Genomic DNA, 72,089 nt, shown 5'->3' with positions numbered 1-72,089 from the left:
CTTACGGGTACCTGTATCCAAATGGAACTAAGCGCATGTAAAAGAACTTCCTGTCTTCAATCTCTAATGCTAGCTATGCAAAATCAGTTGCACTTTGAGAGACGAAGTGGTTGTGTGTCTCAAACTGTGTAAGTATAAATATATAGCTGTGTGCTGAAAACAGCATGTGAAGTTCTGTGTCTGTGCCTGTGTGTATTTCTCTGTGAGATGAGTCTGCTCTCCCACCTGGCACAAACAGCTGATAACACAATTATAGAAGCAGTTAACTTCTCATTACCCATGGGTGGAATATTTGTGTTGTTTATTATTTAGGCAAAGCTAAAAGAAATCAAAGCTTTTTTCCTTTCATAAGTACGGCCTTGATTCAACTGTAACATTCATATTCTCAAAGGTCCATTTCAATAAATACACTCTGGTTTTAAAACCCAGTTTACACACATTTTATATTGCCTATATTCTTTACTGAATTTATCTTCATCCAGAATTTTTGTGGTTAAATTGAAAGTTGAAGGTATTTTTCTTTTAGTGTAGTTTTGTCCTAGAGTAATGAGGAGTGTGAAAACCTCCAGTCACACTCATTCAGGCCAGAACAGCTAATACAAATAACGTTGGGTTTTTTTCGGACAGATACTGCCTTTTGTGCTCATGTGCATGCCTGGTAGGCTAGATGTAAATGAACAAGAAACTACAGAAAGCAGCAAAACAGTAAATCATGAAAGTAGTCAGTGGACACAGATTTCCCTTGCTTCTTGGTAGTGTTCACTACATGCTTACTACAGTATTCAACTCTTTTATGGAGCAGACTGTTCTGGTTTACCCATAAGCAGAGTTTTTCCTGTACACTCCACTCTGTCTTGTCTGCCAGTGGGCTTTGGAGTTTGTGTTGGAGGTGAAAGGTCCAGCTATGTTCACAGAAAAGAACACCAACTACTTCCCAATAAATATGATTGTGGTTTTATAAATTGCTTAATAGTATTAGTCTATCTTCTGGATTCATGGAGTAAAGAGTATATGACTGTTTTAAAGGAAACAGCTTGTAACTGGCATACAGAATCTTTTCCAATTCAATGGTGGTGGCTTTTTAATAGAGTTTCAGTTTGGCACAGACTTGGAGGAACAGATGAAATTACTCCTTCATAGTGTCTGCAAGACAGAAGAAAGTGAAGATGAAACCAATACTACCAGTGTATGTAAACCACTAAGCTACATGTACGTAAGTACATGCAACTATTCCTCAGTTATTAGGAACAACTTCTACTTTGTTTTTACAGAAATATTTAAAGTAAAGTAGTTAAGGAACCTGGGGAAGTAATTTTGTCCATAAATTAATCTCATCTTCTGCGCTACAAGAGCTGCTAAAGTACAGCCATATTCTGCCAATAATTTTTAGTTGAGCCATGACACTTTAGATAGAGATGACATCATGCAGAACCTACTTCTGTCTCTGGAAGCAATTTAGAAACTGCTAGACCTCAGGTATGTTAGCACAGTGCTTAAAAAATCCATTTATTTTGTCCACTTTTTACTGAGATAACTACATTTGCTTAGTTTTGGTGGTTTAGTGGTTTGTTTTTTTTTTTTTTTTATTTCTTCTCTCCAGTTGACTTCTTTAAATTCAGTATCTGGTTACTGTAGGTACCTTCTTTTTTTTTTTAGTCTTTGTGAGAATACCCACTCACTCACCTTCATTTCAATAATATGTTCATCAAGAAGCCACACAAAAGTTTTTGGCTTTGTGCCAGCTCTCTCCCAGCCACTCACCTACGTTCTGTTGAGATAATGGAAGTGTCCATAATGAGATCATTTAATGTCATCAAACTGTTTGATGCATTAGAAAAACAGAAATACCTATAAGCATGTAAGATCGAATTGAAATGTAAGGAGACATGAACTTTAACCACCTTTATTATCCCATAGCTTTCCATTTGAGTTTTCTTGCACTTAATTCTGGTGGTGTGGTTTTGGGCTACTATGGGAGACATAATATTGGACTTGAGTAATATCATCAGTATGGTACTTTTAATGTCTTTGTGAAATTAAAGAAGTTCTGCTAGATATATACAGCCACTCAGAAAATCAATAAGCAAAATTGCTAAAAAGTCAGATAATTTTAATGAAATCTTTAATTCAAAATACGTAACAATTTACAAATTTAGCCCAGAAGGTTTATTGTGAATTAGAACAAAGTATAGCCTAATATATATTTATCACAAATCCAAAAAAAGCTGTTATTAAGAGCAAAGTGAAGTAAACCATCTGATTCTCAATCCCTAGGGCTAATAAAATCTTAAGGAGCAAAGAAGAATGCTGTAGAAGTGAGAGTCACACATTTAAAATAGAAAGAAAATGTAGCTCAATAATTAGGAGGCCTCAGATAAAATTATTTTCTTTAAATTACATTTTTGTAGCTCCTTTCTTGTCCAACAACAGTTTTATATCATAGTAAATCCTCTGACTTTAATAGCATGATTCCAGGTTATGGCCTCTCTGTAGTCTTGCACTGAACCATTTGACTATTGATTTAAAGACATGCTGGAGTGCCTGTATGGAGCCAATCATTTTGTGGAGGAAGGGGAACAGAGATCTGTCCTCCAGTTATCATCAGTGCTCTGAAATGAAAGAGCGCTAAGCAAGTCTGCTCACAGGATAAGATCATGACACACACAGTTACTATGATTCAGCAGAAGTATTTTAATGCATTGAACTGAGGTATCATCTTTGTCAATTACTTAAGTCCTTATAGTTCATATTCATTCCTCTTAACCTCCTGTTCTTTGGGGTTTTTTTTTAATACATATGCCTCTCCTATATTTGAAGGGCCCTGAAGTAATGCAAAAACCCCCATACAGACCTACTGAGAACAGCACAGAAGCTTGTAGTGAGAATGGGAACATAACTGGTTCTGAAGTACCGCTCTCCACTTTATGAACACCTCTCTTCATCTGCCAGCAATGGCTATCAATTAGATAATGCTCTTAACTTTAGCACAATTAGGCAATTAACTGAAGTTAAGGATGTATAAGAAAGTGGAATGGAAGCTTAAAATAGGTCTAGTATTTGCACAGCCAATGCAATCCTAAAAGCCTTGGAAGGAACAAGCCTTCAAACAATTCCACAGCTACCTGTAACTCTGAGGAAATATGCGTGGAGTCTTTACACTGTGCTGTTTTTCCTTCTTTAAATCGGTTGATTCAAACAAAATAATTCAACTAATGCCTTGGTATTTCAAAAGGTCATTTCTGCACCTACTAAATCTATGATGCCATCTTGTTTGACTTTTATACAAGCACCCTCATGTTTTTCCTCTTGCTGCCTGTTGGGAGGATATCTCTGTAAACAACTGAAAAATGTTTCTTTCATCCTTTTCCAAATTCCTCCTTCGCTTTCTTACTCCATGGAGTCCTTTGAAAACAAAACAAAGTAAAAACTTAAGTCTCCTGGTATGCCAAGATCAGCCACGTCTCATTGCTTTCTCTTTGTTCCTTGTCTGTCTACATTCATCTTTTGTTTCAGGTCTTATATTTAGATTGTGAGCTCTCTGAGACAGGGGCTGTCTTTTTTTGATCCATGTTCAGTGCCGAGTGTTAAAGTAGTGCAAATAAATAACACTAATGATGTACTGCCAAAGTATATCAGGGTACTGTACTGCTCTACTCAGCTAATCTGGTTAGTGAGTCGGGAGATGTAGTCATCATTGTCTGTCACAGTGTGTTGCATCTTAACAGCCATGGTATCTATGAAGTTTCATATCAATTCACTAGTTTGCAAAGCCTGTTGTGAGTCAAAAATTCTTAATGCACTGTGGAGGTAAAAGCAGGTTGTAAAGAGCTGTATAAAATGCCCAGAGCTGGTAATTTTCTTTTTAGCAATGTCAAATTTTCAAAAACAAGTTCAGGGTTTTTTTAATTATCTTTTTTTTAGGAGAAAAAATCTACATTAAAAAAAACTTCTGGAAAAAAAAGTATTTGGAACGTATTTAACAATGTAATTTTTATCTTTTTCACAGTAAATTCTAACATAATTTTGAAATACTCTTTCATTTTAAAATTATGAAATTATAGCAATACCCTTTGAAAGAAAGGCAAAGAGATGCAGACAGTACATGTTAATTCATTTAATTTTACCACAGTGAATTTTAGGAAAATGATTCAGGTGGTGGTATTTGGTTCTGGTTTGGAAGCTTAAACATAATCATGTAATGAGGAGATAATTTCCCACTTGAGTTTAGGAATATTAATCTTGAAAGCATCATTCTCAACTCAAACCTTTGTTTTAATTCTGTCTACTACATCAGTGACTATTTCCATATTATGGTCTGTATGATTTTTTTAAAAAGCAAAACCTAAATATAGAAATATTTTATCCTTTGTGCTGTGATTTTAATTTAATGTATCATTTTTTTACTTCATTAGTTATATTCTTTATAAATTGATTCTCAAGATATATAGAGATATTTATACCCTTTTAGCTTGCTATGTTTCTGTTAATAATATATATAAGCTTTATTAACAGTTCTTAGCATGAATATTCTCCTTAACATTTTAGAAAAGAAATATTTTTTTCCAACTATATTCTCATATTTCCCCAGTTGTTCCTCAGTACATCACAAATTATTTTCAGTTGCTGTTAACTAGTATCTGTAGGGTCTTGCAGTCAATACCAAATATTGTGTTGCTTTTAAAGGCCTTTAGGATGGAGAAAAATGCAGATGACCTCGTCTACAAGGATTTTGGAAATAGCGATTGCTTTGCAATGTATTTTTCCCCATTTTTTCATCACTACCCTATTCTGCTATATCCATATCTTTTTTTCATAACTGCTCAGAGTTATTTTCTGGTTGTTTTTTTTGTTGTTGTTGTTACTTTTGTTTTCTGAAGAGGAATAGAACAGAGAATTCAATATTTTAAACATTCCGTATAATTGTCTCCCCTTACTTCATTCATTAATAGACCCATTTTCTTCTTAATACCTCTTTTTACACTCTTATCTCCATAAAAGTCTTTCCTGTATTAGAATGATATAAGACTGCCATAGAAAAGAATCAAGAGGTGTGGGAGTAACACAAATGCGACAACTGAAATGAACTGTTCAGTGATTACAAGACGGTTAGTTGTCAGTCCCTTACACTATTATTTTTAATCTCTATCTGGCTGAGAACTTAGTGAGAAATGGATATTTGCCAAATTTCAGACCTGCTTCTTTGTGGATAATCTCCCAAAATAGAACATCTTTATTCTTTGAAATTTAACTTCTGAACTCTGTTAAATACAAAATTTTAAAAAGACCACTCAGAATAGTATTGTCTATTAAGCCAATACAAGTTTTGGTTCCTGTCTAATTACAGCAATAAATCTTCACAGGATTTCTGAATAATTTAACAAGAAGCATTTACTAGCAAATTTTTACAATTCATATCATGTCGACTATTCTGCAGTCCCACATTGTCATTAAATTTCTGGCTCAGTTAGCAAGACACTTTAAACCATAACTGAACCTATAGTGTAGAATATCACATAACAGAGAGGGATTTTCAGACAGAGGCTTATTACTACAGAAAATAATTTTTTTGTACAGAATTTTAAATTGTTGGAGGAAAAAGGGGAGATTACTTTTTTTGTTGTTATTATTGTTTTCTGTCAGGGGGATGTTATACTTACTAAACCTTGATCAGACCTGACCTTTCAGATGAAGCAGAGCGCTCCCATGCATGTCAGGTACTAGGTGAATGGTCTGAAAGGGAAGAAACAATTGAGTGCGGATGCTTGTCTGGATGGTATTTCTAATGAATCCTGATCAGATGTGTGTTCCAAATCTTTGTGTGTCAGAGCTCAGTTTCCTCTGATTTGCTTTTGCTAACCTACTATACAAACATTACTTGGTCCCAAGCTTAGACGTTTCTCATTCCTCTTCTGTCTCAGTAGAGATACCACTTACCGCCTTGGGCTTACAATGTCTCCTTGACAAATTGCCTGCAAGTTGCACTGTGCGGCGCTCAGCCTAAAATCATCTTGTGAATCTAGCACAAGCAGATTTGCCACTTTTTACTAGGATGAATGCTGAGAGTACCAGTGGATCTGAGACTCTTGCTTCATTGCCTGTTGGAAGTCAAATGCATTCTGGCAATAAGAGGCTTTGAGAGCGCTCTTGCAGCTCAGTAGAGAAGCATTCTGCAAACCTTGGAAGGCTTTGTCTTATTTGTGAGGTGTCAGTGCTTGGCAATGGATGAGCCTTAAAAGGTCTTGTCTCACTCTTGGGACACTTACTGTTTGGCAGCTCTCCTCAAATCATTCTTAACAGTAGACAAACATTAAAGTGAAAGGGAAAGTGATTTTACTTACTGAAATGCAAACTTTATGAAGTCTATTCCTTTACTTGGAAACATAAATGAAATAATAACACACTTTAATGTAACTTATTCTGGTTTAACTTAAAGACTATTTTCACATTCCAATCAGACTGAAGGCTCTGAAGCCAGGGTAATTCTTCAGGTGATTTCCACAGATCACACATCTGTGACCCTGTCCTTTAGCAAGGCCAATCCTTAGACTTTGCTTTCCTCAAATAGGATCAAGCTGCCAATCTTTTTCAACTAAAAGTAAATTCACCTGTATCCACTTCCTATAAACCCTCCATCCTTATAACAGAGTCAATCAGGGCATCTCTTCTGTGCTAGCAGAATCCCACCTGACACCTGATTTATCTTCATTAGAAAAAAATTTCCTTGGCTGTCTCCATGGGGTCTGCCTGCTGGGCGGACTCAGCTACACTCAATGTCTGGTTGACTACAAGCAGATCTGACCTCCAACAAGAGCAGAAAATGCTACTTGGCCTGAGTATAAAAAAATCACTTACTACCATAAAAGAAATTCATCTTACTGAATGATTTGAACTTTGTTAATTGCTGACTTAAGTTCACAACATTTGGTAGAGTGTACAATGACAAACGTTATCTTGTACAAACATATAGTGAAGACAATGTATAATACATATGAGGAAAGCTTAATGAAGCCAAAATTGTAGAGTAATTCTAGATTTCAGTCTAGATACCCTTGGCCATTTAAAAGTCAGTTGTGTATCCCAAGTTCATTACCTATATTTAGTCAAGGACAAGAGTGAGCAATTTCCAAAGGGAATTTCAGTAAATCCTTTAGCAGATATTAAGCTGGACAGAATGGCTCTCCACCTGGCGGGGCCATTTACTACTTAAAGTTGGTCTTAGATATCTGCTTCTGTAAGACCCCTGATTATTCAACAGCTAAGCACAGGTGCAGTGAATCCAATTCACAGAATAAACACTTCCAGGCATGGGGCATTCACAGCCTCTCTGCACAACCTGTTCCCGTGCCTCACCATCCTCACAGTAAAGAACTTCTTCCTTACATCTAATTTAAATCTACCCTCTTTCAGTTTAAAGCCATTACCCCTTGTCCTATCACTACATGCCCTTGTAAAAAGTCCCTCTCCAGCTTTCCTGCAGGCCCCCTTTAGGTACTGGAAGGCTGCTACAAGGTCTCCTCGGAGCCTTCTCTTCTCCAGGCTGAACAACGCCAACTCTCACAGCCTGTCTTCATAGGAGAGCTGTTCCAGCCCTCTGATCATCTTCGTGGCCCTCCTCTGGACTTGCTCCTTCTTATGTTGGGGGCCCCAGAGCTGAACGCGGTAGTCCAGGTGGGGTCTCATGGGAGCAGAGTAGAGGGGGAGAATCACCTCCCTCGACCTGTTGGCCACACTTCTTTTGATGCAGCTCAGGATGCGATTGGCTTTCTGGGCTGTGAGCACACATTGCTGGCTCATATTCAGATTTTTATCCACTAATTCCCCCAAGTCCTTCTCCTCAGGGCTGTTCTCAATCCACTCATCACCCAGCCTGTGTTTGTGCTTGGGATTGCCCCAACCCATGTGCAGGACCTTGCACTTGGCCTTGTTGAACTTCAGGAGGTTTGGATGGGCTTACCTCTCAAGCCTTTCAAGGTCCCTCTGGATGGCATCCCTTCCCTCCAGTGTGTTGACTGCACCACACAGCTTGGTGTCATCAGCAGGCTTCCTGAGGGTGTACTCAATCCCACTGTCCATGTCACCCACAAAGATGTTACACAGCACCAGTCCCAATACCAAGCCCTGAGGAATGCCACTCAGACATTAAGCCGTTGACTGCAACACTTTGAGTGTGGCCATCCAGCCAATTCCTTATCCACCAAGTGGTCCATCTGTCAAATCAATGTCTCTCTAATTTAGAGACAGGGATATCATGTGGGAGAGTGTCAAATGCTTTGCACAATCCAGGTAGATGTTGTCAGTTGCTCTTCCCTTATCCACCATGCTGTAACCCCACATTCTTGGTGTCCAGACCCTAAGACTCATTAAGGAGCAATATTTGGCAAATATAGACACAACCATAATTACAAAATATGTTAACTACAAGTATAATAAATAACTCCTTTCCCAAAATTGTTATCCAGTTGGCTGCATTCTGCCTATTCACAAATCGTATCATGGATATAAATTTTAATATAATGCTCATTTTATAATTGCCCCAAAGTGCAAAGCTTTCAATGAAAATATTTTGTATTATAAGTATAAAGTATCTGGAAAGAGAAAACATTGTGATAATTTGTAAGAGTTAAGAGCATGAAACTATAGATCAGCTGGTATACAAGGTGGTATTTTGGAAAGAAGTTATGAACATGGTCCTTCTCAATAATCAGTTGATCTTGTGGGCTCCAACAAGGTCTTGTGACAGATGGTAAACATTTCTGTTGTTTTCCTTTCTTTTGGTGGATCATAGTTGTGTCACACCGTTCTGTCTTGGCTTTGCTGTGTGGTAAGCATTCCTCTATTTATATTTTCTATCTTGTTGACATGATGAATTAACTTAGTGTTAACTCTGTTATAGACCTAGTCTATAGCTGAACCCTACCAAACCAGAGCAATCTGGCTGCATGATCAGGTGCAGAGGGTTGTGTTCAGTGGCACTAAGTCCAGTTGGAAGCCAGTCAGTCATTAGTGGTGTGTTCCAGGGGGTGATCCTGGGGCTAATACTGGTCAACATCTTCAGTAATGGCCTGGACAATGGGATGGACTACACTCTCGGCATATTTGCAGATGATATAAAACTGGGAGGAGTGGATGGTACACCAGATGGGTGCACCACTCTACAGAAGCACCTTGAAAGGCTGGAGAAATGGGCTAACAGAACCCTCATGAAGTTCAATGAGAGGAAATGCAAAGTCCTGCACCTACAGAGGAACAATCCCAGGCAACAGTGCACACTGGGATTCACATGAGTCTCTGACTCTGTGAAACCCTATTTTAATAAAGTGAGAGAATTTAACAGATTAATTAACTTGTTCACTATAAAATAGAGATAAGGTCATCAGGTCATTACTAATCATGAAGGAAGTCCAGATGCAAGAGCTATTAAGTTTATTTGGGAGTGAAAACATATTTGAAACATGTTGCTGGAAGTGATGGAGGGTAATGTTTCAGAGGGTACCAAATGGGAAATAAATAGTAACAAGAATTTTGATTGTGGGTTTTTTTTAAAATTTTCTTTTATTATTATTATTTTTGTTGTAATCCTCTGTCAAGTAGTGCAGCCCACAGGCCTTCTTCCCTCTCCCCATGTTTTGTTTAAAACCAATGTCTCGGCACTAGTCACTGATGAATAAAACACTACAAAGCTTTTCTGCACCAAAAGAAGGTTACAAAGTGTAAGAAAACTGATCAGTTTATATTCCTCCTTTTTCTGCCTTTATAGCAGTTTTTAATCATTGTAATGTTTTTGCTACCCCTAAGGCAAGACAGGGCAAACAAACTGTCTGTGATATAGTCTGTGGGGTAGATGTGATTCAGCTGGGCAAAGTCTGTCCTGACAGAGGGCCATGTCTACCTAACATACCCTGAGATAATGTTAACCAAACCTTAGCCACTTTTCTAGCACTGATATATTGAATGAGCTTCACAGTACAAACAAAAAAGATATTAGCATGGTTCAAAGAATTTCCAATCTGGTGTTTCACATAGGAAGAAAAATGATAGGAATAAAACCCATAAGAAAGAGACAACACGTCTTTCACACCATGTAGCTGTGTAAGCCCCATCACAGCTGTGCTCTGAGGATAGAAGAGGGCAGGCACACTGGCATAAATAAACTAATGTTTCTGTAGCTTGTGGGCATGGCTGGCTGTAAGACATAGAATTTCTACAAAATCCTGAGTTGTCCTGAAGAGAAGTGCAACGTTCCTGGACTTTGTGCTCTTGGCTAGTTGTCGTGGTTTAAGCCCAGCCAGTAACAAAACACCATAAAGCTGCTTGCTCACTCCTCCCACCCCAGCCCCAATGGGATGAGGAGAAAATATAAAGAAACACTCGTGGGTCAAGACAAGGACAGGGAGGGATCACTCACCACTTATGGTCATGGACAAAAGACAGGCTCAACTTGGGGAAAAAATAAACAAAACCAATTTAATTTACTACCAATCAAATCAAAACAAGGATAATGAGAACTAAAACCAAACTGTAGAACACCTTCCCCCCACCCCTCCCTCCTTCCCGGCTCAACTCTACTCCTGAATTCTCTCCCTCCTCCCCTCCAGCGGCACAGGAGGAAGAGGAATGGGGGTTGGGGTCAGTTCCTCACATGTTGTCTCTGCTGCTCCTTCCTCCTCAGGAGGAGGACTCCTCACTCTTCCCCGGCTCCACCGTGGGGTCCCTCCCACAGGAGACAGTCCTTCATGAACTGCTCCAATGTGAGTCCTTCCCATGGGCTGCAGTCCTTCATGAACTTCCCTGGAGTGGGTCCTTCCCGTGGGCTGCAGTCCTTCAGGCACAGCCTGCTCCAGCGCGGGCTTCCCCATGGAGTCCCGGCCATCCTGGGGGGCATCCATCCCCCTGCTCCGGCGTGGGCTCCTCTCTCCCCGGGCTGCAGGCGGGCATCTGCTCCCCCGCTCCCCTCCGTGGGCTGGGGGGGGACAGCCTGCCGCCTGGTCTCTCCGCGGGCTGCGGGGGCAGCCCCTCCTGCCCCGCTCCTCCTCCCCTCCTTCCTCACTGCCCTCGGTACCCGCAGAGGGGTTCCTCTCCCATCCCGATCCCCGACTCGCTGCAGGTTCCCCTCTTCACTCCGCTCTCCCAGAGGCACTACCGCCAGCACTGACGGGCTCGGCCTGGGCCAGCGGCGGGTCCGGCTGGAGCCGGGGAAGCTTCCAGCAGCTTCTCACGGGAGACACACCTGCAGTCCCTCCCCTGCTACCAAAACCCAAAACACTAGTGTACAAAACAATAATTCTTCCTGAGGAGGTGTCATTTCTGCGAACCTAATGCAGCATTTTGTCCTCAGCTTGAGACAGTAGCTATCTACGCTCTACTGCCCCTCACTTGAGGCATTAGATAAAGCCTTTTCTTCAACCTCAATAGATAAACAAAGGGCTTTAGATGACCTGGCTCAGAATTCAACACCTTTCATACACCATTGTGTCATCTAACGTATTTCTAAATAAAGGAAATACCATGTGGGGTTTGCTTTAAAAAATAGAACAAGGTTAATAGGACAAATCCAGTGATGAGAAGTCAATATACAAGCCAAGATAAAAGGGGGAGATAATAGTAGCAAACATCTGTGTGGAAAATGGAGGGTTTGGTGATTAAAGGTCAGAGCACGCGCATAGCAGGCACATACTATAGGGGTTTAGAGGGTAAAAAACCTAATTAGTGTAATGGATTAAGAGGCCACGTGCAAAAGCAAAATAGTAGTGTTGACTGCATGAACAAGGATTAAAACAGGAAGGTAGTTATGCTGTTGATTCCAGTACTTTTAAATATGTGTGTCTGAAACAGATTTGGCATATATAGGAAGGTGTTGTGTGAAGTAAAAAAATTCCTTTTAACAGATAAGATGTTTAGCCAGGACCTCAACCTGTATAAACCTCAGCCAGGGAAGACAAAAACAGGGATACAGGCCTTTTCCAGATAAGGATGTTTTATATTTTGTGTTTTCAGTTATTAAACCCCAGAGATATATATGAGGTCTGAGAAAATATTTCGATATCTTCTATTTGTTGTAAGGTCCAAGATTGACTGAAGTTTTGAAAGATCTGTTTAGTTCCTATTGTATTCAACCATACTGCTGAGTGATTATACATGTGCACTTTTCCTACTTCTCTGGTGTGGCAGGATGTGGTACAGGCATATGATTATTTATGAAGAGCTGCAGCAAGGCAGAAATTCTTAACACTAAGAGTTGTACAAAGCCAGTGCTATTGAGTATGGCTAAAAACCTGGACACAGTATTCACAGATGCACTCAGAAAAGTTACTAAATATTTTCACCCTTGTTATCTTTGTCATTATTCTATTCAAGTGTAAGAATATAGGAATTGTGGTGTTTTAAAAGACAGAAAAAAAAAATCTTTGGCTTTACCATATTGAAACATTCTACTGTAAAATAATTATATCTCTTCACATATACTCTAAGCAGTTACTAATGTACTATACTAGTTTATTGTGTTCATTCAGAAATAGTTATGGGCAATGATCTTTTCAAAGAGCTGAAAAAAATGCAGGCTAAATGTAATTGTGGGCTGAATGCAAAAGTTGGGAGAAAGAAATAAAAACATGAAAAATATGAGAGAGAATGAGGAGTTGTTTAAGAATATTTTGGTGAGTACCATAAAATCTATGGTCACTCCTGAGAAAGAGGGCCGCACTGGTTACAAATTACTCTGATTTAGAATGTAAAAGAGAGCAGTTACATGTGACAAATAAAACAGACAGACAAAAAAGGTAAAAAATATTTCTCATAAGCTAGGAATTATAAAAAATTGGTATGGAATGCCAAGGGATACAGAACTAACCGATGGTTGTGGTTTAACCCCAGTTGTCAACTAAGCCCCACACAGCTGCTTGCTCACTCCATCCCAGCAGGGTCGGGGAAAGAATCAGAAGGGTAAAAGTAAGAAAATTCGTGGGTTGAGATGAAGACAGTTTAATAGGTAAAGCAAAAGCCATGCATGCAAGCAAAGAAAAACAAGGAATTAATTCACCGCTTCCCACGGGCAGGCAGGTGTTCAGCCATCTCCAGGAAAGCAGGGCTCCGTCATGCGTAACCGTTACTTGGGAAGACAAACATCATCACTCTGAACGTCCCCCCCCTTCCTTCTTCTTCCCCCAGGTTTTTATGCTGAGCGTGACGTCGTATGGTGTGGAATATCCCTTGGGTCAGTTGGGGTCAGCTGTCCCAGCTGTGTCCCCTCCCAACTCCTTGTGCCCCTCCAGCCTCCTCGCTGGTGGGGTGGGGTGAGAAGCAGCAAAGCCCTTGGCTCTGTGCAAGCACTGCTCAGCAGGAACAAAAACATCCCTGTATTATCAACACTGTTTTCAGAACAAACCCAAAACATAGCCCCATACTAGCTACTATGAGGAAAATTAACTCTATCCCAGCCAAAACCAGCACAATTTTTCCACATTGGTGTTCAGGGTTTGTTTATTTACAAGACACTGAATATTTTCTAGGATATAACAGATACATCTGCAGAGCATTTAAACTAACAGGCCTACTCTTTAGAGTGAGAAAGGTAAAATCTGCAAGGTATCTTCCACAAACCTTAAAGTAACTTGTGAACTACCAAGTTCCCAGGAATACAACTGGACAAACAATTCTGACACACAATGGTATTGCAGACCCCAAATACTATTCCACTACAAATATGATACGTTATATCACATATCACATACCCATTGTGCTCAGCACTAATCCATAGTAAAGAAAGGCATCTTTAGAGAAAGAAATGCTATAAAACATATGTAGTACTTTTGATTCCTGAAATAGCTTAATTTCAATGTTTTTTTGCTTTCTGTATATCTTTACTGTAGAAATATTTCACCAGAACTCTCTTTTTATGAATTGGTACAGTAACTATACTAAAATGGGCCTTGAATCAGATCTTACTCAGTTGATGTCTGCTGCTAGTGAGAGCTAATCTGCACTCCCATTTAGGCAAGCAGAGGCTTGACTGCATAAACAGCATGTTCTATAACTTTAACTGGTATTTCAGATCATGGCAGTCAACAAGGCTTACAGAAGTACTGTCTTGAGCATCCTACCTTGGCATATTCATCCTTTCATTGCATTTGTTTCACATTTCTATTTAGATGTCAGTTTGTCCCTAATTTAGTTCACATTCAAATCAATCAGATCCTCTGTTTTCTTCATAAAGTTCTATCTAAGATAAATTAAATTTCCACCAACTTTCTTTGCTATGTCACTGCCAGCCCAAATATTCGCATTTTGATTTTGTTGTGAACTTCACACACTGGATTCAATTTGTCTTCTACCCATACTCTTGCTTACAGTGTCATGTCCCTTTGTCATAAGGATCCCTCCTGCTTAGTACACTGTTTTCAAAACTGACCTATTTAATGTGATTGTAAATGTTATGAATGTGGATTACTGGTGTTTACAAGAGCATACCAGGGCAAGGAGGACCCTACCCATGCTTTTTTTGTTTTGTACTCTTCCCTAAGCTTTTGCTACTCCTCCCTGATAGAAAAAAGTTTTAAACTAGATTTAGATGGGGTCAAACTCTGAAAGGCAGTTCTTTGTATGTTAACTACTCACATGTAAAATATATGAGGTTGTCTTTGACCCAAAGGAAATATCACGGGGGGTGGAGGGCATTAAAATGGTAGCAATACTCAGGATGGGACTATATTCACAGGAAAAATTTCTTGACTCTCCACTTCTCATCCCACCCCAACTTCTCAGCTTGAAATTGCCAGTAATTGATTATGTGAAATTAAAAAAAAAAAAAAAAAAAGTGAAATGATGCCTAAATTTAAAAAAATCCAGTATCCAGTGAAATAAATGGAGAGATTGTTTTCAAATTTCCATACTGAGAATAAAGGACCTACATACTCTTTTTTTAGATATGTGAAATCTCCTTAGCACTCAGGTCCTATTCTTAGGCATTTGAATTGCTTGTAGCACAAAAAACTCCACCAAAATATCTTTGTTTATATTAGTAACTATTCAGTGAATGTGGAATACAGGCAATGATGTATACAAAACTACTTGCTAGTATAAAGAATATATGTTTTGTAGATGAGTAAACAGACTTCATTAACTGCTTCATTAGAGCACAAGAAAACACATTTACAGTTGAATGAGGAATTGTCATTATGCTACAAAAATATTTTGGGTTCAGGTATATACAGATCTATCTCAGAAAATGAAACATGCTGAATATGACTTTTTGGTTGGGTTGTTTTGGTTTTTTGCCTCACTACCACATAATAGGCAATAACTTGGTTGACATGAAAAGAGCCTGTTGGCCTAAATATTCCCAAAATAATGTGAAGATTTGCAACTGTGTGAATAGCAGCACTTTTTAAAGGTCTTGTTTGATTCATATATTACAAACAGAATGAGGAATACATGTATTCTTCACATTTCGATCAAAGTGCATCGATACAAAGTACAAAGATCGAGAGTACAAATCCAATCTCTACTTAAGTTAAACTGTCTTTAACTCCTCACAATAACTTTTAGCAAGTGATGCAAAAAAGTATGGTTTTCTGCAAGCATTGCATTTATCCTGAAATTTGAGAGTCAGTTGTGAAAATCAAAATGAAACACTTGTGTGCTGTTTTATTATTTCATTTTATTGCAATGAAGAGAAGATTCACTAATCTGACCAGTGAGACCCACTGCAAATGTTACTAGTAATTACTTAATGAATTCTTGCAAGTCATTGGTAACAATAAGAAGCACATGCCAGGAATTGAATCCTAAAAGAGATCACTAGATAGACAGTAAGTCCTACGGTGAAAGCCCAGAATTAGCTAGGTTCTGTTTTGCTGAACTTGTGCAGGCTGTTCTTATATCATTCTAATTTCTTCATAAACATTTACTTCAGTAGCAAGTCAAATGACTTAGAGAAAGCTGTACAGAAGAAATCAATTGTAGTTGCTTTATCTACCAAGCATACTACTCCAAAGATTTTTCTGTAAGTTTTTCCAGATTGACATTAATTATATTGGTTCGTTTAACTTTTTAGTAGTTCATTTGCGTACCAACCATATCACTATTTTGCCCAGGACTGACATTACGATGACGAGCCTGTAACTGTGAAAAGTTGACCAATTTACCCTCTTTAAAATAAATTGTGAAACATTAGCTTCTTCCAGAACATTGGAGCTTTTCCAGCATTTCAAGGCTCATTGAAAAATCAACATTAACAGCCCGGAGAGCTCCTTAGCCATGTCCTTTAAACCTCTTAGTCATAAATTATGTGACAATGCTCTTAAGTGCGTAGCTTTAGAAAAGCTAATCACCCTGTTCCTTGCTGTCATCAAGTCTTCATGTTACATGATTCAGATACATGTTTATTCCCCAAATAGAAACAATATATTTATTGAACATCCAGTCATTTACTGGTAATTCTATCATTTTTCTTCAAAAAACATGCAATATCAAGATAAAGAACCTTTTTTCTTTAACAATGCTTTTTTTCTACTGAGATCTATATAAAAGTATCTCCTTATGTTATTACTGTTTTTAATAGACATAAGTGTACTGGTTTCAGCTGGGATAGAGTTAATTTTCCTCATAGTAGCTAGTATGGGGCTATGTTTTGGATCCGTGATCCAAACAGTGTTGATAACACAGGGATGTTTTCATCACTGCTGAGCAGTGCTTACCCAGAGCCAAGGCCTCTTCTGGTTCTCACCCCACCCCACCAGCGAGCAGGCTGGGGGGGCACAAGGAGTTGGGAGGGGACACCGCTGGGACAGCTGACCCCAACTGCCCCAAGGGATATTCCACACCATACGACGTCACGCTCAGTATATAAAGCTGGGGAAAGAAGAAGGAGGCAGGGGGACGTTTGGAGCGATAGCATTTGTCTTCCCAAGCAGCGGTTACGCATGACGGAGCCCTGCTTTCCTGGAGATGGCTGAACACCTGCCTGCCCATGGGAAGTGGTGAATGAATTCCTTGTTTTGCTTTGCTTGCATGCATGGCTTTTGCTTTACCTATTAAACTGTCTTCATCTCAACCCACGAGTTTTCTTACTTTTACCCTTCTGATTCTCTCCCCGACCCTGCTGGGATGGAGTGAGCAAGCGGCTGTGTGGGGCTTAGTTGCAAGCTGGAGTTAAACCACAACAAAAAAATACATAAGGAAAATTAGAATTTCTGCTCTAAAGATGGTACACTCAAATGCACACATGAGCACACCTATGGGTACGTTGGAAGGTAATGACAGAGCTTACCCAGAGTTATTGACAGTAGTGGCTGTTGAAACTGGGCAAAGGCTCTTTGGGTACCGGAAGACACTATTTAGTGTAAAATCATAGAATCATAGAATCATTTATGTTGAAAAAGACCTTTAAGATCATCGAATCCAACTGCCAAATACACCATTAAACCCTGTCCCTAAGCACCACGTCTACATGTCTTTTAAATACCTCCAGGGATGGTGACTTAACCACTTCCCTGGGCAGCCTGTTCCAATGCTTGATAACCCTCTCAGTGAAGAAATTTGTCATAATATCCAATCAAAAAGTTTAATTTAACAAACTTACAGGAGAATTCTGTAAGAAATAATCTGTTCCACAAAACCAAACCTCTGTAAATATATCAACTCTGTATTACACACCCAGACTAATCAGGTAATATGCTTAGGCATTGCTATTGTGTTACCAGTGAGCTCTTGATCTGATATGAGACAGATCAGATAAATTTGAGACAGAACCATTTCTATCACACTCTCTGACTTGAGGAGCAGGAGGCTCCAGATTTATCCACACTTGAAGTTTTTACCCTACCATACTGACAGTCTTGGTGACAGAATGCTCACACGGTAACAGTGGAGAAAATGTGATTGAAAATTGGCTCATTTATTGTAATTTTCGTCCACTGAAGCATATAACACGTTAATGCTTAAATATTCCCCGTACATGTATTTGGTTGACCACCTGGACACTATTATCTAAGAGGATGTTTAAAAAAAGATATGTACCTTTTTTGTTTTCAGACTGAATTGGTAGTGTAAAATTTGGCTGCAAGTTCTTTTCCTGGAACTTCACCAAATGTTACCATAAAACATTTTGACACTGGTATAAAGTACTCACAGGATGCACAGTCTGTGTTCTCATGATGTCTGTCACCTCACAGTGACACAGGAAGGCAGGAAGGGTAGAGTCTTTGGCTGTGGATGAGAGCAGTCCACTGCCCTCCTCTGTCCCTTTGATAAAACAAATAGATTGTCTGTTCTGAGGGGGAAATGGCAAAGGAATCATAAATGGGAAAAACAGACCTTGAAAGTATGATACAGGTTGTGACACTAAAGGAAAAGTACATACAGGCATGAACAAAATATATTTTGAAATGTTTTTGAAAATAATTAGTTTTTCTTTTACATATATGCTTATATATTAGGAAAAAACTACTTTTGCTGCAACCAGCACTTTGCCAGAAAGGTCTCTAATGACCTTTCTCCTTTGTGTTTAAGATAAATTCAAGAAAAAAAATAAAAAGGCAAACTGTTATTTTTCTCTCAGCTTCCTTTGCAGAGAATTAGGGAGACTACAGTCCCCTGACTGAAGCTATTACGATTATTATTCCCTGAAAGTAATAGCCACTGCAGAGTTACAGCTTGACTGTCATTTAGAAATATGACTAGAGTAAAGCCAGTGTGGCTAAACCAACCAAACCAGAGGCCAGTATTAACCATTTGATATTTGTTCTTTTTCTACCTTGTCCCAAGGCAGAGGTAATTTGCCACTAGCTTGGTGGGGCTGTTCCAAGTAAGAAATGGGTGGTGGTTTGGGGCACTGAATAAAGCTTGGTTTGTTTTTATTTCATATTATCTAAATAATTCCTGAAGCTTCCCAAAGCTAAAGAATAGCAAGCACTTTTCCAAACTGATTCTCAACTTCTCTGGGTCACAGTGTCAGAGAGGCCAAATCACTCAAGTAATTTTTAAGTCCCGGCTTATTTCTAATAGACAGCAAAATAATTCTTGACTTTCTCCTGTGAGCTGCAGGAGCACTACCATCATTTCTATCTCATTTTCTTGAGTATCACAGTGTTACTCACAATACAAGGATCCACTCCTAAGACACAGAAATAACTTTCTCTTCAATTTCAGCAATGATGTGAAGACTGTGGTTTGAGTTTTTGATCCCTATAGGACTTCATCTCATGTTGTGAATCCAGTCTCTGATTTAAGTCTGCATTCTCTTCTAACCATTCTGAATAATTTTAGTGATCAATCCCCTGAAGAAGAATGAGGCACCAGAGAGATCAAACATGGATGTGTCTCTGTCATTACTTACACTATATTGAGCTCTGATGCCTAAATGAAAATGTGCTGCCATTTAAAAAGCCAATGTTGTTTTTTCCCAAAACTTTTATGATTATTTTTGCTCCTTTCTTCTGTGGAGCTGAGAGATATTAAAGCACAATCTTTCACTGCAGGCATCTACTGACAGTATTATGTCATCAAAAAAGACCAACAAACCCAAACCCAACCCAAAACTGAAAATCAGATAGCGAAAGCATGAAAGTTTTTGTTGTATATTTTCACGCTTGTTTCTACATGAGTAACTGCTTCAGGTCCAGGTAGCTTAACATCTAAATGGCCACAGTAAGAGTTATGCAATAAAATTGTTTACATTTGGCTCTCTTGTTAGGTGAGAGTTATTCTAAAAGGACAAGATGTTCAAGTAGTGTTAATCAGTATAACTTCCACTTTTGCTGTTGAAATCCTGTAACAATTTGCAGGGATGGGTATTTGGTTGGTTTTTGCTGTTGCCGTTGATAGTGGTCTTTGTCAAAACAAGGAAGACAATGCATTGTAAACGGCAGTAAGTACCACAGACCAGTAATATATCCAATCCAGATCTTGCAAATCAAGACAGAGAAAGAACTGATAAGTCCAGCTTCTATTTATTAGTAAAGGTGGCCTCCATATCACCTAATATTAATAACATAGCTGTTCAACCTTAGCTGTCTAAAAGCTGTCAAGTCTAAACTAGTTGTCAAATTTCCTTTGTAGTGCATGGAAAGGAGTGGTTTCATCCATAGGATGATCCATCTCAGTCTAAGATAAATGTTTGAGGTAGAACCATGGAATAATGTAAGGTGGAAGATAGGTGAGATGCATCATTCTCTGGACAAATGTCTCTTCTTTTTAGCAATAAAGGTCGTGGAGACAATCTGGCTAGACTTGACCCACAGACAGATAATATTAGATGAGAGAAATCTTGCCTGTCTCTGTGGCATTTGGGAAATCATATTACTTTCCTGTGGCTATTTGCACATCCATAAAATGTGGCATATAATGTATCCTTATATCAAAAATATGCTGCAAAATTTGATTCATGGCAACTGTTTATGACCCTTGAGTAAAAGGCAGCATAGGGATTGTACAACATATTTCTCTAAGGGCAAAAAGTGCAAATTCAATAAATTTATATTATCACCTTATTGTAAATACCCAGGCCTTGCATGCAGCATCCCACCTTGAGCCTTGTAAACAGGTCTCAGAAAGCTGAAAAGATACACAGAAAATGTGCACAGTTTAATGAGTTTGGTGATTGTCAAGCTATTTCTATTAGACTGCAATAGGCTTGGCATCTAGGTCATGCTTTGCTCAGAAAAGAATGAGAAAGAGCTTTAAATGCACTTTTCTTCTCAGCAGAATGACCCCATATGAATGCCAAATAGAGCCGAAGAGAGCTGTTAATCAGAGATTAAGCTCCAACAAACAAGTTTCTTGCCAATAAATTCTGTGGTCATCTACTGTGATGTGTTCAATAGGATCAGGTTTTGAATTAAAAACCAGTCCTTTCCTGTTCTATCTCTTTACCAGAATGCTGACGCACCCAGGGTTAGAAGTTGTTCTAGGCATTAGGAATAAAAATGGGTAAACTCAGAACTCCAGGTATCACAGTTTGTTCTCTTCTCCTGAAGTACCTAAGGATGAGTGGGATTATGGAGACTGTATGGAGGAAGGGTCCATAGGCAATAAAGGAGTGAAGTACAGGAGAAATTTGGATTCCTGCTTGAAGTCTCACTTCCTACCTAAATATTTGCCTATTTACTCCAAAAGGCAGAGAAAACAGATTTCAGTCTTTCCTGGCTTTTATTACCCTGTATCATCACTACTATGGACACAGAGAATATAGCAGCCAAAGCTCAAGAAGGGAAGAGAGGTTTTCTGATAACTAGAAAGTAGGTGGAATAAAGACAGGCTGTGGCTAGGGGTGCTGATCCAGCAAAGCTTGGACCAGTTGCAGCAGTGAAGCCTCCTGTTAATCCTTCCTCTCTGGGTCATGTAGTTCAGGCAACATTTGCCGAATGCACAGAGACTCTGCAGCAGGATGTACACAAAACACAAGTAGATTTTTAACTTACTGGTTAACACAGATAATAGACCGCCAGGTCTAACAAGTCAGAAGGCTAAGCTTTACACTCACACCCCTGGAGAGACACCAGGATACTCCCGTGTTAATCAGGGAGGAAGGGCTGGTCTTTGTTATTCCTTGGAAGGAGCTGATCCTTGATGTTGTGGAGCTGCCATCCTAGAGTCTCTTTAGTGTCCCCGTGCCCCCACCTCCCCCCATCTTGGGGAATTATATCTTCCCTTATCAGCTTTTTTCCTCCAAAATCCTCAAGGTATTAACTGTTAGTGTCTCAACAATTACAATTCTATCTCTGTTTTTGCTTTTCTTATCTTGCTCACATGCTTTGTCACACCTTGTCACAATTTTCATAGTAAAACTGAGTCAAGGTCACGTAGCTATGCTAAACTAGTGCTTGATCATGGGCAGCTGAACCTCTGGCTTGAGAATTACACATTACATGATCCTGATTAAAACTGTAAATGATTGACTCTTACATATTTCTTTACACCCGTCATGTGTCTTAGTAGAAAATGTATGTCGTATATACCCGTATATTTGACTCATCACCCCTGAGAATAAATGAATCTCTTTTTGTGTTTCTTTCTAATTATTGCCTTGACCTACTGAAAAGAGTTCCTAATGATGTATGAGGAGACACCCCCAGTACTCATTTACCAACCTGATGAGAAATTTCATGGGATACAGGAGACTAAACTGAATCTCTGCAAAGAAAGATAATCAATAACATACAATTTGAGCATGCTTTGTATATGTGCACTGGAGATTTGGGCTGGAGGAATCTAGATATTCTGGAATAGCCTTCCAGTAAGAAAGCTAATTTTTTTTAAGATGGATCTTAATCAATATATGGTGTGCCTGTCTGTAAGAGCATAGGTCTGCACTGATGTCCTGGGAGAATCCTTTCCAGTCCTACACGTTATCTAAAAAAAACATAAGAAAATGAACAAAGAAATAACTCACTGAGGAATACATATAAACATACATGAAAATGGCTATTAAAGTGCTCCATATGTATTGACCACAACATGTCTTTTGCTTGTTTTCAGAAGTCTCCATTTAAAAGAGCACATTGATTTAGGATAGCATTTAAACATGTTTTATTTCAAGCATATGCTTAGTGAGCAGGTAGCTCAGTGCTGAAGGCTATGCTGTGTGTTTCAGTTGATATTACTAGCTTTCTTAGTACTTCCATAGATTTCTTTATGAAATGTAGGTATGAGAACATGTCACAATAAAATTTTCTATTTAATTTCAATGCTCCAGAAAACCTGAGTACAAATTTGTTCTTACTAAGTCAGTCAGCATTATTTTATAGCTATATTTGCCCTGTCCTTTCAGTGCTTCCAGAATATCTTTTTAGCAGTCACCTGAATGACAGAGATCTGTTCTGATTATGTTTGAGGGATTCACTGAGTTACTGTAACATCAGATATGAGACAGGCAGAAGCTTAGTGTTAACCTGTGTCATCTGTGCCAGAGTTGAAATTGTGCCTGTTCTGATGGCATTATATTAAGACTCCGCAAACATTTTATTTTCTGTTTCTGCTGACTGAAACAGTGTTTACTTCATGCCACACAATTCTCAGCATTTATGAAGTGGTCAGATAATGCATATTATTTGGAAGAATATAAAGCTCTCAAAGACTAATTTAATGCACACATATATGATCAGTGATCTGGTATAACTCTAGTTGCCAGCCTATGGTGATTTGTAGTCTCCTAGCATCCATCAGTCTGTTCACCTCTATCTCTGCCTTGATGACCAAATACTGTCTTCTTCTTTAAAAACTAAATGCAAGGAGTGGCAATGCATTCATTATTGCCTGTTTCTGGTGCCAGCATCAGCTGACTAGTTCTAGCACCGTGGTGTCTACTGGACCTTGCCTGGCACACTCAACAAGGGCAAGGCAGAGATCTGGGATGTCCTTGGCTCCTTGTCCCTGGTCCTTGTCCCTGAGGGGAGAGTATTTTGCTGGCTACTCATTATGTTAAGATGGTTTTTGAACATATACCTTCAATTTACCAGTGAAAGTTTGCTCTTCTAATGTAATTCTAATGCTCAGAGGCTTCTAATCTCATAATGTTGAGAGGCAGGCCTTCCTTTTAGTTTCCCAGCAGCATACTGCACTCTCGTAATGCAGCTTTTTTTCAACTAATGTTAATTAACTTCATTCTATCTACCAGCTTTTTCATCAGATTGAATAAGACAGTAAAATGGAGTTCAGAGAGTTGCAGGTCATATGTGCCTTGAAGAATTACATTGATGGGTGTAAAAACAAAAGGCGCTATTCAAACTTTCTAATGATAGAAAGTTTGTGTCATGATAACTTTTTTTTGAGAAGCTACCCAAGCATAGATCATTCCTTTTTGTCTCTGTCCTTCTATTCGCTGCTTTCCATGCAAACAAAATTTGAGAATGTGAGCAAGAAGAAAGAGTGGGCATCTTAAATATCACAGGGTATTTCCTAGAGTACAGCTTCCTCCCCCAAAAAGCCATAGTCTCTGACACCAAAGTTAAGTTCCTGCACTGAATCACACTTATTAGGAATCTAAAAAGGCTAAATTAGCTACCCATATTAGGTACCTACAGAGAGGTAGCATGAATATCCCTTTTATTCCTTCAAAGCATTACAATTTACCATCCTCTGACATTTCTCATGCAAGTTTTGGAGTAAATTTCCTTTATTTTTTTATGAACTTGGAGGTCTGATAAAGGAGGAGGAGGAGAATAAGAACTTGTGTCTCATCTGGCACCACAATACAAGTCAGTGGCCCAACTTATGCAGAATTGTCAATGATGGTATTAAACATTAGCCATCTAATAGCAGATCAGCTACTTGAGAAGGTAGAGCATTCAGTGATGTCATGCCAAATACCACTGTAGCAATTGATTAATATTAATCATCAGCATTTGAAATGACGTTTCAGAGTACTGTTTGATCCAACCTAGCTAGAAATAGATGGAAAATGGTAAATGGCTGACTCTAAAAGATTTCAGGACAGTGAATGAGGAGCCCTGAGGAAACTTTGACACAAAGTTTCAGAGCTGCAATTGGTTCTTGCTGGTTTCCACTGTATATGCCACATTCTTTCACAGGGAAAATCTGATGAAACAGAGAGCTGCAAAATATTCTGATGAGTAGAGAAAATGCTTTCCAGTGTGAGTTCAGTATGCATAAAGTATCAAAAGAAGATTGAACAGTGAATTGATTAAGGTGTATAAAGATCTTCAGGGGAGGAAAATAGCAGTTGCTAATGGGCTCTTCAATCTTTTGGAAAAAGTTATTACAAGAATGAAAACCATTGGAAATTAAAGCTAGAACAATTCATATGACAAATAAGACACAGATTTTTAACTATGGGATAATCAAGCATTGGCAGGGATGAAGAGGATAAAAAACTGCAAGCAACAATGGATTTCTTTGTTTCTTTTGTCTTCAAATCAAACTGGATACCTGTCTAGTAAACATGCTTTAGATGAACTCAAGCAACTAGACTCAGAACAATGTAACTTAGTGAAATGTTATGGTCTGTGTGAAATTTAGGAGATTAAAGCAGGTGATAGGTTTCCTTCTGGTTTTAGCTTATGACTCATCAATATCCAGGCAAGGGCTGGCCAACTTCCATATGTTTACATTTCCTTGTAGAAACCTGGGGCTCAGGCCAATATAACTATGTTTGCACAGCTGTAGCTGACTTAATAAATCCTTTTGGTCTGGATTGGAGTCTGCCCTTTCCCATTTTCCAGCACCCACATTACCCAATTTGGTTGGCTTAGCAATCAAACTGCACACCCAGGGAAGAGATAAAACTGTTCTCTAGCCCAAACCTAGCTTGCTGAAGTCCACGGGTTGGTTATCCCTCCTCCATACTGCAGCACACAGATTGCCTCTCTGTGCTTTTTTCCCAGATTGCTTTTGCAAAGGGCAGAGCCCCTTCTATTCTTCCTCTCAGTCTAGGACTGTAAATGGCTTCAGAGATTTGAACTTCTTCAGCAATGTGAGGTTTGCCATCAAACATAAATCCACATGGCCATCATTTATTAATTTCTCTCACTACTTTGTTTTCCTTGTTTAACTTAGTGAATATTTCTTAGCCTTCATTTCAAAAGTGAGATTCTTTCACAAAACTCTGAATTTCTGTATGCATGACAATTTTGATAGTAACATTTACACAAAAGAGCTGGGGTCCAGTGTGCTGGGTAGGATAATGATTCAAAGAGAGATTTAAAATTTTAAATGCAGGGCAAAAAAAAACCCAACCAGATAAAGGGGGAACTGGGAACACAGAGATCAGGTGACCCGAAAATGTTACTCCTCCAACCTGATGTTCGTTCTATCTATCTATCTATCTATCTATCTATTTATTTTAGATTTTCAGTGACATTTCCATATTCTTACTAAATAGTAAGATAAGGATCTTCCCTCAAGTGGAGTTTTGTATAATGTATTCACTAAGGCTCTAACACTGCAGTATGAGAATTCATTCTTGTACATTGTCAGTATGAAAATAGTAAGATTTGGTGAATTTTCAGCATGTGTTGCAGGAGGCACTAGAAACATTTTAGATGAATAATTTACAGCATTGAGCACTTGGTGTATTATTCTTTGTTTGTCCTTAATCTTTTTCACCTTGAGATCAACAGGACTGTTGTCACCAACTACAGTGGGAATTGGGTTCAACAGACCTTTTTCTGTTTGTGTTTCTCAGATGTATTCCTGGTGATTGTTAACATGTAAGTCAGGGAAAACAACTTGCTGTTAAACCTGAAAAGTGTCCCTTTTCAGTGTAACATCCCCTGGACATTCCTAAACATTACAAGTGGTAATTAGGTTTTGTACTTTCTATCTCAGACCCACACAGACCCGAAGGATGTGAAGGTCATCTACTCTATCCCTGTGTCCCAAAGCAGGATCAACAATATCTGTATCATTTCTTGCAGATCTGTATCTAAACAGCCCTTAGAGAGCTCCAGTGATGTGGACTACATAGCTGCCCATGGCAGTTTGTTTCTATACTTCACTGTCCTCAGTGTTACAAAGTACTTCTTCATATGTCTATTCCAATCTTCCTCACTGCATATTAAACCCATTAATACTTGTCCTATCCACCCTGGACATGGAGAACAGATTGTTCCTGCCCCTCTGCAGTAGCTTTTCTAGTAGGTAAAGGCTGTACCATGTCTGCCTCACTGTTCTTTATTGCCAGCTAAATGAATCCAGTAATTTTATTTTCCAGATTTCTGATTCTCATCGTTCTTTGTCGTCCCCCCCAGCTTTAAGTGCCAATACAAAGAAATGAATACCACAATTCCCATTGCACAATGCAAAATACATGTTCCTCATTGCTACTTTGGTTATCCACCTTGTCAATGTTTCCCTTGGCCTATCTGAGTTCCCATTGTTAGCTTCTGTGTATTAATTTCTCCACTGATCTTGATTTTCTCCAAATTATTTTGACTTAAATGAATTTTTTTCTCACAGAATAATTCGAAGTATCATCATTAGGTGCACAGATGTTCTGAATTGACTTTGAACAATAAATTTCCTTTATTAAGTTGCCCTGACAATATTTTTTCTAGTTTTATTTCCTGTCTGAACAGCCTCCTATTGAAAATTAAGGAGCATGTTTCTCTTTTCTTTTTTGTTTTAAAGATCAAAGTAATTCACTGTAGATAAATCTCACCTCCAGTGTGTGAGCTTCAGTTTTCTTCCGGAGAATATTTATTGATATCACACACCCTTAAAATAATCTGTATGTTAAACCTTTCATTTCTAAGGCTTCTCTTCTCTCTTACATCTACCTTTAAGTTGTTAGCTGAAGTCTTTAAGACTTGTCCTGAAGGTTTTGAGTAGCTCTTTTGAGGTTGGATGAATAGATCTAGAAATTTATAGTGCTTAGCACCTCACAGATGGAGAAAATCCATAGGTGGAACAAGTTCCATTGATTCAGTGAAACAGCACCAATTTTAGCTATTTAAGTTGTAGCCCAAGAAGTCCAAAGTTTGTTATGGGATCAAGACTTTAAAGTCGCATTCTTGTGAGATAGTGTTTTGTATTCAATTCTACAAGGAAATTAGAAATGGATTGTGGGAAAACAGCACAGAGACTCTGGGCTGTGAAGCACAATGTTTTTTTACACACAGTCCATTCAGGGCAAAAGAGGAAGGGACTGTGATCCAGCGAGAAACGTGTTCCAAGTATACATCAAAAGGTTTTGAACACCTGGTAGGGAGACTGGTTCATGGTGAGACATTTATCAGAAGCATTCCAGTTAGCAAATAGACCCAATAAACTTTCTTTGTTCTTCTTTTTTTTTCTAAGTTCAGTTCAAAAGAAAACTCAGAAAAGCTATTATTTTTGCTCAGCTGTGGGAATAATCTAGCCTTTGATGTTTATCAGTCAGGGTATGAACTCAGGACACCTAAATATTAAACTTCTGCGATGTAAATCCTGTTGTGAACATAGCCTTAGTTTTGTTATGCTTGTTTTCCATTCCTCCGTTCGACAGCACTCAAGCTCTCTCACAGAGAGAGCCAGGCTTGTTCCTCACAATTTACTCTACTTTACTGAACCATAAACAAGAGCCATCTTATTTGAAGACCTTGTTATGCTTACCACTTTCCTCAGCTTTGACTGGAATATTTCAACACACAAAGGTTCAGTAAAACAAACACCGACTTAAATGCATGGTTAGTGTCCATTGCTATAATGCATGAATAGTTACAACACTGTGATTCTTGCTGCTTGTATGTAGTTCTGAAGAAAACATTGCTACAATGAGTTCATAACTGTATTTATTACAAATTTTGAGATAAAGGAAATGAAATTGTCATGGTGATGAATTATTTAGATTGTTATCATGTTAGTGTATGGTTTTTATCTGAAAAAAGAAGAACATTTTGAATGTCAGCATTTGTGAAATTTTGCTATGGTAGTTTCTACCCTAGCAGATTAACTTGCTTTTAAATTTCCATTAAAAGCATGAGTCAGGCTTCCATGGTACCACCTTTTCTTTGGTATTTACTGCAAACCAGATTTTTGTTCACCCACAGTCTTAAATAACTAAAAGACGACTCTGACTCATCATCCATGTCCTTCTACTTTTATTCTCTTACAAGATGATTTCATGTAAATTGAAATAAACTCCTTAAAAACCACAAAATGTGCTGTAAAAAATGTTCATTTAATAACCAGTCAAGAGTCTTCAATGGGAAAGATTTATCTACAATAAGTTGATATGTCATTATAACCGAGGATATGATGAATGTAAATTGTTAAGTTTTCTTTGAAGAAGGATTTTTTTTCAACTGTAGTCACTTACAGTCTCTTGAAGGTTTTATAACACCCATCTTTCATTCAGCATGAAGTTTTCTCTAAACACATCTAGAAGGTGACAATTGCATGGTGACACCCAGCTCAGAAACTCTTGGTTAGATCTGAAGAGCTGGCAGTCTGTATTGGGTTTGTATGCCAAGGGTTTGGTATCCGTGGGGGGCCTACAGGGGTGGCTTCTGTGAGAAGACACCAGAAGCTTCCCCCGTGTCTGACAGAGCCAATGCCAGCCGGCTCCAAGACAGACCCACCGCTGGCCAAGGCCGAGCCCATCAGTGACGGTGGTAACACCTCTGGGAGAACAGAGTTAAGAAGGGGAAAAAAACCCTGCACAATTGCAGCTGGAGCGAGGAGTGAGAAGATGTGAGAGCACCAGCCCTGCAGCCCCCCAGGTCAGTGCAGAAGGAGGGGAGGAGATGCTCCAGGCGCCGGAGCAGAGATTCCCCTGCAGCCTGTGGGGAAGACCACGGGGAGGCAGGCTGTCCCCCTGCAGCCCAGGGAGGTCCACGGGGGAGCAGATCTCCACCTGCAGCCCGGGGAGGACCCCACGCCGGAGCAGGGGGATGCCCGAAGGAGGCTGGGACCCCGTGGGAAGCCCGCGCTGGAGCAGGCTCCTGGCAGGACCTGTGGACCCGTGGAGAGAGGAGCCCACGCTGGAGCAGGTTTGCTGGCAGGACTTGTGACCCCATGGGGGACCCATGCTGGAGCAGTTTGTGAAGGACTGCAGCCCGTGGGAAGGACTCATGTTGGAGAATTTCATGGAGAACTGTCTCCTGTGGAGGGACCCCACACTGGAGCAGGGGAAGAGTGAAGAGTCCTGGCCCAGAGGAGGAAGGAGCAGCAGAGATAACGTGTGACAAACTGACCCCAACACCCATCCCCCTTCCCCCTGCGCTGCTGGGCAGGGAGCAGGTAGAGAAATTGGGAGTGAAGTTGAGCCTGGGAAGAAGGGCGGGGTGGAGGGAAGGTGTTTTTAAGATTCTGTTTTATTTTCTCAATACTTTATTGTGATTTGATTGGTAATAAATTAAACTAATTTCCCCAAGTCAAGTCTGTTTTGCCCATGACAGTAATTGGTGAGTGATCTCTCCCTGTCCTTATCCTAATCCATGAGCCCTTTGTTATATTTTCTCTCCCCTGTCCAGCTGAGGAGGGGAGTGATAGAGCACCTTTGCTGGGCACCTGGCATTCAGCCAGGTCAGCCCACCACACAGTCTTAAGCCTTACAGCAGTTTATCAATAGTCTGCTATCCACACCAGAAGCTTTTGCCTGTCTGTATAAGAAATGTAATGTCTTTGTTAGGATCTTTTTAGAAAGATAGTGATGCCACCAGTCCTGGAAAGAACAGTGGCATGGTGATAGTAACATGCTCAATCCGTCTGTCCTAAGAGCTCCCCTGCTATCAGGGAAAGGTGCTCCCAACACTCTCCCTGTCCTCCTGACAACAGAAACAGGTTGGACACAGTTAGTATGGGCAGAACAAGTGAGTTTATTGTCCTGCTTTAAGCTGTAGTGGTCTAGCACAGGGCTGCTGGCAGGTACACACAGAGAGTGCCAGTAGTAAGACTTGCCTACCTTACTCTCCCATTTCCCATTTCCTGGTTGTCCTTTTTTTCTGCCTTCATCTATACCTTTCTGTGTGCCAGTTCCCTCCCAAAAAATCAACGAGGAACCAAGTACTTTCTAGTCCTAGTTTTGCTACATCCATGTTCAAATCTGGTATTACTGAGGTATGTTGCTGGCCCTGCAAATTCTACTCTCCAAAATTTCCCCAGTACCCCCACCCATTATCTCTGAAGTTTGGTCATTTCTCATATAGATCCCCCTAACCACCTGTGAAATCCGGTCATCTTTCATGGAGCTATCCTTAATCTTTATTAGTTTCTTGCACTGTTATCCATCACGTCCAGCAATTTCTTGTGTCATGTCCAGTACTTTTTTACATCCTGACCAGCTAGCTTAATCTCTGTCTTAGTTAGCAACATAGTTATCTGCCTGCAGCCCTAAAATCTTGAAGAAAAATCAAGGATTACAAAAAATTTTGTTAGAAATTGAAATGTGTAAAATACATTTGCATAATTTATATATACTATAAGTATGTATATAGTTGGTTAAACAGCAGTAATGAAAACTTATTGCGTAGTGAAATGTTACCCTACCACACCAGAAGTGGCTGAAAATATCACTGCAGCTGTAGAGTATATACTCTAATTACATAAGAGTATATCTTAGGTAATTAAGGTGTTTTGGGACTAGGTGGAAGAATGGGACTAGCCATAATGTCTAGGAGATCACACAGATGCTCTGATGTCAGAAAATGAGTTGTTAGAAGTGTTGAATATCAGGCAACAGTGCTGCTTAACAGATTTGTGTGCCTAGGAGAAAGAAGCAACAGAAAAGGTGTATGGAGTAACAACAGCAAAAAAATCTAAGATAACTAAATAAATGTTCATAACATGAATCTGTGCTGAACCTGAGAGAGGGCTTTTGCAAAAAGTGCTGTTTAAGGAAATCATTTGTACTGCTAGCAAGGCAAGGTGATTTTATTTATTAAGTCCAACCATATTCAAGGGAACAGGACCATTTATGCTTTCTTGCATTCCTGCAAACTTGTAACCAAGAAAAAATCTAAGTCATCACCACGGGGATTTTTTTTATTTATTTTCATGATTGAAATTGTGCGAAGGGTCCATATTCCTCATGGCTCCTTCAGTGAAAATAGTGCATACTGTTGCTTAGATAGAGTGCTGAACTAAAATATTAGGTTCTATTAGATGAGCTAATTTATTGACTTGCACTATTGTTAGCTAACTTTTCTCCTTGTTTTATAAGGATGATTATTGATTACTAAATGACTTTAATTTCAGTAAACAGCACAGAGAGTGAGTTAAATTGAGTTATCAATAATTAATTGCTAAATGTTAGCAGATGTTTACATTGATCTTTGGCAGGGGGGTTAAATTCAGAAATTTGAAATGCTTCTGGATGTAGTTTCTTCCAAGAATGTCATTATTATTATATTGTTATTAGATTCTCTAGTTATTTTAAAGCTAATAAATTAGCTCATTATAACTGGCACCATCTTTTCTTCTTGTTGCCATCTTGTGATTAGCACTATAGTCTAATGACAACTTGGAGCTTAGTTTATAATCACATGCAAACTGCTGGCTTGTGGATTATCACTTGAAGACCATGATCTCCTTGCCATTTCAAATCCAGAGTTGATCATAAACATACCAAGGTTACTGTATATATTCCTAATAGGTGAGAAACAATTATTCTTAAGTAATTACAAGCTTGAACTTGTTTTGATTCATTAGGGCAACTCACACGGATAAAGTAGGGAGGATTAGTCTTACATCTCTGAGAGATCCCTTGGTCATTTGGGGGCTGTTTCTGAGACCAGTTCTCCTGAGCTCCTGCGTCTTTGCCAGGGGTCACTGCTTCCTTGCAAGTGAGGCAGAGTGGGAAAAATGTCTATGACTCAGCTTCCCTTGTTCCTTGTGCAATGCCAAACCGAGTTCATTGCCATTTTAAATACAGTGGAGTGAGCTTGGTTGGGTGAGGGACAGACATGCACTCTGTTCTGCTTCTCCTGCTGCAAGCAGACTTTGGCAAGGGAGCAGGAAAGGCAGCTGAGCGCTGTGTGAGTGCTCAGACATGAAAGACACAAAAGGTCATCTGTCAACGTCCAGCAGATACATATGAAGATTTATCTTCTCTCAGGAAGGTGTATGCCATAACAACAGGACTCTCTCTCACGTTTATTATGTCCCGCAGGTTGTAGAGTACCAGATACTTGTTATAAGTCGTAAAAACCAGCTGATCTCTGCTCCCCTTTAGTTAAAGACATCAACAAAGTTAGGACTTCTGCCTCCGCATCAAAGTTCCTCAGGAGGTGAAAAGGTTTGATGAATAGTCAGTATGCCAAAAGGGGAAGTTTTCATTTTGGAAACACTGAAATATTTAATTTCTGAAGCGTTACAAGACAAAATTCTCCAACTGCTTGTTCAAATTGGATTCACCAACAAAAATTAGAGATTAAGAAGGTGATGACAGTGAAGACTCCTTAACTATCACTCTGAAGTCTATTAGTCCTGTGGAAAAGATCTTTCAACACCTCCTTCCTCTGATATTCAGAACTGTTTGCCCACTTCCTAAGCTAAGCAACTTCTGCACCCAGGGAGTCACAGAAACCCCTGGAAGGAGAGTAAATGGGAAATGCTGTATCAGCAGAGTGTTGGACAGTGTGATGTCAAAGAACTGTCTGTAGTATTTCACACTGCTTTTGGGTCAAGGACAGGCAGATTGGGACTTTCTTTACTGCTTTTTGTGGTACGCAGAAGGTACGCCATCTCATGCTATAAACTAGATTCTTGAATTCTCAGATTGTCCTGGTAGTATTTCTTTACACCAAAGGTAGCAGGTAGTTGTAATGAATAGCTTTCTGCTTCCATAAGCCCAGTGTAATTCTTTTATGTTGCTCAGCTGAGTGGTTATTTATGATGTTTTTAATAGAGACCTAGTAAAACAAACAGGAATAAAATATGATCGGAAGGGAAATTTTAACCTGAATGAATTCAGCTCAGATATCATGAAGATATCTGGCATTAAAAACAAACAAACAGACAAGCAACAAAAAAACCAAGCAAGAACCCTCCTTCTCAAGGAGGGGGAAAAAAAAAAAAAAAGAAAAAAAAAGACTTAGAAGAAGAAAGTTGAAGCTTAAAATTTCCAGCATATTTACAGGACTACAATTTACATAAAGCTTTGTAACACATGCTTTGTTCCAAATCCATTACATTCACTCAAATGCATTTTGTAACTGACAGGCCAGTGCCTCAAGTTACAAAATTACTGATGTCTCTTTTCTCCAAATTATTAAGAAATTTCTCTGCCACTCTGGTTCATTAAATTTTCTTGTTTGATTTCCTACTGTGATGATTAACGTTGCTGGATATGGAAACCCACATCTAATATTTTGTTCTTTTTGTTTTGTTTTTTTTTGTTTTTTTTATTTTTCCCTGTCTTTAAATCCAGCAAATTTTTGTATCTGGCAGCTGTTTCCCTTGTCACATCAGCATATGTCTTTATCCTAATCATCTTTAAAAATACTGAAGTTCACAGCTCTTCCCTTTACTTCTGAATTGCATTTATGTTGTAATTTATCTTAGAAGTGTTTCCAGAAGGGACTATAGAGCCCCTGCCTTCTGCAGGCAATGAAATTAGTAAGCATTGAGACCATTTGATATCCAGGATCTACAAAAACAACAGTTTAGTTGGCTCCATACTTTCTAGTTCCTCATCAAACATAACATAGGACTACCAAAATATACAGGAAAAAATATAACAAAAACAAGAGCATTGTTTGTATAGCAATAGCATTCCTAATTGGCATTACAGCAGGGCATTGGAAACCTCATTAAGAACAGAACCACAGGCTTAGTCTAGTGGAGAAAACAGGATGGGAGGACAAGGAGCCTAAATCTGTGCCTGGACTAGGTCCTAACTCCCAATAGTTCCAAAAGGGGATAATCTTCCCAAACCGTTCTCTCTCTTCCTCTCCTTAAGTCCTTCTATTTGTCAAAATCACTGTAACAGTGGAGTAGGAATGCAAGAAGCAACTCACATTTTCTTCAGAGGACTTAATTATTACTTCTCATATGATAATTTTATCTATATATCCCACTCTAAAGCTTACTGAAATAACAGTTTTCCATCTACTTCAATAGATTGTATGTCTGTAAAACTTCAGATTAATCTTGCTTCTTTTGAAGTAATTTCAAGTGATATGTCAGGTCATGAGTTAGGGTAAGACAAGAAGTAATCACACTTTATAATACTATAATTCTAACTATTCTGTAATTACACAGTTATTGCAGTTTATGTAATTATACTGTATCTAAATAATTACTAATGTTTCTTATAGGAGGGAGGTTAGTCCCATTTGTTGAATTGCTCTTTAATATCTTTTTCTTTCCTATTCCCACAAATCCATTTTAAATGTAGTTACATGATGCAGTTATTTACACTGCAATTGCAGTCATTTATGTACAGAGCTTTGCAGTTATGCTGATGTATTATTAATTACCTGCATGAGAATACGTAACTACCCTAATGTACACATGACACCTGTCTTAAAAACCAGGTATCAAGTAACTCCAATGCTTTCAGTAACTAATACAATGTTTATCTACCACATCTTAACTTCATCTCTAGATAAAGTCAATAGATTTCATTATAGAGAAGGGTTCTGTTCAGCAAGACAAAGGGGGTCAGGTGTTGGCCACCCGTAGAAGCTGAATGCCTCCTGTGTAATACCAATGCAAATTAAATAGCATAGTGGAACCAAAGACTTCAGAGCTTGAAAACTCTTCTGGTGGTCTTAGAAATAGACTGCAGATATGCAGAAATACTAACTGGCTTCTTTCTATGGTTTTTAGTTACCAATGGATAAAACATGCCTGAGGATGCTTTATCCAACATGTGTTGTACAGACAGAAGTATAATGCCGGATGCAGACTGCTGAATCCACCTCTGGTGAAGTCTGGGACATAGCTTTCCTTCAAAGTGTTTCAGAAAGGGATGGTACCTTACAGAGAGTGTATAACGATTAGATATCAACAACATATTTTGGATGAAATAAGCATTTTTTTTTTCCTTAGAACTTTAAATGGGTACTTTGTGATATCAAGGCATGTCCTAAAAGTGGATGAGACTTGAGCTCCTCTTCTTTCTCACGTCTCAGATTTAATGATGAGCAGTATACTGATCCAGCAGTATACAGCTGGATCAGCAATTCTGTATACCTGATACCAACGGTATTAATTGCCAGTGTTATGTTTCGCTATCTGTGGTATTAGTTTTTTATACACCACCATACCCCTAAATCTTTATGGTAAACAGCTATAGCTCTTACCACCCAGGCTCAGTGTGTCCCTGTCCTACAGCCCGCCATCCCCTGTCCAGAAAAGGGGCAAAGCCCTCCTGCCTGGCCTCTCCTCTCCCCCGAGCAGAACTGGGAGGGGCGGGGGGAATGAAAGCAAGTCACATCTCCATCTCTCTGCTCCCAGCAAATTGCTGAAACAGAGAAGCATTTACTCACATGTACTGCCAGAAGGGATCTGAAGGTTTCAGGAATTCCTCTAGGAGTAGGTACCAGTCCCCAAGGAAAATTAGATCAGCTCCCTGCTCTTACTTGTGCTCCCACTTGTACTCTCCTGATATTTCAGTGATTCTTGTCCATAGCACTTAATGGTGTTGTGCCACCTGGGTGTAAGTTGGTGCATTCTGGTATTGTTATCATGAAGGACTTGGGTAGCGTCACCCACTATGCAGACTTTTTACATGGTGGCACACACCATGAAACCTCTAAACAGGTTCTGCAGCAGCAGGATCCAGAGGTCTGTGTGAGGTGTTTAGGGCACCGAGTGACGTAGAGGGAGAGTCAGGAGCTTCTGAGAGGGACTCATAAAATCCTTTTATAATAGAATAACCTGAAATGACTGAACTCTTTTAGCTAGTCCATGGGTTGAAGACTCACCACATTTTTAGCTACCCTCAGTGTGTGGGCAACAAACCCATCAGAATAGATGGGCAAAAGGAGGCAACCTCTTCAACCATCCTAAAATGGGGAGGATTCACGTCTTTACTTCTTTGTTGAGAAAACACAAATACAACTGGATATGCCAAAAGGAAAGATGTTTAGATCAGATGATGAGAGTAGTTCATTTATAAATACAGAAATCTAAGCTAAAATATAAAAAGTTTCCACCGTATTTTTTAGGTCAGTTGAAATATTCCAAGAACATCAGAAACTCATGTAAATTCTGGAGTTACTGAAGAAGACCTGCAGGTGGCTTACAAAGTTCAAATTAAGATTTGACTAAACACATAACTTTTTCACTGTTTATCAGAAATGTGCCAAACCTCTGAAGTTTTTGAGGTTCACTCATTGCTAAGGACAGCTCTGTCAGAAGCTTTGTATCTCTGTGGTGGGTTGACCCTGACTGAACACCAGGTGCCCACCAAAGCCTCTCTATCACTCCCCTCCTCAGCTGGACAGGGGAGAGAAAATATAATGAAAGGCTTATGGGTCGAGATAAGAATAGAAAGAGATCACTCAGCAATTACCGTCATGGGCAAATCAGACTCAACTCAGAGAAATTAGTTTAATTTATTAGTAATCAGAATAGAGTAGGATAATGAGAAATAAAACCAAATCCTAAAAACACCTTCCCACCTCCCCTCCTTTCTTCCCAGGCTTAACTTTACTCCTGATTTTCTCTACCTCCTCCCCTCAGTGGCACAGGGGGAGGGGGAATGGGGGTTGGGGTCAGTTCATCACATGTTGTCTCTGCTGCTCCTTCCTCCTCAGGGGCAGGACTCCTCACTCTTCCCCTGCTCCACCGTGGGGTCCCTCCACAGGAGAAAGTCCTTCATGAAATTCTCCAACGTGAGTCCTTCCCACGGGCTGCAGTCCTTCACAAACTGCTCCAGCGTGGGTCCCTTCCACGGGCTGCAGTCCTTCAGGCACAGACTGCTCCAGTGTGGGTCCCCAGTGGGGTCACAGTTCCTGCCAGCAAACCTGCTCCAGCGTGGGCTCCTCTCTCCACGGGACCACAGGTCCTGCCAGGAGCCTGCTCCAGCGCGGGCTTCCCACGGGGTCCCAGCCTCCTTCGGGCATCCCCCTGCTCCGGCGTGGGGTCCTCCCCGGGCTGCAGGTGGAGATCTGCTCCCCCGTGGACCTCCCTGGGCTGCAGGGGGACAGCCTGCCTCCCCATGGTCTTCCCCACAGGCTGCAGGGGAATCTCTGCTCCGGCGCCTGGAGCATCTCCTCCCCTCCTTCTGCACTGACCTGGGGGGCTGCAGGGCTGGTGCTCTCACATATTCTTGCTCCTCTATCCTGGCTGCAATTGTGGAAGTTTTTTTTCCCCTTCTTAAACCTATTGTCCCAGAGGTGCTACCACCATCACTGATTGGGTCAGCCTTGGCTGGTGGCAGGTCCATCTTGGAGCTGGGGAAGCTTCTGGTGTCTTCTCACAGAAGCCACCCCTGTAGTCCCCCTGCTACTAAAACCTTGCCACATAAACCCAATATGAAAAAAATCTATATTTAAGCGACAAGTCAAATGAAAATATTAACAAATATAATTACTGCCTACAGTGTGTTCTTTATATATATTTTCTCATTTAATTGACAGTGGAAATTATTGGTGAGGTATCATTTTAAAGAAAAACAACATAATGTTCTGTCAAGCTGAATATGTTCACACAATGGAAGCTTAACTTTGATTAGGCATGATAGCTGTGGTTGTCAGGAACTTGCCCTCTTGTTCAAGTTATGCTGTAACATTTTCTGAACCTCCTACTAGAGTCAAAGTTAAATTTACAGTCTTGACATTTTCCACTGCCTTTAAATATCCCTGTGACTAGCTATTCAAACATTTTCCTTGTTGCATTGTTCCCTCCTGTTTCTGAAGTTAGAAATGATCTTCAAGTTTGCGGTTCTGAAATAAAGCAAGGGATAATTTGAAGGGGGAAAAAAAGAAAATGTGTGATTATGACATGAAAATAACTTTTCAACTTTGGTGAACTGCCGTACTAAGAGAAATCTAAAACAGCTCATTGTCTGCAGGATGCTGAGCTCATTCTATGAAATTTTGGCAAACTTCTACTTCCTTAAATCCAGACAGACAGAGGGATGGAGCCACATACTGGAGGACTGGGTCTCAAGCAAAGTAGAAAATACAAGTCAGTAAATCTGGTAACCTTACAAGGAATTGTCAAAGTCAAGGTGTTATTCAAGAAACAAAGCATAATTCTGCTGTCATTAGGTATATGGTAAAATACACTGATATAAAAACATGAGGGTTTGTGGGGACCAGTGGTAATGGAATGCATGAAAACAGTTCTCATGCAGAAGATCATATTTGTCATATGGAAACAGAAGAGGACACAAACTTTCCAGGAAACATTGTGATATACAGACAGCAGCCTTCAGACATGACGTGATTGAGAGCCACTGATGCAACAGTAGTAGCAGTAATAGTCTTTGTAGACTGTGACTGCAAAGAGAACTGGAGCTGTAAAGCTCTATCATTACCAAGATGCTCTGAGGGGGGACGGACTAAAACTACTGTTGCAAAAATTGAAAACCTATTTTATGTGAGGATCTTACCTTTCATGACACTACTTACTGCTGAATTGGAACTTGCTGTACTTGTGTTACAGTATTTTTGAATGTTAATAATAGTATCTTGTTGATGTCCAAAGAACTGAGCTGAAAAGTTTGCAGCACATCAATGGCATTGACACACTGTGGATATGAATTACTTTCTTAAACACCATAACCTATTATTTTTAACCTTTATCTAATTTAAATCTGTTTTTTGAGATTACATCAATCTATTTTCTAAATAAAAAATAGTCTGGTTTTTGGCCTCAGATGAGCATACTATAGTTGTATAAATGACTAGCAAGATAGAACACTATACTAACTACAGAAAGCAAGTAAGCAAGTTTAAATGAGCCATTTCTCACTACTACCACCACAAAAAAAAAAAAAAAAAAAAAAAAAAAAAAAAAAAAAGCATATTGGTTTTAGATATATTAATTTAAAGTTGCTTTCTCCCAGATTGGGAAAGAAGATCAAGAGTCTTTAAAGTGAAGTATTTTTTTCATTAAAAATAGTTTGGGGCAATACAGTATTCTGACCTAAAAACTCCACAAACAAATCATTAAAAAAATCAATACCCACAAAATATAAATGGAAAGATTTCTATCAGGTCTAGCTAAGAACATTTTGTTCAGTCAGTGAGGAGGCGGAAGCTTGTACATGTATGGATGTGCACATAGAAAATGTTAGCCATATCTTCCATTTTGTCAGGCAAAGTGACAGGGAAATTGAGAGATGGTCATTGCCCTTAATTTACAAACAGCAGATCACTTCCATGAGTATGAAAGCCCACAGAGTTTGCCATGTCTTGGTTCTTACAGCCACACAGAGAAAAGCTGATGCAGAAATGATACCCTCCTCTTTTTACTTTACCTTTCTGCCATCATCAATCTGCTGAGAAAAATTCCCTGTCTATGACTTTGGGTTGCCTTTATGTGGCTGCCTTCTGACTCCTCCTTCTGATTTAGCACAGCCCTAGCAGGACCTGTCTTTTGCTGAGTCCTCCTGTGATAAAACTAGATAATGTTACTGTGATGTGAATCACATCATTGGGAAATTGCATCTGGAAATCGAGCCTCCTGTGGAAGATTGAGCAATAAGGTCAGAGCAAGTGGCTCCATGTCCCTTGGAAGACCACTTGATTCTCTGCAGCTTTCCCACACATACCTTATTACTTGGTGCAAGTTGCATAAAGTGTTTCCTCTTCAGGATATTCATATTACCAACCATTTTTAAAAGAATAGCTAACATAACAAGGTGAAGAAAAAATATAAAGGAAAAATGAAAAACATGACAATAAGCTATCTTTGGCTGGCATAATTTGATGTAAGATCATTAAGTCTACAAATCAATAATGTGATTTTGATTTATGCCAGCTGGGTATCAAATACCTATGTCTTCTCTCTAATACTTATAATGTGCTTAGTAAACCTTATTTATAGCTTTCGAACACTACTAAAATGGAGATGTTCCAGCAGTATGTTCTTGTTGCTATGTGCATAAAGATCTTAGAGATAGTAGTAGTGACTTGTAATGTATAAGTTACCATGGTGATGGCTTTCTTAATGAACAGTGGATGAAATTGCTTCATAAAACATATATACTTCTAGTCTGCAGAGTGCAGATGCTTAGTGGCATCCATAGTGTATGAACAAGTGTTCATACTTAATGGCATGCATGTTTAGTGTCTTATACCAGGCTGCTGGTGTATGCTCAAAGGTTCTTATTGTGGCAGCAGATGCTGATCTGCAGAGAATTAAATATCTTTTCCTGGACCAGAGCCTTCCTCTTGGATATAGCAAATGTAGGAACAGTTGGGTCCAGCCAACTCGTGTTACATGCAGAGGCTCCATGCAGACTCCTTCAGACCTGAAAGCAATATTGCTGTGTTTGCATGGCACCACACTGAAGATAATAAACTCCCTCTCTCAGAAGAGTCACAACCAGCACAGTCATCTCAGCATCTTTTGTATTACAGAAAAGAAATGCCTAAGACAGGTCAGTGTCTTTGGCCCATTCACTGAGAGGGAATGGCACTTAAGGAAAGAGCCAGATTGCCTAAGTGCTGTCTAAAGGTCCTGAAGACGTCCACAATCATCCTGGAACTTCAAGAGAAATCAAAACTCTCCAGCTGGTCCTCACTGTGCAGGCACAATGTAGTTCGGGTTCTCCTGTGCACTTCCTGTTTCAGTTTATAGTTCTTGCCCCGGTGTGCTCTGAGGACAGGTTTGGTGCTACTGAGTTTGCCGTTGCACTTAGTGCAAGAGGGAAATATTATCCAGAAAGATTTTTTAGGAAAGTTGTAATGTTCTGGTGAGAATGGATGATTCTGTCCCCAAGGTAAGAGTCTCCCTTGCCCAGAAGCATCCTGGTCTAGAGAACTAGGATGATTATATTCTGATTTCTGCAACACAACGTCTCTCACTCTGCTTCTTTGTCCCCAGATTTCAGTAAGATGGTAGGCAATAACTTAAGTCCCACATATGTACAAGTGAAAATTATAGTTGAAAACTTCTTTTAAGACATTTGTCAAAGACATCAGAAAGGCAGAGTTTGAACAGAGATTATAGCGCTACTCAATCCTCTGGACAAACATAGAGAAAGAGTGATAGAATTCCCTGCGTAAATAGTGACAAAGAAGTCAAATATTTTGAGATACAACTGAAAAAAAAAATGTGTTAACTAATATTACATATGGAAATTCTAGGCTTTTTTGGTTAATAAACCAGGTGCAGAACATTTGATTCATTTTCACTATCATTTGAAACAGAGGTGCTGCAAAAGAATGGGTAGAAAACAGATTAAATATAAGGATGTAAGTACACTATTCTCACTTTAGCATAACATTACTACTTACACTACAGCTAAAAGTCATATTTAGCATTTAAATAGTCGTTATCACCTGTAGACTTCCACGTGCTTTTTATACACATGATTTGATAGGTTTCTTGAAGGTGTCAGAGACTGATTTTTTCTGGATCTTTGACCACAGTTTCATGCATTATGCTATTGACAGACTGGCAGATTAATCCAATGTATGTGCCTTGTGCAAACACAAGGGAAAACATTTTCATATCACATATCTTTTCCTCACTCAACCACACAATGATGCTTCTCTCCATTCTTGCTTCTTTGCTCCAACTCCATCCACTTTGCCCAGTAATTTCTTTTTTTTTTTTAAATAAGACAAGCTTTGACAGGGTTTTCCTGGCAGTCATACATTATATATCTATCCAGAACATTGTTTCATAGTGTACATGGAGTTGCATTCAAAAAATGCATGTAGAAAAGCCCCTTTGAAAGGTTTATTAATATCAAATAAATGGATATTTTCTCAATTTTGAAAAGGTAAAGTAGCATTATAAGAATATAATGAGATTTCAATTATATTCTTTAATGATAGACAGAGCAAGAATTTCTATGTCTTTTTTCTATCAAAATACACAGCATCTTCAAGTGTTTAAATTACTTATCAGCTCTGAAAGTTGTAACTCTCATAATGCAGATAGAGGGAGTTCCCTAGTCCTGTAGCATGGTATCAGAACACATTTACATTATCATTTCTATCATTCACCACTCCCAGCTCCCCCCAGAATTGTTTCCTCTGTAGTCCTGCTAAGATCTGCTTTGGCCATCCTGCTTCGATGACACTGACAGTAGAACAACTCCTTTAGTGGCTTATGGACATCTTGGTTCTAGGCAGTAATAAACTCCCAAGCAGAAGCATTTGCAGAAGAGAGCTAAGGATGGAAAACTGGTCTGGTGCAGTCCACATGGCACCCCTCAAAGTTTGGACTCCCCAGCAATACTAAAATAAATGATCTAAAGTGATTAGAATCATACATTCTCCTTGAATAAATTTGGCAGCTGGTCATGGTGGTTTTTATTGTTATTTTGCTACAAGTTAGATTCTATGGAAAGACATTTTCATTGTAACTCTATTTCTAATAATCCATATATTATAACTTTTGGTAATACTATATTTACTGGCCAGTGGCATAAGGCTTTCCATGCTTTCATTTTAAAGCCCATATTCTGTTCCTTATAATTTTGCCAGACTTGGACCAAAGAGACTAAGGTTCTTGTCTTAAATTTATGTATGTATTGCACACATGACTGCTGAGGAATCTGACCGATGTCATCATGAGGATACTCCCCATTATCTTTGGAAGATCATAGGGATTTGGGGGACAAGGGCGTTCCTAAGCAGCGGCAGAAAGCAAATGTCACTCCTATCTTCAAGAAGGGCAAGGAGGATAAGGAAAACTACAGGCTGGTCAGCTTCATTTCGATCTCTGGAAAGGTGATAGAGAAAATCCTCCTGATTTTCCTCTTCCAAGCATATTAAGCAGAAAAAGATGAACAGGAATAGTCGGAATGGATTTTCAAAGGAGAAATTATGTCTGAACAGTCCAATGACCTTCTATGATGAGGTGACTGGTGAGATGCATGAAGTAAGACCAGTAGATGCTGTTTATCTTGGCTTAAGCAAGGCTTCAGCACTGTCTTCTATAACATCCTCATAGACAAGGTGATGAAGTATGGGCTATATAAAGACAGTGAGATGAATTGGAAAACTGGCTGAACAACCGGGCTCAAAGGGTTGTGATCAGTGGCACAAAGTCCAGCTGGATACCATTCATTAATGGTATATGCCAGGGGACACTGGGACCAATACTTTTTAACATCTTCATGAATGACCTGAATGATGGGACAGTATACCCTCAATAAGTTCACAGATGATACAAAACTGGGAAAACTAGTTGATACACCAGACAGATGTGCTGCCATTCAGACCATCCTCAACAGACTGGAGAAATGGACCAACAGGAACCTCATGAAGTTCAGCGGAGGGAAATGCTAACTCCTGCCCCTGTGGAGGAATAACTCCAGGTTAAGTATAGGCTGGGTGTTGACTGGCTGGAAGGCAGCTTGCAGAAGAGGACCAGGAGGTCCTGTTTGACACCAAATTGGCCATAACACAGCAATGAGCCCTTGCAGTAAAGAAGGCCCTAGATGACCCCGCTTTGAGCAGGGATTTGGAGTAGATGTATTCCAGAAGTTCCTTCACACGTCAGCTGTTCTGTGGCTGTGAGGATGGAAATGCTCTCTTGTCCAAGAGAGGAGCTTCCCAATGCACAAAGGTGAAGATGAACATTCACAGGGAAGTTAAAAGTGGGCAGAACAACTGAAACGTGAGACACACTGTATTCTTACTGCAGCCTGTAATACTGCCTACACAGTACTGCCTACTGACGTGAATGCAGAGTGCTTATAGTCTGGATCTTGCTCTCTATGTTTCTCAGGGGAATACTAGCTTTTCATTCCACTTTTCCTTGCTGCAGCCACATGGCAAAGTTGATGTACCTGATACTTTTACCATCTACATGGTAAAATCACTCAGATTTCTTTGATGGGAACTGTGTAACCTTCTACACATTAGAGATGTCTCAGATTTCCCATTGTTCTTTTACCATGATGGAGTTTAATATTTCTTCCCAAAATAACCTACTTACTAGATTTCTTACTTCCCGCAAATGTGGTTTCCTTAATTCTTATAACCTTGTCCTGATGTACTGCTAAAACCAAACACTTCTTGAATTATTTTAAGCTGAAAACATATTGGCCCCTAATGCTCTAATCAAATTAAACAGAAGATCAAGTTAAGCAGTGATCGAATCAGCTGGTCCTGTTATTTGTGAAGCCAGATTAAATTTTGAATATCTATTCAGGCAGGTATCCTCTAGCCATGGGTGAATACTTCTGTTAAAAGCTCTGAAAAGTGCATTCACTGCTGTCTCTTTTCATGATTTTGTTGTGAGTCGTCATTTAGGATATAAAATAATTATTATTTCTACAGCTGTTGGAATTGGGTGATTACTAGAGACCCTCATCTTTCTTAAAGAAAATGAACAAGTATTCTGCTAACCTTTATGTTTCCAGAAAAAAAAACCCACCCCAGACAGTGTGAACATCTGCAGAATATCTATCTGGTCAGTGAAAGGAAGAAAAAAAGGAAGAGCCAACATTTAATATTCTTAAGCTTCATGTTTTTAGAAAAATAACTTCATGATTTTGGAGACTTTATTTTCTTGCATAGCAAGCACTTGAGATTAACAAAGTTCAATTCCAAGAAACCAGTAAATGAAAAAAAAAAAAAAAAAAAAAGAGATGAGATATTGAGAAACCAATTAGGTAATTTCTCGATGGATTTTTTCTTTCTACAAATCGAGATTGATTGAATTGAGACTGAATTGCAGGGAGGCATACTGAACAATGCTGCAGATAGAGCACAGCATAAAGTACACAGTGTGCACTGTGCTTCCTGACATGCTTGCATTACCTCTATGGACAGATAAATTAAGCAGTGATTTTTCTCTTCCAGATCTGATTTCTTATATCCCTCTAGTCTTCCGTGTAGACCAGTACACATGCTCTTTATTAAAATTGTTCATCTTTATGGTATAGACAAAATAAAAAAAATTACTATATTTAATTTGCAGGTGATTTCATGTCTTACAAATATTTAGATTTCATAACATAAGGAATCTCCTTACTGGATGCAGACATTTTTGGTCCTTCATTCAATGAGGATACATTTGGTCTACACATTAATGCAATACTATAAAAATACTAAATAATGTGATACCACTATGATACAGGACTACTAGTAGTGCAATATAAATTACTGTAATACTATAAATTCTTGTAAATTCTCTGTTTGTTAATTTTTGGCAGAAGACATGTAATTCCAATGTTTAAAAAATCACCTGGATCATATGAGAATCTGCACATGCCAATTATCAGACTATCAGATATCTCCCCTTTCCACTGGTGTTTATTTGCTCTTTTTTTTTTTTTATGTCCAACATCTTGTGAGCATTACTGTAGATTTTTCACATGCAGGTAAAACTAAAGCCTTCAGATATATTCCCATAGCTATTTGAAAACCTGCAGGAAATATCTGTCTTAAGAACTCAGAAAACTATCTTTTAAAGAAAAAAAAAAAAAAGTGGTATCATTTCTAGCTTTAGAGCCTTTAGGCATTCCCTGTCTGCAGGCACTCTGTGCTTTGAATTTGTTCCTGATATTAACCTCTCATTCTATAAACATCTCTTGTCTTAAAAGAGGAAAAGTAGAATTTTCATATAAATCCAGGAGCTTCACTGTCAAAGGAGTCTTAGCCTTTACTTTGAAATTGGTCTATGGAAAAAAATCTTTTCTACAAGCACCTAAAGCCAGCTGGCCTGAAGGAAACTTAGTTTTTCAATAGTAGCAAAGTGGTAAATTGGGAAGATTACTGAAAATCCTCATCTTAATCTAGTTGCAAGGTCTGTGATCTTTCACAATAAACAACCACAGTTTGGGACTAAATAAAAAAAGTGTTATGAAAGTTGACTATAAAGGACTTAGGGAAATATATTTTTCTTTACAGTAAATTAATATCCCAAGATCAAGAAATAAATCTAATTATTGAAATGGGAGGCATACAGAATGGCTCATGAGATAATAGTCTTCTTTAAATACAGCTGCATTGAGTTGACATAGGGAAGCAGCATGTGGATGGGATTAAACTCCTAACTGTAGACACCTGTGCTTTGCTTTGGCAAGTGAGCTTGGTATCTTGGCTCTCATCACTGGCCCCCAGGCAGTTCCCTCACCGGACGCATTTCCTTTCATCTGGGACACTCCAGAACATCTAGGACATCTGCAAAGGTGACTCAGGACCTAGAGGAGCCCTATGCCTTGCTGGAATGGCATTTGAGGGCCAGGGAGATACTGGAGGGTATTTCAAATGACACTACATGTCTATGAACATGCAGCTGAAGCAAACCCTTTAAATAATATCACTCTCTGAAGTCCATTGAACTTTTTGAGCAAAGCTCCTTCAGTTATGATGGGAAAACAGATCTCCAGACCACAAACAGACAACAGCACTCAGACACATAAAAATGGAAATGTCTAAGAATTTAGAGCTGAATGTTGCTCTTGACAGACACTATATTGGTATGACTTATTTGCAAGAGCATTGACCAGATGGCAGAGGGGGTCCTTGCAAAATTTCCTATGAAAACCAGTTCTCATCTTCCTCTCTCTGATTATGGGGAAACCTTGAGTGAATCAGTAAGAAATTTTTGTAGTTATTACCACAAACAAATTAAACTTTTACATATGTTTTAGATTCATGTTTTTCCACAGTTATTTCATTGAAGAAACAAATGAAAGTTTAATAATTGAACTGATTTTTTCTTTAACCATGTTGTTGTCCCAAGCAACAAAAGAAGACTCATTAATAAGCACATGCCTTGTTTGTTTTGGAACTGTGCTGTTATTTTTTTTTTAATGTGTGCATATGCATATACATATGTACAGGTCTATATATACATGTGACAGTGAGCTTGGAATTGGATAGAGTTTCACGTTTTATTGAAAAATTCATTCTGTCATCAAAGAGTGTTGCCAGCAAAATATTTTTGTCCATTTCCAATTAAAACTTTTAATGTTGCATTAAGTAATATTTTCACTGTTTTCTCTTTGAATAATACCTTTCTGACCCTGTGTTTACTGATAGTAGCAGCTGTGAGGTTGTACAGAAAAAGTGATAGGTCTCTTTTATTTATATAAACTACTATGAAAGTTTGGGGATTATTCTGCCTTTGGCAATTATTTGGAATCCAGGAATAGAGGAATATAATGAGGGAGGTGATTCTGCCCCTCTGCTCTGCTCCTGTGAGACCCCACCTGGAGTACTGCGTTCAGCTCTGGGGTCCCCAATATAAGAGGACATGGACCTGTTGGAGCGAGTGCAGAGGAGGGCCACGAAGATGATCAGAGGGATGGAACATCTCTCCTATGAGAAAAGACTGAGAGGGTTGGGGTTGTTCAGCCTGGAGAAGAGAAGGCTCTGGGAAGACCTCACTGCAGCCTTCCAGTACTTAAAAGGGGCCTACAGGAAAGATGGGGAGGGACTCTTTATCAGGGAGTGTAGGGATAGGACAAGGAGTAATGGTTTTACACTGAAAGAGGGTAAATTTACATTAGATGTAAGGAGGAAGTTCTTCACTGTGAGGGTGGTGAGGCACTGGAACAGGTTGCCCAGAGAGGCTGTGGGTGCCCCATCCCTGGCAGTGTTCAAGGCCAGGTTGGATGGGGCTTTGAGCAACCTGGTCTGGTGGAAGGTGTCCCTGCCCATGGCAGGGGGGTTGGAACTAGATGATCGTTAAGCTCCCTTCCAACCCAAACCATTCTATCATTCTATGATGCTATAATAGCAGTACTAGTTATATTTACCTAATTAATCTTCATGCTTTTCATTAGTCACAACTTATTTTACATCTAAAGGAGCATACAGATCTTTTCCTTAGTTCAGTGGACCAGAGTGTTGCCTTTTGGGCCTGAGAAGCAGGTGCAGAACATCAGCTGTGTAGCATATAGCAGTATAACAAGCTCCGGGTTGTGAATGTCAATGGTACTAGAGCTGTAGTGAAGAACAGCAGGTGAGGTGGCCTGCCTGTAGTGGGAATACGTTTGAAATGTACTTATTATGGGAAATCACCCAAGAGGGAGGGACTAAGAAAAGACAGGCTTAATCCCATTGATAAAGTGTCATCAAATCCCATTCTCTCAAGGATTTAAAGAGCTAATCCCAGACAACCCTATTGAAGACTTTTTCACCACCTAGTGATAACGCTACCAGAAACTCCTTCCAGCACTGTGATATTGCAATTGCGTGTCAGTTTAGCTGCTTGCCTGCTTAAATTTATGGAAAGCTGTTTGTAAAAACCACAACATTCCCTCACCCTCCGAATATATAACAGATGCAAAAGTACACTTGAGGGTATATATACTAGGAAGGCTAAACTGTTCAATTTGACACATTTAGCTTGTTGGCAATGCGCTTTGTTTAAATTAAAAATAACACTTTGCTAAAGATGATGAAGCAGACTGCTGCATTGAAAGAAAGTATTAATCATAATTATTGTAGTGATTTGCTCTTTATTAACATTGTTGCATTAGTAGCCTCAGGCCCAAATCTGTATCGCTGCCCCATTTGGGTAGACCAATGCATATTAAAATACTAATGAATTAAAATACACAACATTTCCTATACACCAACATATAATAGAATTGGTCCTCTCTCCAGAGAAGCTGACTCCACTTTTTTAGCTTAGACTGTAAGGTTTCTGGTAAAGGGCTGGTTTTCATTTTGTTTGTACAGCAGAGGAAGACTCACCGGCCATTAACAAAGCCAGAGCATTTACAGTGCTGCCATTCCTGGGGTTCTGGTTTCACTGGTGGGAGAGAGCTGTGCCTTTGCACAGTCATCTGCAGCACCAACACCGCTGCATCCGCGCGCACGTGCGTGTGTGCAAGGGGCCAATGCCACGGGGGAAGGTGGGAACATTTTGTACAGGGTGTGAGCAAAGATCCAGCCTCGGTATACTCACATGGGCAAACAGTGCAACAGAAAATGGTAAATAAAGTGTTTTTTCCCTCAAGCCTGTATATCACATTAATTATTCTTACCCATTGGCTACCCCTGCCATATTTTTGCAGGGAATCAATGAGCTGATCCTCAAGCACTGGTTTTGCATTTACTTTTGGTGGTTATAAATTAGCATAAATTGAGCTGGTTCACTGATTTTACTCCTGATGGGGCCTCAGACTCACACGCGAGGTTTGTTAACCAGCCTCTCTTAATTTCCTTTACTGTATTTAAGTAGTTTTTAATGGCTTTTACAAAAGTCTTCATCCTAACTCTGCTAATGCAGCTATATGGCTCACCTCTACAGCTGCGGTGGGAGTTTAGCCCCACTTGTGAGGGACGTGTTCCTGCGTGGTGCTTCCTGATAGTGCTGTTCAGTGCTGCTGGCTGTGGGCAGAGCAGGGAGCCTTATGGCTGCAGAACTGTAAAGGCTTTCAATTAAAAAAAAAAAAAAAAAAAAAAAAGAAACAAAAAGAAAAAAGAGGTATTTTGCATTTGAAAAGCAGGATTTTTTTTCAAATTTTTCATGTGAAGCTATATCCAAAGCCCTCTATGAAGTTATCTAGGAAATTCCAGGAGAGTTTCCTTGTGAGACTTCTATGCTCTAATTCTGCTTAAGAGATAAATACTATCAGCAGATCTTACTCTCTCACAGGAAAACTAGGTGTTTCCATCTGAGTGTGAAACCAGAAACGTACAGGTTAGAAAAATACTGCAATTCTGACCCCCCCCCCAACTTTTATTACCCCAAACCTCTGGGAAAAAAACCCAAAAGCAATAGCTTCCTCTAAAATGTTGTTTAAGTGGGAAATGTGGGACAGTTTCTCTAATGTCTCAGCAAAAGCAGTATTTATCTCCTTAAATGAAAACAAGAATAGCATTCCTTGTTCTATAGCTTAGTGATCAGAGTTCTACCCTGGGATTTTGCTCTTCTTCCTTGAAAAAAAACCAAACTGAAAACTCAGGGAAAAAAAAGCCTAATCTCTGTACCTCTGTCTCTTTTTTCTAGTTCATAGTTTAGCTTTTTGAGTGAAAATGGGTAAATGGCTTCATTTTTCTACTTCTTTGGTTTTGTAAACATCTTACAGATGAAGTCTTCTGCAAGAAACCACACTTCTGATTGAGGTGCAAAGGGCAAAATTTGAAGAGTCTGGGTACTTCAGTGCTGCAAAACCATCTTCCTCCCAGAGTGTGACTGTGTTCCAGTCTGCAGAGGAAATGGCGAGTGGGTTTGAAGTGGGGATATATCTATGGTAATGTATGTATATATAAACATGTGTCTGTCTATCTATCTATCTATCTTTTATCTGTTCACATTTGTTAATGCTAGTACAATGATTTCAATAAAGATGTTCCACACTGCCCAGTTTCAGAAACCTGCTTTGCTCTGAGGGGGTCAAAGACTAAACCAGAAAACTTCTATTTAAGTTTAGTCACATGACTATTTTACTTGGTTTTTTTTCTCCTAAGTAAACATCCCAGCCACTGTGCTATATCTGTACGTAGAAGCATACTTCCTAGACACAAAACTAAAAGGTAAAGATAAAGCTTTATTCATCTCTTTAGAAGACTTAGAATCACTTACTCTAAATTTCTTTTAGACTGTTCTGGTGGCAGAAAAGGATGATGGCAGTAACAACAAAAGGATGCTTTGCTGAATAATATAGAGACAAGGTAAGGGATCTATAATGTAATTTATCCAAACATCTGGGAAAGCTTTGTCCAGAAAACAGCAATAAGTCAGCATGTTTTATGCTTGTTGAAACTCAGAATTTCTTTTCCATAGTAAGTCTTCATGTATTTAGAACAATAGTAATAACAAAGAACAAAACTCATGGAGTTATTGGAAGGGTGGAAGTTAGAGAGAGACAGTTGAGTCAATGTCAGTGTCAGAATGTCTTTTCATAAATCAAAGCAGTCTGTGCCAGTTTGGGGATAATGTGGTTCATGCTAGATAATGAAATATATCTTGAAACAGAAAGAGATTTTAAAATGATAGCTGAAAAATCTAACATTGCCCAAATGTTCTATTGCTTCATTTATGTTTTCAGATGAAATTTTGTCAAAATTGACATACCATTTCAGAAATGTTGATGCTGATGAAATGGCATTTATGGATGATAAATGCTTGGAAACCTTGGAAACATTTAAATTGGTTTTACTGTGACTATATTGTATTTAACTACTGATCTTTGATCCCTGAGGTCCTGAGGAACAACAGAAATTGGAAGACACCTTCCCAATAGCTTGCACCAACTGCTTATGATCCTAAGGACTTGCTACTGCACCCATCATTTTCCATGCACGGGGCTGTCCTGGCAATGTCTTCTTTACCATCACTTACATCTCCTACACAACTTGTAGAGTGGAGAAAGTGACTTTGCATCACAACAGCGAATTTCTGGTATCTAGAGATCTGTATCAACTTTACTATGTGTAGAGATTCTTATAGCTAGTTGAAAAGTGATAAATCAGTCTTCTGATGATGAAACCAGCCTGAAGCAGCACAGTATCACTCTTTGGCAACACTTTGGAAGGATAATTCTTCAGAAATGTTATCATCTCTGTTTCTGATGAGGTTAAATGAATTTTTAAAATGGTGCATTTTGATGCATTCTATTATTCCAAAAAGTAATAGAATTAGGTGTAGAGAAGGTATATGTGAAGTTTAATTTAAAAAGTTGCTAAGCACTGCACAATGGCTGATTTTCAAAATTCATTGTACTGGATCCATTGTTCAAGACTGCCTGGGCTTTGATCTTATTCTTGTGGGAGGGGGTGAGTGACTGTCTTTGGATACTTGTTTTGTGGGGGTTTTGTTTTGTCTTTCTATGGCTTATTGAACTGTCTTTGTCTTGACCCATGAGTTTTATTGCTTCTGATTTTCCTGTTCTCTTCCCGGTCCTGCTGGGGAGAGGAGTGAACAGAGGGCTGTGTGGTCCTTAGCTGCTAGTTGGGGTCAGTACACCACACCTAGATATTTTCTTTCATTTTCTAAATGCCAGAAGTTACTCGTACACATATCAGAGTGTTGCAAATTAAGAAATCAAAAAAATGATCTGAATTGCAACATAGAAAAATATCAAGCTGATTAGAACTTTGGGTTTATTATTAGTCATAAAGTCTCTCAGACTGTAATGGTTAGCAATGAAAAGAAAGGGGTTTGGTTTTAAATAGGAGTATAGATCTTACATTTTCAGAGGTCAACAGAGTCACCAAATATAATCTTCATCGAAAATCTTATGCCTATGAAAGCAGAGGAAAAAAAGCCATAACAAAACCCTAATCTTAGCAGTTTTTTATAATTTCTTTTTTTATTAAAAGAAAAAAAAAAAGCAGTTCAGCATCTCCGGGAGTTTTATGAAGAGTAAGAAAGAGTGTTGTTTCTGAGAACTGCTTTTGCTGTCATCACGCTGCATCCCAGGGAGGGACCACGGTGTGCTCTGTTGAGGTTGTGTTCTGGTGGGTAAATAACCTGCAGGGGCGCAGGGATGGCGGGCCCTGAGCCAGCAGTGCAGTTTGTGCTGGTGGGGCTGAATGTCTATCTGAGGCTCTGCAGCACGATGCCGGCAAGGTGCTAGGGAGGGGTTTTGCAAGCTGTTAACTAGCATGGGCATCCCAGCAGAGCTCTGCGGCATAGCCGCAGCCTCATAACTGCATGTCCTGTGGGAAACTCTGCTCGTTGTGTTCACCATAACATTAAGGGAAAGCACTCAGCACTCAATCTTCTACAAAAAAAAAAAAAAAAAAAAAAAAAAAAAAAAAGTTATACTTGTTCTTAAAAGCAAATTATATCTAGAAAAGAAAACTGTAACCACACAGCAGTGTAATTCTATGCAAAATTATTCTATGAAGCTAAATTAACAAATGAATCCTATTACATGTTTTATTGCATATTATATCACATTATAACATGTCCTTTGATTTTTTCTATAAACAGAACCCGTTTATAAAACAAGAAATACAGTTAAAATTTCTGGTATTGCTGCTGATGAAAAGTAAGTTGATATAAAGTAACTGAATAAAAAAAAAGAATAAATCATACCTATGATTTTATGTCTTGTTATTTATGTTGTTTCTCTAACATTCTAGAGCAAAGGATGGTGATCTATTTTATTGTTACCAATAACGGGGCTCCTGTTCTTTTATTTTCTTACTTTTCACTCATCTCAAACAAAAATTAAACCACAAGAGTCCATACTAAGCTGTTTCCCAAGTTTCAGTTAGTCAGCTCTATTGATGTGTGTTGACTACAAGAGGTGGAGGCAGCCTTCATTATAGGTTTTTTAAACATGGCTCAGAAAAGTAAAAAGTTAATGTCATCTTCATCATATAGATAGGGAGCTGAGGCACATAGAGTAAGGGTTTCAAAGTTGTGCGTTGCAGTGCTTAATTCTTTTTTTTTTTCAGAACGGCTTGAGCTTGTAAGTCATTATGCTTGACTTACAAATAAGAGAGAGAAAAAAATTACACTCCCAATTATTCCAAAGCTATTTTGCCCAATATTTGTTGTGAATGTAAAAATAAAATAAAATTTAAGAATGGAATTAAATGTCATAAAATACAGTAAATGTTTCATAGATTTTTGAGAGTGCAAAGCAGATTTTTGAAGGTCACCGATATTTGGAAACAGATGGCCATGTGTACCAGAATCTTTTTCAGGACTGGGTTTGTTAGAAATTATAGATGCTCAGGGTTAGGTGTGCTGTACCTCTGTACACCTCCTGTTTGTGAACTATGTGGAGGAGAAAGCAGATATATGTTTATCCTTCCTCCAGACAATGCAACGTTGTTTACATGTTCCATATTTAATTTTTAGCTTTATTTTCTGGAAAGAAGTAGCCTGTACAATCATACTTTTTTTTGTGTATCTGCTGTCCTCAGAAGTTTTGAATTTGATGCAGCCTTTTGGGCAAACTTAACAGTAGTGGAATGGTAAGGACACTAAAAACCACAAAGTTTCAAAAAGTTTCATTAAGATTCGTGGTCAGATACTGAAGAAAAATCTTAATATAACTCAGCAGAAGATGTTAATAAAAGCATCCTTTTCCAGATATAAATTTATTTTCACTAGTTTGCTGCTGATAGAACCACTTGCTATTAAACCAACTAACCCCTTTGCCTTCTATTAAACAGCATTAAACTCTTTTCAGAAAACAAAAGGCAATAGGTAGCATGTTTCTACGATAGACAGGAGTACAAAATATAGATTTAACTATTTAAGATGTATATGATCAGCAGAACACAATTCATCAAAGTTTTTACAGTCTGTCTTACCTCTCAGCATGCTAAAGTCCAAACCCAGCAGCATTAGCAGAGAATTCAACTGATGTAAATTCAGCCCCGACACATGGGCTATGCACCTGAGAGGAACTCATACTGGTTGTTGATATGCTACATATACGAACACCTAAGAGGGAAAACTCACCTTTCCTAAGTCCCCAGTGGACTCTGCCCAATGCCAGGAGGAGCATGGGTACAGGACTGGGGCAGGCATTCAGTTCTAGAGGAGGAAGATACATGGGCATTCGCAGGGTTGGCTTGTGACTTAAGTCTTTCCCAAATTCTGCATTTCAACTTAAAAGAAATGAAATATCATCCTGTCATTCTTGCTGAAAAATGATGTATTTCTTTTTTTCCTTTCGCTATGTTTTGAAGCAGCTATGCTGCCATGCAATTTAAATAATTAGTCTAGTGTAAGTAGGGCTTTCATGCTTTCAACTTTGTAAGGACATCTATTTTCCTAATTACTGAAATCTTTAGACACTTAAGAAAAAAGGGAAGTCGACCATTACTAGGTACTCAGTTCATGATTTTCAGAAACACACAGCATTGTATAGATTAGTGGTTACATTTCATATGCTCAGACATGTAGTTGACGAATGAACCTAAATTTGATATCCATGTAAAATGACGGAATGATGTCTGTTGCTTATCTACAGAGAAAAGAATACAGGTAATAAAACTGTAAGTGATTATTTGCCATCTGACAAACATTTGAATTTTCCTTCAGGGGAGTAGATAATGTTTCAGATAAATAGAATTTTTATTGTTTTCTAGAAAATATGTTGAATCCAGGTATTTATATTCCTTCATTTATTTCTGCAAGAATGCAGAAATGCAGGGTTTTGGGGGTTTTTTGGTGTTGACATAGGAACATTTTAATAGATGATTTTAGGATATTTTGAATTGCACTGCATTATTTAGAGAGAAATTACACATCCTGAGAAACGATGGTAGATGGGAGTCCCAGTGGCACCCCAACTCAGCTGTTTCTAGGGCATCACAAGGGAGTGACCAGCCCCCCAAAGGCTCATCCATCCCACCCTCCAAAGGACCCTGCGGCACAAGGGCAGGGAGGAGCCCCGTGACCCCAACCAGTTCCCACAGGGCTCTCCCAGGGAAACCTCAGCCCATGGGCCAGAGGACACCTGTCACCACGAGCCAACATGAGAGGATCCCCATCCCCACACAGACTGAGGGGTCGCTGCCATCAAGGGGATGGGGCTCAGTATGGGGTGCAGGGGAAGGGCATTCTGGGATTTCACGGGATTTACTATGGGATGTTTTAGGGGTGAGCCAAGGGTGGGGAAATGGAGGGATGTGAGAGACGGAAAGAATTAATGTCTCAAACATTGTGGCATGGCAAGTTCTGCATAACAAGGAGCCACAGGTGAAAAGCAGCTGATCAGCACAGATCAGCACAAGACATCAACAACAGGGCACGGAGGGCATGCCGGAGGAGGATGTGCAGCTCCCTGTTCTGATACGCTGAGCAGGGCAGCTCAGCATGCATGGCCAAAGATCAAACAATGGTCACGTCTGCAGGGAAGGAGAAGTTACTCCCCAAACAACTCCCAAGGCCACCTACCCATTTCCTGAAGGTTCTGAAAGCACAAATGGCACATGACACCTAATTAGCCTAATAAGTTCGAGTGCCTGCCCGAAGGAGGGGCAAGGAGATGATAAAATGACACAAATTGAAGCCCCACACGTCCATACCCTCCAGAACTGGACCTCTAGGCTGGTTGGACCAACGCTGCACCCAGGACTGGTGAAATCTTTCTCTTTTCTTTTTCTCTTTCTCTCTCTCTGTCTCTTTTTTTCATAATCCCTACACCTCATCCCTTTAGACATAAAACCGTTGACCAAGTCTGGGACTAGGAACAGATCCAGCTGCCCCTGGGCTCTTCTCTGACAAGTCTGGAAAGCAAGGGGGTCTGCTCTGAACCTCGTGACTCAACGGGAGGGCTTTCCTTATTTTCTTCCCTGAATTGATATATATGGTTAGCACATGTTACACGGTTTACTGACATAGTTTCATGCCAATTCTTGTTGTGAGAAACCTCGCCACCTACTGTTACACCTTCCAAGTTCAGGCTGTTTCTGCCATAAATAAAATGTTCTAGTGATTGATCATTTGGTGTCGCTTCACCTTAATTTAGCCTGAGGGAATTCCAAACTCACCACGATCCCTCCCTGGTCTGTCCAGCACAGGTTGTGACAAGGGATCAAGGTGGTTTGGGGAGGAACAAGTGGGAAATAGAGGGATAAGTGGGTAAAGGAGCTGGTTGTGTGCAAGCAGGGGCTGGTCAGGGCACCTGCTTGGCCATGCCCTGTGCCTGACCAGAGCAGTGTGTCCTGGCTTCTCACCAAACCCCATTCCTAGCTATTTTCCCAAGTGAGTCAGAATGGTCCATGTGTCCACGGTGCCAGCAACTGGAGGGAGTGCAGGTTTGTGAGGGAGTGTGAGTGCTAGTAAAGGCCCCGCTGGATGAGTTGATGAGCAGGGAATGTAGGCTGGGGTCTGGAAGGGGGTCTCTGAGGAGGAGAGGAGGAGCTGGCAGCTGGGACCGGGGCTCCAGGCCAACTTCTGAAAAGATCATGGGGTTTCGGGGTACACTGGGATGTGTGTGTGTGTGTGTGTGTGTGTGTGTGTATATATATATATATATATATATGTGTGTTTGTGTATCTTTGTGCAGGAGGCAACTGGAGTCCAGAGGATCCAGGACCAGAGACTGGATGGACTGGTTGTCTAAACTCAGTTACTGGAGGGATCCATAGTGTCTCTGCATGTGTGTGTATGTATCTGCACATACACACGAGTGAGGCAGTCTGAACCTGAAGCTGGAATGGGGTTGTGGCCTTGGGGGTTCATATGTCCGTGTGACAGCAACTGGGGAGACTGGGATTCAGGGACAGCTACTGAGCAGAATGACTAAGCCCAGCTACGGGAGATGCCCACACCGTACATGGGTATATATATATATATCTCACCACTAAAAGATCTTAGTCTTGCTCAGCTAGAAAAGGGGAGCAAGATGAGACCATTGGTGGTGGTGGTGTTTATGTGAGTGCTCTGTGTGTCTGTGTTGTTCTGTGTGGCTGCCTGTGAATATATGTATACAGGTGGTGTATACATGTCTTTTGTGTGTCTACTGGGAATGCAAGCTCAGCATAGGTGCTGGTTGGACCTGGGGACATGGACCTGCTACAACCTCATGTCTATCAGGCCAACAAATTCATCCACTAATGAAGAATACATTGTAGGAATTTACTGTTCTGATGTTTTGCCAGTTAGATTTTATTTTCAGCAAGTTTCCGAAAAGCAATTAAAATTCTTTGAGCAAATGAGCAGAGAAAGGTTCACACTTCAAATATTTTCAGTAACCCCTGCAACTGGACAGTCCTTAACTGGAAGCAGATATATTTGTTTAGATTGTTCTTTTGTAATTTTGTGCACTTTGCACTTTTTAATATTAATGTTAGTGATCTGTCCAATTCAAAATAATTTTTCTCTAAAGTCACAGAATCACAGAATGGTTAAGGTTAGAAGGGACCTCTGAAGGTCATCTGGTCGAAAACCTCTGCTACAGCAGGGACATCTAAAGCCAGTTGCTCAGGACTGCATCCAGACAGCTTGTGAACATCCCCAAAGGTGGGCACTCCACCACCTCCCTGGGCAACCTGTGCCAGTGCTTGCTCACCCCCACAAAAATAGTGTTTCCTAGTGTTCAGATGGAGCCTTCTGTGTTTCAGTTTGTGCCCAATGATCAGTCCAATAGTAAATCGCAGACAGGAGTGCATTGCACAATGATAGGAGTAACTAACTGATAGTTAGGTAATAGAAGCCTGATATTTCCATAGGCATGATGTAGTATGCAAAATATACTTGCCATGAGATGGGGAATTTGAGGTCAGTTCCAAATTATTTGCCCTGGATGCTTCAGCTTTCAGCTTTTATATTATGCCTATGCTAAACTGTAGACCATAGAAGTTGAAGCCATGAAATCCAAAGAAAAGATTTCAATGATCTGGGGAAAAGGGACAGGTTTTTTCTTATTGAAACATAATAATTTCACTTAGGAAAAAGCAAAATATGTGTTCATGCAAAACATTTTGATTAGTATTTTCTGACAGAAAATGGTTGCATTGGAAATATTTTGAACAGTAAGTAGTGTAGAGATATTAAACTAAATCCTCATCTTTTATGTTAGTATTACCTCTTTGGATGTTGATGTAACTTTGTGCTGGGTCTGTCTGGGATGTAGTTAACCTTCTTTGTAGCAGCCTGTATGATGCTTTATTTTGCTTCTGTGATTAAACCAGTGTTGATAACACACCAGCGTTTTGTCTGTGGCTAAACAGTGGTGGTACAGCATCAAGGCTTTCCCTTTTTCTCAACCTGCCACCCTCCTTCCAAGTGAGTTAGCTGGGGGTGAGCAAGAAAGTGTGATGGGACACAGCAGGGACCGGTGACCCAAAATGGCCGAAAGGATATCCCATACCATATGGTGTCATGCTCAGTGACAAAAATGGGGTGGAGGGGTGTTTGTCTTCCAAGGCAGCCACTGCTCAGACACTGGCTAGTCATCGGTCTGCTTGTGGGAGGTGGTGAATGATTGTCTTTGCATCACTGCTTTTTTTTCTTTTTTTCCCCCTCTTTCCCTCAGTTATTAAACTATCTTTATCCTGACCCAAGAGTTTTTTTCACTTTTGCTTTTTGTATTCTCCCCCATCCCATTGGGGGAGGCAGTGAGTGAGAGGCTATGCGGGTGCTCAGCTCCTGGCTGGGCAGGGAACCCTACACAAATTTCCAGATCTGGTTGGGAGTTTTCCATAAAGATAATTTTACATACACAAACAATTGCAGTTTCCTGAAAAATTTAGATTTTTTAAAAGTGTATTTCTTATTTTAGCATTTGTGCTGGAAAATTGAATACATTACCTAAACAGGAATATTTAATTTTACTAAACTGACTTTATTTTATTATCATTTTAGCAAAGCATTAAACCATGTTTCCTGTCATTCATGGGGATTGTGTCCACAATCGCTGGCTCATGACAGGTGTGTTTTGGATAAGGCTCCCTGTCCACAGTAAGAGCCTGGCGCTTCCATATTGCAGTCGCTGTTGTGCCCTGCTCCCATATAGAAAAAGACATTTTAGTATTGAACAGACTTGAGAGACGTAGCTGTATTTACATCAGCCACCTTTAGATATGTGTGGTGGGTGTGACTACAGTGAACTGGTCCCTTTGGGTTCATTTTATAGTCAAATGGGGAAAAGACAGGAGAAAATAATAAACAAAAAAACCCCCATTTCAGGCTCTCATCCTGATGTAGATGTTTAGAATAAACCAAAGGAACTGCTCCCTAGCATTGCCGCCTTCTATCAGCTGCAGAAGGAACACAAAATGACTCATATGAAGACTAAAATTAGGCTTGATGAATCCCCTCTTCATTTTTACAGGGAATTTGTATTTGGGACAGATTTTTCATTTCCATTAAAATGCCAGAATTAGGTTCTTTAAAGGAATTTACATTCCACAAAATTATTTTGAACTTGCCTCTTCCTTCTTATTTTGAGACTAAAAAAAGTTTGAATTTTTTTGTCTTCTAAAAGTTGAATTTTACTTAGTACTGTCAATTATTTCTTAATTGTTGTACAACATCCCTCTATTGCTATTTTTTGAGGCTGCACCGAGACTGTGGTGTTTTCCTGGGATTCCCCACTTAGACTGCGGTGGGGATCTGGCATACTTTACTGGGCCAGAGGATGTCACAGCTCTGGGATCTGTGCAAGGGGCCAGTGAGGACTATCCACCACCTCAAACCAAAAGAGTAAAAATGAAAATTTAAAGTCTGTAGTGCCAAAGTGAACTGAACTCTCAAACTTTAGGGTTGCACTGAATCAGCAATATCTTACATTTGTCCTTACAAAAGAAATAAACAATCCTAAAATACAATGTAGTAGTACACACTGTGGATTTCTCACATTTATTTGAGGACTATCAATTCATGAGTTTCTGTTTTAATTAGAATGAGTCATAGGTTTTGTATTTTATTTTGTGACAGAGACTTTTTTATTCTATTCATAGAAGATATTCTTTTTTTAGCCCACAAGTTAGATAAGCAGCAGCATCTCAGCGTGGCATGAGTGATCTAGAATTATATTTAAAAATAAAGTTTTTTAATTATGATCTGAAAATTAATTTTAAACTGTACTTCACAGCCTTTTTTTTATACAGGGAAATAATTTTGTCTCGCTGAACTTTTAGATTATTTGGCTATGTCAGAGGAACACAGTTCGCTTAACAGTTTCGCTGCACCATAAGGAACATTAATGCCCTCCTCAAACCAGTCCCTCAGTATCACAATGGTCTTGTGAAATAATTTATTTCATAATAGTCTTTAAAATATTAAATTTGAGCCTACTCTTCATGTTTAAAATACATTCCAGAACCTCAGTGCTCTAATAAATAGAAACATTTTCCTATTTCCCACCCTAACTTTATTTCTGGGTTACTCAGTTCTTCTACTGATGAAGGGTTTAGAGGTTTTCCCCGTGTCCACAGACCCCTGTGTGTCTGTGGACTACTTTGAAAGAGACTGTAAAGGGAATCGGAGAAAAACCTGTTTATATTCCATGTAAAGAATAACACCTACATGATTAAGCTTAAGGATATGTCTATGCTGATGAATAAAAGAAAGAAGAGGAGCAGCCCTGATGCCAGGTAGAACTGATCTGCTTAAATCCATGCTATGTCAAGGACAGCCCCTACCCGGCAGGCTAGCTACATCCACAGGCTTACACCTGCCCTTGGCATCTTCAGGCCCAGCTAGTGCCCCTAAGATATAAAATTATTAGCATTTGTGGCAGTGGTTGTAGTGGGGATAAGTTCAAAGTGCCTGAAATAATGGAAGAATTATATTGCAGTTTGCTATGGAAAAGTTTTTATAGCATGAAAATAAGAATATTGCTTCTATGCCCTGGTGTATGGCATACGTAGGAGTACTCAAAGGTACAAAACTGGTTTGTATAATATTGTAAAACCACAGAGAATTGCGTCAGGCAGACCTTGTCTAGTTGTATTTATATTGCCTTATGGAGAAATAACCTGGATGGCATTGTCCCCTGAACAGGAATGGACCTGCCTTGTGGAAAACTTGCTGGAGTGGTCCAGGACAGATCTCGACAGCAAGCTGACAGTTAAGGAGTGTGGAGAACCAAATCTGGCACATAAAGTTGTTCCTGACTGTGTTATAGTTGGCAATGTAGATGTATACTGAATGACTAGGGTATGCAATATTCCAGATGAAATCTTGCTTGTGATTGCTAATTCATTTCTAGTGTAGTTTGGAAAAATTTTGGTGCTACTGGTATAGTCAAAGATTTGTCTTTATGATGACTTTGTCGTGATGGTGGCTTATCATTGTCCTCCAATTGACTAAGGATTCCTTAGGATTCCTTTCTCTGTCTCCTTCTCTCATATTCCAGATAAATTACAATTATCCCTAATATGCAGAAGTGTTTTAGTCATAGTTACACTCTAAAACTACTGATAGGCACACAGTTACTTCTAGGGCCTGTATTGTGTTTTCTGCTCCTCAAATGGACTTGGGATAGGGAATTAAAAAGATTCTCTGGGCCCTTCATTGCTTCACTAAACCATATGTGTGGATGTTTGCTGAGATAAAGCTGATGCTGGAAACCTTCCCATTATGGTCAGATTTGCAAAGTACCAATTAAAAGTCACCAAGCAAATGCTGACAGGTTTTCACTGGGAAAAAACAAAGTATTCTGTAATCGCATCACTGAGCAGGGCATATTTAATAGGAATATCAGGATGCTAAGCCAAAAAAGAGAAAAGAATTTACAATTTCAGTGAACATCAGAACTGCTGCAGCTGTTTAAGGGTGATACACAGGGCTAACTGTTTTGAACTACTGAAGTAGTTTAAATGTAATTCTGTACCAGTAAAGTTTTGCCAAGTTCAGCTGATGACGTGCCAGTTTATGGCTGAAATGTATTTCATTAATCCTGTAAAACAGGCCTAGTCATAACTAGATACCCGTCAAACTCCATTTACAGTCAATGAAGGGCTCCCCCAGAAAACAACTCATTCACTTGGGATTCTGAACCTCAGTCTGGAGGCACCTGTTTCTCTCAACTGATTGTAGAAATAACCTACAAAAACTAGCCTTTGGACCTGTCTATATTGAGATAAATCAAGAGATAGGTGGATCACCATATGCCCTCAATGATTTTATTTCACCATTTTTCTATATCATCCTTGTTTTCCTCTGTAAAATACATTCTGATCTTTCAATATGTAAACAATGCTTCCGAATGAGGAGTCTTCAACAATCATTATTAACATACTAACTTTTTTTCTGCCAGACATATCACTTATTTTTCTGTATTACAAAAAATTATTAAATAATGTTGGTCCCAATATGTTTTTTTTAAGTAGCTCCACTCATAATGTCAATCCAGGTTGCTATTTCTATACCCTGCTAAAGCCATTATGTCTTCTCTCTGATACCCACTTCCAAATTCTTTCCCATCTTTCTTTGCTTAATTAATTATTTTCCTAACGACAATAGCTCTCTTGATTTTATCTTATTTTCTATTATTTTTCTATGTATGTGATTTTTCTTTCTTGCAAAATGTGTTCTAAAACCTTGCACATAGTTAAGGTCATACTATTCACTGATGGTATAGCACCTTTACAGGTATTATTAAAAGCTTTGCTACTGCATTTGTAAATTCCTGTGTTTGTTCCTAAAAAATTTCAAAGCACAGGTTAGATCTCCAAGGGGTTTTTTTTACATCTCAGCCATATTCTATTTCCAGAACCAGTCTTTATTTCTCTGTTCAACATCATTGTCCTTACTGACAAAAATTCAGATAGTTTTGAGACTTTAGATTAAGTTTAATATCAATTTTCTTTATAAAGAAAATTGTCTCTTTGGCAACCCGTTCCAGTGTTTGACCACCCTCACTGTAAATAAAAAAAAAAAAGAAAGAAAGAAAGAAAAAAAGAGTTTTTAACATTTAAAAGGATTTTTTGTAATTCAGTTTGTGCCCATTGCCTCATGTCTATTTACTGGACACCACTGAGCAGACTCTTGCTCCATCTTCTTCACTCCCCTCATCAGGTATTTATACACATTGACATGGTCCCCCTCAGCCTTCTCTTCTTTGGGCTGAACAGTCCCAGCTCTGTTAGCCTCTCCTCATATGACAGATGCTACAAGCCCTTCATCACCTTTGAGGTCCTTCTCTAGACATGCTGCAGTACGTCCATGTCTCTCTTGTACTGGGCAGCCCAGCACTGGGCACAGCACTCCAGATGTGTTTCACCAGGGCTGAGCAGAGGGGAAGGGTCATCTCCCTTGACCTGCTGGCAACACTGCCTAATGCAGCCCAGGATGCTGTTAGCCTTTTTTTGTTGTGAGGGCATATTTCTGGCTCATGTTTAATTTGGCATCCATCAGATCCTTCCCAGCCAAGCTGCTTTCCAGCTGTTCAGACCAAACCTGGTCCTGGTTCCTGGGGTTATTCCTCCCCAGGTGCAGGACTTCGCATTTCTCTGTGTTGAATTTCACGAGGTTCCTGTTGGCCCATTCCTTCAGCCTGTTGAGGTCTCTTTGAATGGCAGCACAGCCATGTGGTGTACGAGCCGCTGCTCCCAGTTTTGTAACATCTGCAAACATGTTGCAGTTGAACAGAATTGGCTCTGGTATTGAACCCTGGCACACACCACTAGTGACTGGCCTCCAGCTGGACTTGATGCGGCTGATCAAAACTCTCTGAGCCTGGCAGTTGAGCCACTTTTCAATCCACCTCACCACCCACTTATCTAGTCTATATTTCATCAGTTTGATCATAAGGATTTTATGGGAGACAGTGTCAAAATCTGAAGTCAACATAAACAACATCAGCTAATCTGCTGAGCCAGTCAGCTCTTTGCAGAAGGGTACCAGGTTATTCAGGTATAATTTCCCCTTTGTAAATCCATGTTGATTACTCTAAATCAACTGATTTTCCTTAATATGATTGGAAATGTATTTTGCGATTATTTGCCTTCTCACTTTCCCAGGGACTGAGGTGGGGCTAACTGGCCTGTAGTTTCCCTGATCCTCATTCTTGCCTGTCTTGATTGGTTTGCTTTTTTCCATTGCTCAAGAACATCTTGTGGTTGCCATGATCTTAAAAGATAATTGAGAGTGGCCTTGCAATGACATTTTCCAGCTCCAGCAACATTCATGGGTGCTCAGGTCCCATGAATTTGTGTACGTTCAGTTTCTTTAAATATTCCCCTATCTGATCCTCATCTACTGAGGGTAACTCTTCCTTGCTCCAGACTTTCCTATGGGTTTCAGGAACCTGGGATTCCCAAAGATGGGTCTTAGCAGTAAAGACCAAGGTCTTTTCCGTATTCTCTGTCACCACGTTCCCTGCCCTGATTAGCAGCAGGCTGATATTACTCCTACTCTTCCTTTCGCTGCTGATGTACCTGTTGGAGCCTTGCCAGATACAACTCCAAATGGCTTTTGGTTTTCCTAAGCACAACCTTGCACACTTGGACAGTGTCTCTATGCTCTTTCTGTTGCACCTGAGCCTGCTTCCACCTCTCATATGCTTCCTTTTTTTTACATTTGAATGTAGTCAATACCTGGAAGGCTCAATCCATGTTCATCCATGCAGGTGTCCTGTCACCTTTACTTGATTTCCCACACATTGGGATGGACCATTCACAAGCTTGGAGAAAGTGATCCTTGAAAATCAACCAGCTCTCCTGGACCCCTCTTTTGCCTTGTTTCCTCTTTTCAGGATCACAAACAACACCATCTCTCTGGGGCCAAGACTTCCCCCCGCCTTCACATTCCTGACCAGTTCATCATTTGTTTTAATTCTGAGGTCCAGCAAAGCACCTCCTTTCATCAACTTCTCGATCACCTGTGCCAGGAAATTGTCATCAATGCACTCCAGAAACCTCCCGGATTGCTTGAGCTCTTCTGTGTTGTCCCTCCTGCAGATATTGGTGTTAAGTTCCCCATGAGGGCCAGGACCTATGAATGTGAGGCTTCTTCCAGTTGTCTGAAGCATCATCTACTTTTCCTCATCGGGCAGTCACCCAATACAATATCTGAGCGACTTTGTGATCTGCCTCCTAACCCTGGCCCATCAGCTCTCAGATGGCTCACCATCCACCTCTAGGCAGAGCTCCAGACATTCTAGCTGCTCCTTAGCATAAAGGGCAACTCATCTTCCCAGGCTGTCCTTCCTAAAGAGCCTGTATCCATCTATTGCAGCACTCGAGCTGTGTGAGCTATCCCACCATGTCTCCCTGACTGCAATAAGACTGCAGCCCTGCAACTGCACACAGACCTCTAATCCCTCCTGTTTGTGCCTCATGCTGTGAGCGTTTAGGTACAGGCAGTTCAAAGATACACCCACTTGTGCTGATTTCCCAGAAAGGGTATGAGAACTTCCCCCATCACTATGTCCTCTTGCTACTTCTTATTTGTGTGCATACAGTTGAGGTGGCCTCCCTTCAGCCCTGTTTTGTTGATTGCACAGTCTTTCTTGTCCACATGTTGATCCTAACTTGTCTAATTCCACCTTCCAGACACTCTTAGGCCCCTTTTTGTCTATGAAGTCTTTCTCCACAGAAGTACTATTGAATATAAGAAACTTCTTCTTAAATAGCAGAACCTTACCCAAATTTGAACTAGCTGTTGTTAAGGTATTAACTAGGACAGTCATCAGTCTGAAATTATTCTTTCAATACTGGGGAGAGATCCTATGTGTTCCATTAGACAATTATTTACCCAAGCTGTACTTCACCACAGCTGCTTATTAACCTATAATGGTGGTTCTTTTGCTGGGGGTTATTAAAAGCAGTATTAGCCATATGTGCTTACATTTAAAAAAAAAAGAATGCTGTGCTGCTTTTGGTTTTGAATTCATTCCTAAGTGCATCATTAGCATTCAGAAGGAATTATAACAAGATAATGACTGGAAAATAACCTTTCTAATGATTGCTGTTAAATTTTAAAAAATGATACATAGGCAATAAAGACTTTAAAAACCTCCACCATTGTATATCTTGGTGAATGCTTATATACATATAGACCTCTTCAGGAAAGATCTTCTTAGGAATGTGTGCTTTACCTGACAAGGAACAAAGCTCATTACCGCTAGAGTAATCAATAACCCCTGCTAATGTGTTCAGCTGGCGACATAGACCAGATCAATAAAACCTGCCACATGCTTTTGTTTTAGGAAATGAAACCTTTTAGTTCTTAATTAAGGGAGAGACCTCACATCCTTAATGATGTTTGCAATGACTGTTGCCACAGAGGACAAGAACCAAGTCTGAGGTTTGCTCTAAAAGACTTTGACAAAGTAATAAGAGAGTTGAGCCAAAACTGATCTAAATTTGTTTAATTTATTTTAATGCAGGAAGACTGGGGAAAAAATTGGTCAAGAAGAAGGAGAAATATTCTGATGAATTACTGTGGTTATGAGAGGAAATAACACTTCCATTAGTACAAGGTGTGTGTCTGCAATCTGGCAACAAAGGATACGGAATCCAACCATGCAGGAGTGCTTTGTGTGGCACTGATTGTGGGTCTTTACAGCATGGCCACTGTAAAATGTAAGTTATTATTTTTAGCTTCATCTCTGTTATTATTCTTCTGACTTCTGTATAATTCTGTGGACTAGTACATTTTCTACAAGGCAGTTAAGCTAGGGGAAAGCACATGTGGAGTGGAGAGCAGGAACAAACTGACAATAATGACTGCACTGAAAACGGCTCATCTATGTACTGCTAATAAAAGCATAAACATATGAGAGGGAATTAATTACTTTAAATGTTTAATAAAATATCTTATTTGCATAATGCATGAAAGATGCAAACAGGCTTGTACACGTGGGTCTCGACGATGGTATTATTGTCTTTTCCAGTGCTGGTATGTTGGAAAACAACTCAAATCAGAGCCTTATATAACTGCGATTAACCCTTTCATTCCCAACATAATTTCTCTAATAGATTTGCTGCAATGAAGTCCTAAAGGTTCAAATGTGGTTTAAGAACAAACCGTGGTTTAACACCAGCTGGCAAGTAAGCACCACACAGCTGCTTGCTCACTGCCCCCTCAGTGGGATGGGGGGAAGGCAACTGGAAGGGTAGAAGTGAGAAAACTCATAGGTTGAGATGAGAACAGTTTAATAATTGAAAGAAAATAAAATAGTAATCATAATGATAATAATGATAATGATAATAATAATAATAAATTGTAAAGAAAATAGCAAAAAGAGAGAAATAAAACCCAAGAAAGACAAGTGATGCAAATGAAAACAATTGCTCACCACCAACCGACCGATGCCCAGCCAGTCCCCGAGCAGCGGCCCCCCAGCCAACCTTCCCCCTAGTTTATTGTTGAGCATGATGTCATATGGTATAGAATATCCCTTTGGTCAATTGGGGGATTGCTGTCCGAGCTCTGCCTCCTGCCAACTCCCTGTGCACTCCCAGCCTACTCGCTGGTGGGGCAGTATGAGGAGCAGGAAAGGCTTTGACTCTGTGTAAGCACTGCTCAGCAATAACAAAAACATCCCTGTATTGTCAACAGTTTCCAGCACAAATCCAAAACATAGCTCCACACTAGCTACTATGAAGAAAATTAACTCTACCCCAGCCAAAACCAGCACATTCTCCACCCCTTATTCCATAACATTTACATCATTCTCAGGTCCTACATTATCCAATACATCCTCATTAACCACCACCACCCTTCCCATCCTTTGATACAATACACAGATATCATTCCCTTAGCCTATGGACCGCCCCTGTGAAATGTCTGTAAAATGTTCATAAATGTCCACAAATGTCCACAAAGCGCCTACTGAGTTAATTTAGTCCATGACTTTAGGCTCCATCTGTTATGCTGGTCACTCAGGACAGGAGAGTTGCCTGGAGTTATTGGGCACCAAAGCCAGCTCAGGTCAGGTCACTGCTGCCCTTGTACTGCTTCTTGTAAGGCTTGTCCTCCATTGGTTCAGGTGGTTCCTGCTATAGTAATTCCCATAACATGCAACTCAAATCCCAGGTTACAACAATTTAAAGGTATTTCCAATACAATCTCCACCCCTGGTCCCTTTGGACCAGACCGTCAGGTTTAACATTGCAATGAACTCCTTCCCTTGCCCCTGCGCTGGCTTGGACTTACTTATCCCCAGACTGCAGTCCCTTAGGGGTGTACCTGCTCCCAGGGGAGCCTTATCTACGAGTCTCAGTCTCTTCAGGGGTGTACCTGCTGCGGCATAGACTTATCCACAGCCACAGGGGCTTTCAGGTGCACCTGTTCTAGTGTGGCCTCCTCCGTGGGCCACAACGCCTTCAGAGACAGACCTGCTCCAGCGTGGCCTTAGCCACAGCCCCAGTCCCTTCAGAAGTAAACCTGCTCCAACATGGCCTTGCCCATGGCTGCAGTCCCTCCAGGGTTGTACCTGCTCTGTCGCGGGCTTATCCATGGCCACACACTTTGAGGTGCTCCAGCATGACCTCATGCACAGCCACTGATGCTTCAAGGTGTACCTGCTGCAGCATGGACTTATCCACAGCCAGAGGTGCTTCGAGGTGTACCTTCTCCAGCGTGGACTTATCCTTGGGCCACAATCCCTTCAGTGATACACCTGCTGCGGCCACAGACATAACCACGGCCACAGATGCTCTGAGATGTACCTGCTCTGGCATGGGCTTATCCACGGTCACAGATGCATTGGGGTGTCCTGCTCCCACATGGACTCATCCACAGGTCACAGTCCCTTCAACTCGAGTACACACTGGAGTTCCAGCCTGTCCAGTAGAGCAGCACAGAAACAGCGGTGATGCCCTGGCCACGTGCCAGCCCAGGCACATCGCCATTGCTGTTATCAAAATGTTCCCAGGCACAGCAGAGTCAGATGATAAGCAGTACAGCAGTACAGCAAGCAGCGAAAGCAAAAAGCAGCCACGAACGAGCACTAGACTCTAATATACAGTACGGCAAGCAAGACCCATGGCAAGAACAGAAGCCTGCTGATTAATAGCTAAACAGCAATAACAGCTCTAAATTTGATCTAGCACATTCTGATCAAATCTGTTGTTATCTCAAACTCTTCAAGCCCCACAAGGGGTGCTAAAAAGGACTGTCATGGCTTAACTCCAGTTGGCAACCAAGCCCCACACAGCCGCTCGCTCATTCCCACCCAGTGGGATGGGGGAGAGAATCAGAAGGGTAAAAGTGAGACAACTCATGGGCTGAGATAAGGACAGTTTAATAAGTAAAGCAAAAGCTGCACACACAAGTGAGGCAAAACAAGGAATTCATTCAGCACTTCCCATGGGCAGGCAGGTGTTCAGCCATCTCCAGGAAAGCAGGGCTCCATCACGCGTAACTGTTACTTGGGAAGGCAAACATCATCACTCTGAACGTCCCCCCCCTTCCTTCTTCTTCCCCCAGCTTTTTATGCTGAGCGTGACATCCTATGGTGTGGAATATCCCTTGGGTCAGTTGGGGTCAGCTGTCCCAGCTGTGTCCCTCCCAATTCCTTCTGCCCCCCCAGCCTGCTCGCTGGTGGGGTGGGGTGAGAACCAGAAAAGGCCTTGGCTCTGGGTAAGCACTGCTCAGCAGGAACAAAAACGTCCCTGTGTCATCTACACTGATTTCAGCACAAATCCAAAACAGAACCCCATACTAGCTACTATGAAGAAAACTCTACCCCAGTCAAAACCAGCCCAGAGCAGCATATCCAAGAGTTCAGATTAGCAAAGCATTAAACCTTCACAGAACATGACTAACAGTTCACCTGTCTAAGAAGGTGTGGGGATAGGGAAGGGAACGTAGGAATCAAAAGGAGAATTGCTATGCCTTTACATAGCAACCTAAAAATACCAAAGCTTCCATTATCACTGATCCCAGAAGTGCAAATCTATATGCCTAATTTTACTCACATGAATGATCATTTGCAGGACCAAGCTCAAAGATCATCATTATTAACTGAAAAATAAAAGGCTCTAAAAGCATAATGATTGACTCGCCTTTCATTTGCACAGTAGAAGCCACCACTTAATGTGCTGAAAGCAGTAGTATTATAGTAGTTTAAAACCAAGAAATTAAATTTAGGCTAGGTGTATATACAGGGAACAGTGTGATGTGGAGGAGACCAAGGTAGGTAAAGAGGTAAAGAAATTAAGTTTCATGCACAGAAAAGGTATGAAGCATGCAATTTCTCAAAATATTTTTTTTTTTTTTAATACACATTGCAGTGCTTTGAGAACAACTCTTGCATCTTGGAATGCAAAATCTGGCGTATATAAGACCTGGTTTATTTTGTTTGGTATTGTGGTGGGTTTTGGGGTGTGGGGTTTTTGGTTTGGGTTTGGGTTGGGGTTTTTTTGGTTGTTTTTTGTGTGTGTGTGTTTAGTTTTTGCGTTTCGTTTGTTTGGTTTTTTTTTTTTTTGTAGCAATGATTTTGGAGCAGTTTTAGCTGAATAAAAACCCAACCAAGCCAGTATTTTAGCTCGTCAAACAATATTTTTTTTCTGTGATGAAACATTTGTTTCATTTTATTCAATTTGGCATTCCCTTTTAAGCTTAAACAAATTATGAAACCAAGAACTGCAAGTAAAATTTGAATTTTATGATTCCATATGTTGTAAGTGCTTGTTCTGGTGAATAAACTATTTGCTTGGGGAAAGACATACCTGTACTTATCACTAAAAGAAGCACAGTTGATAGTTTCATAACATTTCTTACCTACCTCTAGCCAGCTTCGAATATAGACAGCTAAAGTTGATTCAGTAGCTTAAATGTAGGTATTGGCTGCTTTTCAGTTTCCCTACAATAACTGAGACATCAAACTACAGCTTGCATCTGACAGAAGACCACAGGTAAACCTCTTGCCTTTCTGGTTGGATACCACATGGCATGTCTACAGCACATATCTATGTGTAGGCAAATGAGTTGCCTCCCAAGTCAAAACTAATTTCCTTTATAGCCAGTGGAGCAAAGGAGGTGAAATGAGCTGACCTCTAGAGACACCTCTTGAAGATGCCTGTGTTAGGATGAAATGAAACATCATAGGGAAGTAGTGCTTTCTCTCTGATGGCAAAATAAGTTGCTTGATGATTTGCCTAGGTCACATACCTAATTCTTAAAAAAATGAGTTCTACCTGCTATGAAAGTAACAGCACCTCTGTATGCTTTAATAATATATTCTGTCTGAAGCCACTGAGGACCTTGCTGCTAACTTGAATGATAGCAAGGGTGGACATCTGATTCATATAAAATAAGGTACAACAATACAGTAATTATTCTCCCAC

The sequence above is a fragment of the Aquila chrysaetos genome, chromosome 19 (genome assembly GCF_900496995.4).
Source record: "Aquila chrysaetos chrysaetos chromosome 19, bAquChr1.4, whole genome shotgun sequence".
NCBI lineage: Eukaryota > Metazoa > Chordata > Aves > Accipitriformes > Accipitridae > Aquila > Aquila chrysaetos.
The sequence above is the reverse complement of the archived record's forward strand: the minus strand, read 5'-3'. Positions refer to the sequence as shown.